Source organism: Miscanthus floridulus, chromosome 8, assembly GCF_019320115.1.
Source record: "Miscanthus floridulus cultivar M001 chromosome 8, ASM1932011v1, whole genome shotgun sequence".
NCBI classification, from domain to species: domain Eukaryota; kingdom Viridiplantae; phylum Streptophyta; class Magnoliopsida; order Poales; family Poaceae; genus Miscanthus; species Miscanthus floridulus.
Window position 1 is genome coordinate 220,557,098 of NC_089587.1, and position 70,775 is coordinate 220,627,872.

Below are 70,775 nucleotides of genomic sequence, written 5' to 3' on the forward strand. Positions count from 1 at the left end.
TTTGCTTAGCTAGACAATGTTTTTGCTCATGGACATTACTTGTGCCGTCATGGAGCTCTTGGAGTTTTAACCAAATTTCATGAGCGGTATTTAAAGTAAACACTTGGTTAAAAACATCCATGCAAAAAGATTCAAACAAGCAATTCTTAGCTCTAGCATTGAAATGCATTTCTTTTTCATCACTCTTTGTGGGTTTTTCAAGATTCTTGATGGGTTTCATCCCGTCACGAGTGACTCTCCATACACCTAAATCAACCGCCTCAAGGTGGCAAGCCATTCTGGCTTTATAGTATGGGAAGTTAGTGCCGTCAAAGTGCGGAGGCCTAGCGGTATCCATCCCAACCACTCTAAATAGCGTCAGCTCAACGGCGGTTAAGCCAAAGGTCCAAATTTGAGCCAACCGGCTCTGATACCAACTGAAGGGACCGTGATGCCTAAGAGGGGGGGTGAATTAGGCAACTTAAAATTCTAACTCTAAACTATGGCCTCTTTTTCTAACCCTAGCAAAACCTATGCAATAGATAAGCTATCTAGATGTGCAACTATGGTTTTGCTAGTGTGTTGCTATCTCTACCGCAAACATAGTAAAGTAATCAATGTAAATGCGGAAGCTAAAGAGCAAGGTAGAGATATGCAAACTCCTGTCGACGACTCTGGTATTTTTATCGAGGTATCGAGAAGCGCGCAAGCTTCCCCCTAGTCCTCGTTGGAGCCCCTCGCAAGGAATCCCTCACAAGGGCCAAGCTCCCGGTCGGGTAACTCCGTGGATAGCCTCGGGCCTTCCCCACATGCAAGTGGGTCTCTGATGTGCCTCTCGGCAAGCCTCTCCTAGATGCTCCTCGCCATCTTCACTATCAAGCTTCCGGCCAAAACGCCGCGGGTCTTGTTCCCTCCGGTACACGGTGGCGGCCACACCACAAACATGGTTGGTGTGATCTCGCAAGACTTCAAGCCTCTCCGATGTACAACACTTGTGCTCGCAAGCACGGGGTGACAAGAGGTATGCAAACCTCACTAAACACTAGGCAAACACCTAGAGCAAGCGCATAAGCGGTGGTCTAATCAACCTAAGCACTTCGCAAAGCACTTATGCTAATCACCTAATAAAACACTAAGCACTATGCATGTGGAGATCACTCAAATGGTGTATCAACACTCTTGGTATGTTTCCTCAGCTCTACTCTCCTCAAATGGCCGGTTGGGGGTTGTATTTATAAGCCCCACTGAGAAAGTAGCCGTTGTGGTCGAATTCCCACAAATCTGCTACTGACCGGACGTTGAATCGTCCTGACCAGACGCGTTTGGTTGTCCCAACCATTGTAGCCGCGAACTGTCGATCGGACGCTGCCAGCGTCCGATCGCCTGCCACCGGACGCGTCCGGTCGTAGTTTCATGCGCCTAGAACCTCTCTGTACTCGATCGAACGCTGTGTTTTTGCATCTGATCGGTTGCCGCCAACATCCGGTCCTCGTGTCCGGTCGCCTGTCTGTTGAGCCACTGGTCCAGCGTCCGGTCGCGATTCCAGCGTCCGGTCCAGCGTCCGGTCGCCTCTACGAGCTCGTTTCTTCGCGATCTTGCGTACGGCTTGATTCCTATCTTCATGCTTGGACTTTGCTTGATATCTTGAGTCTTCACTTGTGCTTCTAAAGTCTTGCTTGAGGTGTTGATCATCGGATCATCATGTCACCTTCATCCAAGTCACGTCTTGCACCCTATTGGACTACAAAACAAACACTTGCAAATTCATTAGTTCAATTTGGTTGTGTTGGTCATCAAACACCAAAATCCAAAGTAAGTGGGCCTAGGGTCCATTTTCCTTACATGCACCATGCTCCGGCGTTACTACGCCAAGCTCAGGCTCCTCGACAACGATGCCAAGAGGAGGGGTGCCGGCGATAGGGACGATGGCAAGGACGACGGGTTCCTTGAGGTGCACAACGCCTTCATGATCTTCGGCGGGCCTTCAGCGGGCCTCACGACACGCCAGCGGAAGAGGGAGCACCGGGAGGTCTTCTCGGTGAAGGTGGTCGCTCCCCGATACCTCAACTGGTCTTGGGAGGCGATCCCCTTTGACCGGGACGACCATCCCGATTATGTCCCAAACCCCGGGCAGTACCCACTTGTCATCGACCCCATCATCAGCAACACCCGGCTCACTAAGGTATTGATGGACAGAGATAGCGGCCTCAACATCCTCTATGCCAACAACCTGGAGCTCCTAGAGCTCGACCAGTCGTAGCTCCAGGGTGACGCCATGCCTTTCTATGGCATTGTGCCAGGGAAACGCACGTGGCCCCTCGAGCGCATCGACCTGCCTGTCTGCTTCGGTACTCCCTCCAACTACCGCAAGGAGGTCCTCACATTCGAGGTGGTTGGGTTTAAGGGAACGCACCACGCCATCCTAGGGCAGCCATGCTACGCCAAGTTCATGGCGGTCCCCAACTATACCTACCTCAAGCTCAAGATGCTGGGCCTCAATGGCGTCATCACTATCGAGTCCACGTACGAGCATGCATATGACTGCGACGTCGAGTGCATTGAGTACACTGAGGCTATCGTAGAGGCCGAGACCCTCATCGTCAACCTTGACCGACTCGGTAGTGAGGCGCTCGACTCCAAGCGTCGCGTCGGGACTTTTGAGCCCGTGGAGGCCGTCAAGCTCGTCTCGGTCGACCCCACCTGCCCCGATGACCGGGCGCTAAGGATCAGCGCCACCCTCGACATCAAATAGGAAGCCATGCTCATCGACTTTCTTCGCACGAATGCTGATATGTTCGCGTGGAGTCCCTCGGACATGTAGGGCATACCGAGGGAGGTCGCCGAGCATGCCTTGAACATCCGGGTCGGCTCTAGGCCGGTGAAGCAGCGCCTGTGCTGATTTGACAAGGAAAAGCGCAGGGCCATCAGCGAGGAGGTGCAGAAGCTTTTGGCAGCTAGATTCATCAAAGAAGTGTCCCATCTGGAGTGGTTAGCTAATCCTGTATTAGTTAAGAAGAAAAATGGGAAGTGGAGAATGTGTGTAGACTACACCGGTCTAAACAAAGCATGTCCAAAAGTCCCTTTCCCATTACCTTGAATCGACCAAATCATTGACTCCACTGCGGGATGTGAAACCCTATCCTTCCTTGATGCGTATTCCGGTTACCATCAGATCAAGATGAAAGAGTTCGACCAGCTCACGACTTCTTTCATCACACCATTTGGCATGTACTGCTATGTGACTATGGTGTTCGGCCTCAGAAACGCAGGGGCCACATACCAGCGGTGCATGACCCATGTCTTTGGCGAGCACATCGGGCGGACTGTCGAGGCCTACGTGGACGACATTATGGTCAAGTCCAGGAAGGCCAGTGATCTCGTCAGCAACTTGGAAATAGCCTTCAGATGCCTCAGGGAAAAGGGCATCAAGCTCAACCTCGATAAGTGTGTCTTCAGGGTCCTCCGAGGCATGCTCTTAGGATTCATAGTCTCGGAACGCGGCATCGAAGCCAACCCAGAGAAGGTCTCAGCCGTGACCAACATGGGGCCGATCCGAGACCTCAAGGGAGTACAAAGGGTTATGGGATGCCTTGCGTCCCTGAGCCACTTCATCTTGTGCCTTGGCGAAAAAGGCTTGCCTCTATACCGCCTCTTGAGGAAATCGGAATGTTTTTCTTGGACCCCCGAGGCCAAAGAAGCCCTCGCCAAACTCAAGGCATTGCTCACCAATCCCCCCGTCCTGGTACCGCCGGCCAAGGGCGAGGCCCTCTTACTCTACGTCGCCGCAATGACCCAAGTGGTCAGCACGACCGTAGTGGTCGAGAGGCAGGAAGAGGGGCATGCTCTACCCATCCAATGACCTGTTTACTTCATCAGTGAAGTGCTCTCCGAGACCAAAACACACTACCCCCACATCCAGAAACTGATATACGCCGTGGTCTTGGCTCGACACAAGCTGCATCACTACTTAGAGTCCCACCAGGTGACCGTGGTATCGTCTTTCCCAACTAGCTACACTAAAAAGCTTGACAACTAGTTTGTGGTAATATAAAGAGAGTGAGCAAGAAGGTTATACTGCCATGTCGAGAAAGGAGCCAATTAATCACAAAAATGAATAACAATGAAGACCAATCACCTCGGAATCAAATGATGAACACAATGATTTTTTATCGAGGTCCACTTGCTTGCCGGCAAGCTACTCCTCGTTGTGGCGATTCACTCACTTGGAGGTTCATGCGCTAATTGGCATCACACGCCAAACCCTCGATAGGGTGCCACACAACCAACACAAAATGAGGATCACACAAGCCACGAGCAATCCACTAGAGTACCTTTTGGTTCTCTGTCAGGGAAAGATCAAGAACCCCTCACAATCACCACGATCAGAGCCGGAGACAATCACCAACCTTCGCTCGATGATCCTCGCTGCTCCAAGCCATCTAGGTGGTGGCGGCCACCAAGAGTAACAAGTGAATCCCACAGCGAAACACGAACACCAAGTGTCTCTAGATGCAAACACTCAAGCAATGCACTTGGATTCTCTCCCAATCTCATAAAGATGATGAATCAATGATGGTGATGAGTGGGAGGGATTTGGCTAAGCTCATAAGGTTGCTATGTCAATGTAAATGGACAAGAGAGTGAGCTTGAGCTGGCTATGGGGCTTAAATAGAAGCCCCCACGAAATAGAGCCATTGTGCCCCTTTACTGGGCACAACACAGGGTGACCGGACGCTCCGGTTATATTGACCGAACACTGGACCTCAGCATCCGGTCACGCGATGCGTGCCATGTGTCCTCTCTCTTCAAATGTTGATCGCTCGATCTCAACGATCAAGTGATGACTGGATACAGCAATTCAAAGTGACCGGACGCTGAACCCCAGCGCCCGGTCGTTTCCAGTAAGCATCCAAAGATGACTTTTCACGTGCTCGACCGGACACACCTAGCGTACGGTCACTCGGCGACTCTTCTGTGCACGACCATGTCAGTGTGACCGGACGCAGCCAGCCAGCATTCGGTCGATGACCGACGCTACACTTTTTCTGCTGCTACTGACCGGATGCACCGGTCCTTCAGAGATCAGTGTCTGGTCACTTACAGTGACCATGTTCACCTGAGTTTAGGGCGCCGGTGGCACCATCGGACTATCCGCACTCTACGGGTGAACACTTCGCCGGTGAAGTTCCTAGCCCTTGCTCAAATGTGCCAACCACCAAGTGTATCACCTTGTGCACATGTGTTAGCATAATTTCACAAATATTTTCAAGGGTGTTAGCACTCCACTAGATCCTAAATGCATATGCAATGAGTTAGAACATCTAGTGGCACTTTGATAACCACATTCCGATACGAGTTTCACCCCTCTTAATAGTATGGCTATCGAACATAAATGTGATCACACTCTCTAAGTGTCTTGATCACCAAAACAAAATAGCTCCTACTATTTATACCTTTGCCTTGAGCCTTTTGTTTTTCTCCTTCTTCTTTTTAAGTCCAAGCACTTGATCATCACCATGGCATCATCATCATCATGTCATGATCTTTATTTGCTTCACCACTTGGAATGTGCTACCTATCTCATGATCACTTGATAAACTAGATTAGCACTTAGGGTTCCATCAATTCACCAAAATCAAACTAGAGCTTTTAGTCGTGCCTCGCCTATGGGTCGCCACGCGCTCGCGCGCGCGAAGCGCCGCGTGGGTCTCGTTGGGCCGAATTGAGTTTATCTTTTTTCGTGGAGAATAGAAATAACTTTTCATTTTAATTCTGAGCTAAACTTTGGTAAATCATATAAAATCACTATAGGTATCCAAAAATTGTGAAACTAATTTTGTTAGTTGCTAAAATTATGCTCTATCTATTGGTGTATTTAGTTCATATATATATATATTTGATATCAGGAACTATTAAATCATTTGAGAGTGCTTAATATTATTAGGTTAAATATTGTAGGAATTTTTGTGGCAATATGGTGATAGTTGTAGCTTTAAATTTTTACTAGTAGCTTCATGGTATTATTATATGCTCGCTGTAATTTTTGTAGCTTTAGGAATAGACATAACCTAATGGTAGTTAAATGCTTTTTGTTTCAAATATACATTAAATCATTAGTAGAAATAAAGATATCCTTCATTTGTAAAGCTAGGTGTTTGTTAGTTGAACCCAACTACTTTACTTGATGAAGATGATAGTTAGCTTAGTATCTTAGTCATTAGAGCTAGCTTAGTAGTTTACCATGTGTATTCTTAATTTAGGAGCTGTTGTTGCTAAAATACTAAGTGTTGTCATTATCATCGCATGTATGTAGAGAACGAGTTGGCAGAGATCATAATCATCGAAGACCATGAAGATCGAGGAGATGATCGAGGAGTACGAGAAGGAGATCCTCGTGCAGGAGGAGGTCTCGGAGCTACCACTGACTGACTGAGCTGACACCACGCCTGCCTGCCCAAGGCAAGCCCCGGTGCATAACCCTTATTTTGAATGATCACTGGATATATATATATATATATATATATATATATATATATATATATATATATATATATATGATATGCATTTACGTTACATGATTTATATTGAAACTACAAGCATAGATATACCTACCCAGGAGTCCTACTAGCATAGGTCGAGTAGCTGCTATACTTAGGCTATCGATAGCGTGAGTAACCTGTCATTACTAACAATAGGTGATTATTATTATCACTCTCATGATAAAATGGTGAAAGAAAATGGAGACGGGGCAGGGATATGGTACGGGTATTGATGGGTGTAAGAGGTTGTATTCCGCGGCCAACGGGGCATAGCTTGGTTACTACTGTTTTTCCTTGTCCGTGTCGGTTAAGGATCGGTCGTTGCACTGGATTCTAGTCAGGTCAGAGACTTATTATCCTGAGCACATACTTGTTTATGGGAGTAGAGAAGGCTCGTTGCTCTCTTGTCGTGGGTTCCGTCTCTTTCTGGACCGACTGATTGGAGACGGGGATGATGGAGGTCTAAGCACCACACTGAGTCCGGGACTCAGGTGTAGGGGCTTGGAGTCCAAGTTTGGACGGGGACCTGGACCTCTTGACAGGAGAGTGGTGGGTTGGTCCTGCTTATGCTTGGGGTACAAGCGGGGCGTGTGTTTTGGGGTACTCAGCTGTGCTACATTGGTTCGCGAATCGCCGTGTAATACGGTACGACTTATCTACGATCTAGCACCATAATAAGAACTGGAAGATGAAAGATGATGAAATAGATCTGATTGCTCAACTCTTGCTCGAAGGTAGAACATGTGCTTACATAGAATGGCTAGATAATGAACTAATCATGACTGCTCATAGGAACATACATAAGGATTCACTACTAGTAAGACTTTTCGCAAAAAGAAAACCCAGCAAACCGTAAAGCTTATCATATTCTTTGGATTCAGAAAATTATTCTCACTAGTCGGGTAAGTCTTGCAAGTACATTGTGTACTCAGGGTTTATTTACCCCTGTTGCAGGTGCAGCTTGACGAGTAGCTGTTGTGTGGATGATTATTCTGGTGGGCACAGACGGATCCTTGTATCTTATCGTTAGATGTTTATTGTAATTCCGCTGTTTAAATTCCGCACTCTGAACTTGGTATTGTAATGATGTATTTCTAAGAATTCTGGTTGTATGAAATGAACTAAGTATTGTAAACTCGTTCTCATTATTGGATCCTGGAGAAAAACGTAGATTATTCGAGTTCCTCCTCGGAGTGTGCTCGACTGGAACTGTTCGATGTAGTTTACTCTCGGGGTGCCTTAGTGTCTGGTAGAAGACGAGCGCATCTGGAAAGCGTGCTATTTCGGGTGGTTCTGCCACAAACGCCACGCGTGGTTTCTAGTTCTATTGGTTCTCCTAAACTAGGTTTAACATATAAAACATTGATTGTATGAAATGATTATGAGGCTGCCAGTGTGATAGTTAAATGGCTATCTTCTTCTGATTTACTTACAAAGAATGAGTTTCTACATGAAGGTTTATTTAAGAGCGTCATATAGCTTTTAGCTTCAATTCCCACAGTGAATTTTCTAAGGACAAGTGCTTACCAATGATCTCATAGATCGTCTGCCAATGATCAAATCGTCTAATGCTGTCGATGATCAAATCGTATAATGCAGTGTCGTTTACGATTTTTTTATGATGTGGGGGAGAGATGTCTAGTACAAATGATCAGATCGTCTGATGCAGTGTCGTATATAATTTTTTATGAAAGGGGGAGAAAAAGGTGAGAAAATTTTGTGAAGCAACTGTCTCATGAGCTGTTTTTTTTGAGTAACTCTCTTACCATTATATACGATTTCTGCTATGCAAATTACAAGCTTTGTTTTGTTTATCTTGAAATTAGTACAATAAAATTGTAAAAGGAAGGAAATTAATTGTATATATAGGTCGGCCTTTAAATCATCTCAAGACCATATTAGAGCATCTCCAAGAGTTCCCTAAATCCTTTCTAATTCTTGATTTTTTAGCAAGATAAGAAAAAACTCATCTTCAACAACTCCTAATCCATCCTCTTAATCTTTTAGAACTTGAGAAAAGTCACCCTGTTCCGTGTAAAGTTAAGCGCTTTCGAGTCACGCGTATCTTCTCTCCCGCACGTGTTTATCGGCCAATCTAAAGGTAGAAGGGTGTGGAAAGAATAAAGAGCAGGAAAATGGTTCCTGATGTAAATGTACAAGAGAGAAGAAATATATAAAAGTGGTTAGGATAATTTAGAAATAGTACAAGATTCCTGATGTAAAATTATATTTTATATTTTAGGGAGTTGATTATTAGAAATTTTTGGACATAGCCTTTTAGGAGTTGTAAAACTTCGTGTTTTTGAAGAAAATATTGAGTACTCCGGACATGCTCAGTATTGCTTGCATTCGCAAAAAGAAACGTGGGCCGTAACCACTGGGCTTAGTATAGGCCATAACCGCTGACGGCCTGCTTTTGCCCCAAAATTTTTTCAAGCCCAATTGCCCAACCCCTCTCTCCGCGTCTCGGTGCCTCGCCGGCTTCGACTCTCGCAATCGGAGAAAATCAGAATTTTGCCATTATGGGGAGTGGGCTTCGTCCAAATGCCATCAATTTTGTGGGCTTCGCTGAAATACCCTTATGAAACGAGTCAAACACGCTATAATGCCATTTTGAGTTTTAAGTCTACTTTAAAAAAATTTCAGCTAAAATTTTAGCCTTCAGTGACCATTTTGCCCCTGAGCTCGTTGAATCGGTGGGGGAAAGCGAGCAGAGAGAGAAGTGCGGGCGGTGGTGCTGCTCGCCGCCGGGCACAGAGAGAGACGGTGGGAGATAGAGAGGGGCTTGAGCGGTGGAGCTGCTCACCGCTGAGCAGAGCACCTGGACGAGCGGCCGGTCACTGGACTGGCGCTGGGAGCACGCGGCTCCTGTTGCTCGGCCTCCCACGACGAACAAGCAGGAAGAAACGAAGAACTGGAAATTTAGAACAGGAAACCGACAGCCACAAAATCGACGAAAAACTGGACCAAATCAAAACAAATCGCGACCAAACTTTTCACAGGCCATCACAAGGGAGTTGGTGAGCATACTCTAAGAGATCATCGTCCAATTTCAACCCAAACTCCAGGAAAATTAGATCACGGCCAAGAACACGAAAAACTCCCCAAAAACGGAATTCGTTCAATATCTTCGTGCTCGACTCGATTCAATCAAATTCACTTAAGGGGTAGCATCAACTCATGTTATAGCACGAATCTGAGCAAAAAAAAGAACAAACTAAATCGGTCTCAAAATAAAGAATCGAAGCAAGAACGGGGGAGGGAAAAACTGAGAAAAAAAGCTAAACCCTAGAGGCATTCTAGGCCAAACCCTAGAACACGAATCGAAGTCATTGAAGGGACGAATCAGAGAGGCAAAAGCAAAATCAAAAAATACAAGAGGAAACGAGAGCTCCTGAGACTGCTCTGTGCCAACCGCGGCACCGTCGAGACCCACCGGCACCGGGCACGAGCACCATGAGCGGCCACAGCAGGAGAGAGGGAGAGAGGGGAAGATGAGGACAACTGGCCTACAAGGCCATGCCTCTGCCCTGCCCTGCGTCGGCCGCGCGCACAGCCCAGTGGTAGATCGAGACGGAGGGAGAGGGAGAGGGGAGGGGGCCGCCCGCGCTGCGCCACCGCCGCCGCGGCGCGCCACCTCGTCGGAGGACGGCCAGCGCGGCGGGCCCGTACGGTGCGCCTGCACACCGGGAGAGGGGGAAGAGAGAGAGGCGGCGCGACCTCGGGAGAGGGAGGGAGAGGGAGAGAGGAAGGGGAGGCGACGGGAGCGAGAGAGGGGAAGAGATGAGAGGGCACGGCTGCTCAGGAGTAAAATGGTCAGTTTAGGCTAAAAGTTTGGACGAAAAATATTAAAAGTGGACTTAAAATTTAAAATAAAATATAAAATGTTAGATTCGTTTTATAAGGGCATTTCAACGAAGCCCACAAGTTTAGTGGTATTTGGGCGCAGCCCACCTGCCATGAGAGCTCCAATTTGCTCTCGCAATCGCCGTCGCCATTTGTTCCTCAGTCCTCTCTCGCGCCCGCCCGCTCAAAAGGAGTTTTCCCCCAACAAAATCCCTCCCTTCTTCTCACGGTCGTCGACGGACGCCGGGCATGGCGGAGGAGCAGATGGAGGATGCGTCCACGGCCGCGGCGGCGTCCACGCCGTTCCAGCTCCAGTTCGACAAGCCCATCCCGTCCCAGGTCTAGCCTCCGCCCTCCTCCCCCGCCTCCCCCTTCTGCGTAGCCAAACGCTGTGTGTACGAGTTCGTGCTGTTCTGATTCTTAACCAACATGTGCTGAGGCTACAAAATAGTGTGCGGCCTCTTGGGTTCACGCCGTCCAGAGCAATGGCCAGTTCACGAGAAGTGGCGGCTGGATCCTTGGGTTGCTGCTGCCGAGCGTTGCGTGTGTCCCAACTGTTGTTTGTTGAAATTCCTACGAGGATTAAGTCGGATCCTACTGTCGCTGTGCAGAGTTGACAGGGATGCTGTTGGGTTCAGTGGGAACTGGTTGGTCTGAACTCTCTGTAAGTCGTGAGGTGCTATTTCAGTATTTCACTGATATGGAGCACTGATTTCAGCTTTGAGTGCTAATTTTTGTTGGCAAATGCACTTTAGTGATTGCACCGTTTACTCTTGTTCATGCTTAATCCGTCTCATTCATCTTGTATCGTGTTTATAATTCGCTAAAAAAGCAATCCTTAAGTAACAGAGAAGTTAATAGCAAGCACATATATCATACTGGTTGCTGACACTGAATTTCACCTTTTGGCGCCTTATATCATTTCTGTAATTCATAATCAATTGAGCACAATGAGATTCAATTTCCCATTGTTTTTTGTTCCTATTTCTTAATGTATACTTTTTTAGACCAAAGACCAATTCTTAATGTATGCTAAATGGGGGCATCGGGCACTGACGTGCCTATGTTTCATACTTGTAGATAAAAATGGCAGAATGGAATCCAGAGAAGGATCTGCTTGCTATGGTTACTGATGACTCCAAGGTTCTCCTCCATCGCTTCAATTGGCAAAGGCTATGGACAATCTCTCCAGGTTGGTACACCCCTACTCCATTGCCCTCAGATGCCCATTGCTTTACTCACTTTGGATGTTCCTTGTCTTTACAATCAATATGTACAATCTGTCAATCTCAGTGTGCCCTTCATTTATACCTTTTTACTTAGTAGTTATAGTGATTTATAAGATCATGTCTGGCTTTGAACTTCCAAAAGGTAGTGAGAAGTGAGAAACTGAGAACTAAAGTATTTATAATTGTTCAGGGAAGTGCATCACATCAATTTGTTGGAGCCCTGATGGTAAAATAATAGCACTTGGCACAGAAGATGGTTTGGTTCTTTTGCATGATGTGGAGGTGTGTATCTGGATGATGATTAAAAACTCTTGGTGCCTTTTGTGTCTTTGTATGAACATTCGTTCATACTTCATAGAAACCTGATCCAGTGCCTATCTTCTCTTAATAATTTTCTAATTGCTTATTCCCATTTTGATATCATGCTTACTAAACCTTTATGGGTGAACTATTAGGAGGCAATTAAGGGACACAGGCCTCAAGGACTTCTTGCCCAACTATGTTTTCAATAGAGGCATTTTAATACTTCTTGAAGAATAATGTGCGCCGGCTATACGATTGTGTTTGACATACAAGACCACTTGATCACATACAGTTGGGGATCTTGCAGCCACTGCTTGAACATCTATGCAGATTCTCAAGACCTCATTCTTCCATGATAAACTTCTCACAATATTTTCTTGAAATGAAATACACCCTTTTCCCATGACGCTCTCTTAGTATCTTGCATCCTCTGCAAAGCTAGCTTGGCCTGCTTCCAGCTAGCCACCTGCTGCCTGTATTAAAACGAACTTTACAAATCGACGTCATCACTCAACAAGTAGTCTGTAATAAGTGTAATGTTTTCTTTGACCATCTTTCAATGGCTAATTAAGCTTGAAGGGCTAAAAAATAATTTGGTGGGGGGAATTTACCCAAAACTCTGCCAAAATGCTTAGGTACAGGCGATTGATTGGCACTATAATCACACACACAGAGGGGGAAATGTATTGCAGTGTCATTAAATTTCTTCGCAATTTCACTCAAATTGTTAGTACTAGTAGTGTATGTAAATCTTTCATACTCCCTACCTGCTTTAATTTGAGTACAAGACAAAATCTGCACAGCTTGCCACTGTCAGTTAATCTGGAAATATAACAATGTCTCATGCTGTCAAGATCTACTTGTTACTTTTCTTTTACACTGTCACTTCGTGCATTTATAACTGAATAGAAATCTCGTTGCAGAACGGGAAGATGCTAAGAACTACAAAATCCCACGATGTTGCCATTGTATGTTTGAATTGGGCAGAAGACGATCCACTGTCAAGGGTATGCTATTGCCTTTGCCATCTTATTGTTGCATCTCATTGTAATATAAAAATATAGCGCCGTCCAATTTTAAACATCATATAGTAACACATGTGTAGTCATGAAAAGTTTCAGCTCTAATCAAAATTAGTTTAGGTCTCTACTAAAACTTCTCATTACTGAGCCTTCTGCTAATTTATTCAGCCTGACAAGGATGAGTTTTTATTCTATGAAGACCGCACCACACGTTTCTTTCCTCCTGCTCCTGTGATGCCTAGGATAGGTGGACTAAGTTCTGGAGATACTGGTCTTGCGGATGAGAACGAAGAAGCTATTCCAGAATTTTCTAGTGCTTCCTGTCAGCGTTTTAACATTCTGTGCAGTGGTGGCAAAGATGGTTGTGTTTGCTTCAGCATTTTTGGAATATTTCCTGTTGGAATGATAGTAAGTAAATACAGTGACTCAGTTGTTGTCCATAATTTGAACTCAACAAAAATTAGTCTGTCATGCATGCTTTTTCCTGCTTCAATGTTTCCTGTTATTGGTTCTGGAGACCTTTCTACTCTAACAGCTCATCTGGAAATGTGTTCTACACAGAGATATTTTGTGAAGTTAATATGCTCAATTTAAACAAAGCAAACAGAAGTTGAGCCCTAGCCTTTTAGGCTTGGCTATTGTTATTAGTGGCAGACCCACAACAAACTCTAGGTGTCATCTGAGTAGAAGTTTCACTTATTTTATGCATTTGCATCTTTATTTACTGTCCTGTGTAATCTCAAGGGTTGAACCTATGGGCATTTCAGCAATCATTGCCAATTTTCTGTGTCATTTTTTATGATTGTTCTTTGTCCAGTTCAATGCTCTATGAACCAGTAGCTTATGCCTTTGAAATTTCAGAACATAACTAAAATCCCAATCAATGTTGGATCTTCTGGAAAGAGTTACCAACTCAAGGATGCTTCAGTCAGCAAGGTAATTGATGCTTAGTTTCCGATGCGCATGTTAATCTCCTAGAGATGAGATTGTGTGCACTTTTATTTAAGAAAAAAGAGATTATGTGCACTCATTTTTCTTATATCAGGTCTCTTTATCAAGAAACCTCCAGAAATTGGTTCTTCTGTGCTTTGGAAAGTTGGTTGACACCGACAACCTTTCTCACAGCTGCGAAAGTTCTGGATTACATTGTCTCTACCTAGATACTTCTATCTTCTTCAACCGGTAATGACATAATTGTTTCATTGAGTTGTACTTCCTTCCTTCCTTCCTTGTTCAGAAACCATATCTTGTTGTCTTGTATGCTGAGTTCTATATTAAGATCCACATTTAGTTCTAGAATTACCTATCTTTTAATGGGCCCATGGCTCGCTTTACGCACTACAATTAGATTTTATAGAAACATGCAAAATTTCATTACTAAAAACATACCCAAAGTATTTCATTGATAAACTCTTTGTCTGTGTATCAATTTATGCTTATTATTGTCATGTACTAAAATTTGTATTTATCATCCATAAATGCTGTAAAGAAAAAATGAGCTGCATCAGGTGTCCCAACAAGCATCAAGTATTCAAGATCTGGTCGAAGTTGTCCGTGCTTCTGTATCTTTAATATCCAAACAATGGTCAAACGCCATGAGTTTATTTCATGAGAAATTTAGTGCCTTGTCCAATCTGATATCTGCACATGGTATGATGGTTTCTCTTGAACCATAAGCATCAGGAAATTTGTGCCTTCATTCTTCCATAGCTGAAAGTTTCTAACATGAAAATTTCTATATGCTTACAGGAGTGGAATCTAGTTCTGAGGATGAGTTTCTGAGCCTTTTGTTTGGGACACGAACAAGTCCAGCACTTCACCATTTTTTAGCTAGTTCACTTGGTGAAGCGGTAATTGTTGCTCCTACCACTTCTGTAACTTGTTTTGTCAGACTCCCTCAATTGTCATTCATGTGTGGGTAGGGTCTCAAGAGGATAGCCAAGGCTGTTGACAGTGCTGGAAGAGATATTCGTGGCATTATCACTGAGCATCTTCAGGTCAGCTACTACCTACTGATGCCACAGAGCTTTCTTAGCATTTTACTAGTTAGGGACGTCAAACTGGATTTTCTGCATGAAAATATAACTAATTATGTGATTCCCTAAATTCAAGGTCATATAATTTTGCTGGACTAACAAGTATTACAGATACATGTACCTTTTTCCTTAGTTTCTATTGCAAAAATTGAGCGCCTTCTTATTTATGTTCTTTATTTACAGCCTGCAGTGGAGATTATTTCATTCAGACTCGCAGAATTAAGAGGCCTTGCAAGATGGCGTTCACGATTTCAAATTATCGGGTTAGATGAAAAGCTTATTGATGGTGTAACTGAGAGTATAGGGATGTTAGTTGTTCAAGTTGAGCGCTTTTCAAGGGTTGCAGCTACTGTTGTTTATCTGGTACCTTTCTATTTTCCTTTTGCATATTCTAGTACCTCCGTTTGAATTAGTTTTTTTTAATCTTTTGAAAATGAAACTCCTACCTCCTACCTAAATAATGTCCAATTTCTTTTAATGACCAAAGTGTGCTAAACAGATTCATCCTATTTATTGTGTTTATTCGAGTAGTAGGCTGAACAAATATTTCTGCAGTTGCCTACCATTTGCCAGTGAATGTTTGAACAACCAATTATGTTCCAATAGTTTTCCCCAAAATTTAGTTTTCTTAGTACCTAAATTCTGCTGGCCTTGTGGATCCGAATATGACATCTTTGTGCATGCAGTATCTTCAAATCAATCTGTAGATTTTGATACACCTAATTGAATCTACGGTTACCAATATCATTTATGCATTGATCGTGCTTTTATTAGTCACATGCTATTTGATGTGCATTGTGTTTGTGCTATAGTATGTGTTTCTATGCTCTATCCTCTATGCATCATGGTTGGTGGTGATAATATGTTGGCGGGTTTATTCTATACTGTATAGTAACTAACTACCATTGTTAACTGTTTCCCAGTTTCAAAATTTCTTCGCCTGGGTTTTAAAGTCTGTTAAAATATTATTAAATGAGCCTACCGACCAAGTTCCAGCAGCAAACAGGTTAGTCCTTTTTTTCCTGTTATTCTCTTGATTCACAAATCATGTATCAATGTTTTGTTATTAATTACCAGGTCTCATCCTTTGTAGTGAACTTGTGGTGATTTTTCTTAAGTTCCTTCTTGATAAGGATCCAATCAAACAGCTACTTGAAGCAGATGAGAGAATTGAGTGTGATATGTAAGTAACATTCCACTTTCTGTCGTATATTTCCTGTGTAAAAGTTAAAAAGTGTTACTAAATTATATTCTTTCATTGTTTTGTAATAAGATAACTGTCATGCACATGTCAAACCCTCCAGTAGGGTTAAATGTGTTAGATATAGATGTATATGTGTCTGTGTACTTTCCTCTTTGTGTAAGGGCTTCTATGCATATATGCCCATGTACGTGTTTGGGCTGAAGCCTACCGAATGGATAGAGTTCATTCTCTCCTAACATGGTATCCAGAGCCGGTGTCTAGGTTTACCTCGCTGTCGTTGCAGGCATCGCCGGCATTGTTGCCGCCGGCGAGTACCCCTGCTCTGCTCCTCCCGTGCGCCGCCGCGCTCGTCCGCGCGCTCGTCCGCGCGCCACCGCATCCATCCGCACGCCGTCGCGACCCGCGGCTGCTGCTTCTCTTCCACGCCGTCGCACCCGTCCGTTGCGGCCCGCCGCTGCCTGCGTGCCGCCGCAGTTGCTGGTGCTGCCCAGCCTTAGTCGTCGGGTGTGGCCGCGCGTGCGCCAGCCTCAGCCGTCGGGCGACCGCGCGTGCGCGTGCGCTCGCTCCGGCGTGCTGCCGGCTGGCCGCGGCCTCCGGTGGACGCTGCAACTCCCCTGGCTGCCGCCTGCTTGCCCCTCCCCACGCCGGACGCTGGCCCTCTGGTTGATTTCGCCCCTCGCTCGGGGAAGCTGGGCGCGGTCCTCAGCAAGGGAGGGGCGACTTGGAGCAGAGGAGAGCTTCCGTTTTTTTTTTTTGCATTTGGTTTGGTTGTCTCTTTGCACTATGAACTAGGATGGCTTCAAGTTCATATCCTCAACCGGTTGCTGGTCTGCATTCTCAGTCTAGTGGGGGTCAGATTCCACTGATGTCCAGTGATTTTCAATGGCACTAATTATCGTGTTTGGGTTTCTCGCATGCGTTGGCATATGCGTGGTCTACGGCTTTGGGATTTTCTCACCTGGTGAACTGCCGTGTCCACCTTTACCCACTCCTCCTGTGCAGCCAGTCTTTCCTCCTGCAACTTCAGATGATGATAAGAAGAAATTGCGTGATGAATATAATGATGATATGACCTCCTACATGTCTCAGTTTGCAGCATATCGGAGGTTGGATGAGGATGCTCGTGCAGGTGCTGTTCTAACTGCTAGCATGGAGGAACATTTGACTGCCGATATTGTAGAGCTTGACTATGCTTCTCAGATGTGGGCTTTTCTTCGCCAGCGTTATGAGCCCTCTGGTCAGTCCACATACATTGCGGCTTTACGCCAAGAGCAGTTGTTGCAACAGGGTGATGCTACAATTGAGATTTCTTTAACCAGCTCTCTAGTGTGTGGCGTGAGCTTGACACTCTTGAGTCCTCAGCTGTCCCCTGCCACTTGTGAGTCCTGCACGAAGCAACATGAGCCACCTTGAGCTTTGGCTGCACCTACGATTTTCTGACTCGTCTTCGTGCTGAGTTTGTAGCCTCTTCGTGCTCAGTTACAAGCTCGTGAACCCTGTGTGTCCCTGATGAATGCTCTTGCTGCTGTTCGGAATGAAGAGATCCGTCTTCGTTCTGCTGGCTTGCTGCAGTCACCTGCCTCGTCAGTGCTGGCTGATTGCTCTGCACCTCCATCCATGACAACTTCTGGACGTCCTACACCCCTCCCTACAGCACCTTCGTCAGCGGTGTCCTCCTCTGGGAGTGGTAGTACTGGTGGACTTCACTGCAATTACTGTGAAAAAGATGGACATGTTGAAGATTATTGTTATAAGAAGAAGAGGAAGGAGAAGGCTCATTCACGCCGGTGGTCGTTCCTCACAGGGTTCTGATCGTTCTACTGCTGGACCCTCTTCGAGTAGCTTGGCTGGTTCTGAGACACAGGAGATACTCATGTTGCTTCGTCGGCTAGCTCCCTCTGTGCCTATTGGAGCTGCTTGGTTCTGTCACCACAGTCTCTGCACCTTCGGTTTCTGCTGCTGCCTCACAGTCTTCCACTGGGGAACCACCGTTCACTTCAGGTACTTTGCCATGGATTCTTGATTCTGGTGCTTCTTTTCACATGACCTCTGATTGTACCAGTCTTTCTTCCATTCGTCCTCTTTCTACTTCTATCATTGTTCAGACCGTCGACGGCTCACCTCTCCCAGTTCTTGGACATGGCACTCTTTTGTCATCCTCTTTTCACGTTCCTTACTGTTTCATATGTCCATAATTTGACCATGCAGCTATTTTCGCTGGCCAGCTCACCGAACATGGTTGTCGTGTTATTTTTTATTCTGACTCTTGTCGTGTCTAGGATCTCAGCACGGGTCTCCTGGTTGGTACTGGCCCTCGCCGCCGTGATTCTCAGTGTCTTTGGGAACTTGACTGGCTTCGTCTTCCTTCCGCTGCCTCTGCCAGTCTTGTGGGCTCTGCTTCTCCTGCATCCGCTTCTTCATCTTTTGCTCAATGGCATCATCGATTGGGACATTTATGTGGTTCCCGGCTATCCACTCTTGTCCGTCGTGGTCTTTTGGGAAATGTCTCTGGTGATGTTTCTTTAGATCAGTGTCAGGGTTGTAAGCTTGACAAACAGCTCCAACTTCCATATCCCTCTAGTGGGTCAGTGTCACAGCGTCCCTTTGACCTTGTTCATTCTGATGTATGGGGTCCCGCACCCTTCGTTTCAAAAGGGGGTCATCAATATTATGTCATATTTATCGATGATTTCTCTCGCTTCACATGGGTGTATTTCATGAAACATCGTAATGAGGTGTTATCCATATATAAGATATTTGCTCAGATGATTCGTACTCAATTTGATACTCCTATTCGTGTTTTTCGTGCTGACTCTGCTGGGGAGTATCTCTCGGGCTCTTTTCGCCAATTTCTTTCTGAGCAGGGCACTCTTTCTTAGTTTTCTTGTCCTGGTGCGCACCCTCAGAATGGTGTTGCTAAGCGTAAGCATCGCCACCTTCTTCTGCTCGTGCCCTTATGATTGCTTCCTCTGTTCCACCTCATTTCTGGGCTGATGCGATATCTACTGCCACTTATTTAACTAACATTCAGCCTTCATCTGCTCTTCAAGGCGGAATCCCATATGAGCGCCTCTGTGGCAAGCCACCAGATTACTCCAGTCTTCGCCTTTTTGGGTGTCTTTGCTATGTCCTTGCTCCTCGTGAACGCACTAAGCTGACATCTCAGTCTGTTGAGCGTGTTTTCCTGGGCTGTAGTGTTGAACACAAGGGATATCGTTGTTGGGACCCTGTTGCTCGTCGTATGCGGATTTCTCGGGACGTTACTTTTGACGAGTCTCGTCCATTCTATCCTCGGCCTACCTCTGATGTTTCTTCCCAGGCCGTTGTTGAGCTTCTTTCCTTCTTGATTTTTCCTGATACACCTATCTCCAATGTGTTTCTTCCTCCACCATCTCCTCTTGCACCCTCTCCTTTGTTGCCTTCTAAGCCGCCTTCACATGTTCCTTTTAGGTCCATTTATGATTCCAAACCCCCTGTGATTCACACCTACAGTGGTCGCCTCCAGAATCCCCCACCTCCTGTTGAGTCGTCTCCTGATGTTTCACCTCCGGTTGAGACATCTTCGGTTGCGGATATTTCCTCTCAGCCATCCTCTCGTTATGATTTTCGTGATCGGGGGTCGCTGAAGCCTACAAACCGGTATGGTTTTGCTGGCACCGTTCTTTCTGAGCCGACCACATACCATGATGCCATTTGTTATCCAGAATGGCAACATGCCATGGCTGAGGAGATTGCTGCTCTAGAGCGCACTGGCACTTGGGATCTTGTTCCTCTTCCTTCTCATGCTCGTCCCATCACGTGTAAGTGGGTTTATAAGATTAAGACTCGCTCCGATGGCTCTCTCGAGCGTTATAAGGCCCGTCTTGTTGCTCGTGGTTTTCAACAGGAGCATGGTCGCGACTATGACGAGACCTCTGCTCCTGTGGCTCACATGACCACTATTCGCACTCTCCTTGTTGTGGCCTCTGTTCGTGCCTGGTCCATCTCTCAACTTGATGTCAAAAATGCCTTTCTTAATGGTGAACTCCATGAGGAGGTCTACATGCGACCACCTCCTGGGTATCTTGTTCCTGATGGCATCGTTTGTCGTCTTCGTCGCTCTCTTTATGGTCTGAAACAAGCTCCTCGCGCTTGGTTTCAGCGCTTTTCCTCTGTGATCGCGGCTGTTGGTTTTTCTCCGAGTGCTCATGACCCTGCCTTGTTTGTTCATAATTCATCTCGTGGCCGCACTCTTCTTCTTTATGTTGATGATATGATCATCACTGGTGATGATTCTGAGTATATTGCATTTGTGAAGGCACGTCTCAATGAGCAGTTTCTCATGTCCGATCTTGGCCCTCTTCGTTACTTTCTTGGGATTGAGGTCTCTTCCACCTCTGATGGCATTTATCTGTCCCAAGAAAAGTACATTCAAGATCTTCTTGATCGTTCTTCCCTCACTGATCATCGCACTGTTGAGACTCCCATAGAGCTTAATCTTCATCTTCGCACAACTGATGGTGAACCTTTCATTGATCCCACTCGATATCGTCATATTGTTGGGAGTCTTGTCTATTTGGGTGTGACTCGTCCTGACATTTCATATGCTTGTTTCTGCTCCCACTCACCTCCACTATAGTCATCTTCTTAGTGTCTTGCGTTACCTTCGTGGGACCATTACTCGCCGTTTGTTCTTCCCGCGCTCTAGCTCTTTTCAACTCCAAGCCTACTCCAATTCTACTTGGGCTAGCGACTCTTCTGATCGTCGCTCTCTTTCAGCCTATTGTGTTTTTCTCGGTGGTTCTCTCATTGCTTGGAAGACTAAGAAGCATACTGCGGTTTCTCGTTCGAGTGCAGAGGCTGAGTTGCGAGCTATGGCTCTTGCGAGAGCAGAGGTTACTTGGCTGCGCTGGCTACTTGAGGATTTTGGTGTTTCAGTTTCTGTGCCAACTCCTCTCTTGTCTGACAGTACCGGTGCTATCAGCATAGCTCGTGATCTGGTGAAGCATGACCTCACCAAGCATATCGGTGTTGATGCGTCTTACACTCGGGCACAAGGGCAGGATGATATCATTACTCTTCGCTATGTGCCTTCGGAGCTTCAGTTGGCTTACTTCTTCACAAAGGCACAGACAAGAGCTCAACATCGTTTCTTTCTCTCCAAACTTAGTTTTCGTGATCCACCCTGAGTTTGAGGGGGGGTGTTAGATATAGATGTATATGTGTCTGTGTACTTTCCTCTTTGTGTAGGGCCGTAGGGGCTTCTATGCATATATGCCCATGTACATGTTTGGGCTGAAGCCTACCGAATGGATAGAGTTCATTCTCTCCTAACAAAATGTACATAAGAATGTTATAGCCTGACATGATTGGTGTGTTCTACCATGAATTTTATAAATGCCAGGAATTACTTCTGAAATTTGCAATTTTTAGTTTTTTTTTCTACAATTGGTATCTTGGTGTTGGAAAATGCATTGTCCTCTGGAACCAGTTATTGAAGATCTTGGAATATATGGTCCATGAATCCTGTTTGAGCCGTATGTGATGCGTGCTATGGTTTTCTGGGCGCGTTGTGTATGTTCTCTTGTTTTGCTGGATTCATTCCAGCTGTTTGTACTTTATTTTTCCTCTTCTATAATGATGAGCAGCTCTCCAGCTGGTTCGAGAGAAAAAAGATATATGAATCCTGTGTCCAAACCAGCGAAATGTTATTAAAAGTCACTCAATCACATGGAGCCGTTGTTTGTTCCTATATGTGTTTTTGCCATCATTATTTAGTTTAGCTGGCTTCCCACATTTATTGTTTTTGTTCAACATGGGTTTTCAGGGATACTGCAAGACATGTAGAGCAACTAGTAGTTTTTGGAGGATTTACAGACACCCAATTTTTGGAAAAGAGTTTGGTAAAACAATTCAATGAATTGGAAGTTAGGTGAGTCATTTTATAACTTAGAAATTTGTACCAGTTATATGTTCTCCATTGCTTGAGTTTGATATTTCATCTATCGTACTTGTTTTGACTAACATTGTTGTTACTTGAACATTCAATATTTTATCATGTCTTTGTATTTTCACTTTCCACAGTAAAAAATTCAAATGTGTTGCTCCTTGCCTTTGGCTAACGTTGTTTATGCTGCACTTACCACTTCTGTTGTCATCCATTTCAGCTTGAAGGAGGCTTTCTTGATGCCATTTACCACTATCTCTTCGCAGATACAATGTCAAGGATTGCTTCCTTTATACCCTGTTACATCATCAGTTACCTTGTCATCATCCTGCATGCCAACATCAATATCATTTTATAAGGTTCATGTTCTCTTTAGTGATTTTTGACAAGTGCTCATCATTACCTGCATCCTGTACGCACCATGTTCATAAAGTAAAGCATACTCATTAAGTTATTATTTGCTACTATGCCTGTCTGGAACTCATGTACATACCTTGCATCGATGATGATGCTTGTTCTTCATAATTTGTAACCATCGTTACTTAAAAAACAGGATGAAGATTCATCGCATGAGGAATCCTCCTATAGCTTGACTGACTATGTATGCTTCAAGATACCTGATGGATCATTAAATAAAAGAAATTGCATCGGTGTGATAAAGGACTCTGGTAACTGTTGTACTGCCCTCAGCATGACGTCCCTATCAGGTTTTCTGTTGCATATACCTGACGAATATGAGTGTGTTGACCTGTCACTTTATAAGGTACTCATGTTGTATCTGTTCAGACAATATTCCAGTTTTTGCACAATACTTGGCATAGCTTGCAAAAATAATAATTACCCATTTTTCAAACAGGACAACCAGGTAGTTTTACTACTGAGTGAAACGTCTTGTTCTGATAGCCCTGCAAAATCTTGGATGGTGATGTTGCAGACAGAGAACTTTTCCTTTATGCCACTCCCAGGAACATTCCCTGCAAATATTTACAGTTTGCAAAAACTAGTGGTAATAATTCTTGTTTCCTCTATGTTTGATCTCCTGCTATATACTTAATTTCATAGCAGCTCTCTATATAATCATCAGTGATGTCTTCGAATTGATGTACTAGCAACAACTTAATTTTGTGCTATTTTATTACTCGTTAGTAATTATGACCTTACCTTTTCTGTTAAATGGAAATGGTATATTTTCTGCTTTCCTGTCACGACACTTTGTTGTTGTCACAAAATAATGGAAATGGCTTTGTTGTTGTTGTTGTTGTCACGACACTTGCAGGCACTAGATCTGCAATTGGACACAGATTATGGGAAAGTTCGTAGCATACCTCACACAGTATCTACTCCACTCGCAGTCAGTGGTATGTCGAGCATGAACTTTCTATGTAGGAATCTTATTTGTCATTACAATATAGATATATAGTGTAACTCCTGTCGCCTTCCTTCTCTGATCGTTTTATGCAGCATCAAGAGGAGTAGCCTGTGTCTTTTCATCTCGGAGGCATGCCTTGGTTTATATCCTTGATGAGGATGAGGAAGAGGAGGGGGATGAAATTTCTGATATGGAGTGATTATTATCCAATTTCTTCACCGTCAGCTCAGCCATTTGAGTGAAAAGAATTCAGCTTCAGCATTGTCTGCTGTCTTGTTGCGCTGGAGGCAGAAGCCCGGAGATAGCAATATGTACGGAAACGTTCTCTCTCGTTTTCACGGCAATGCAGTGTATGCTCGGGTTCTGAAGCTACGTCAGCGTGTTAACAGGTGCGCAGCCGCTTTTAGGGCTTATTAAACAGTCATCCAGATGTGTGGGCACTGCATGTTGGACTCCATCGTGGTTATCTGGAAATCGTGCAAAATGGGAAATGGTGTCGTGATATCTTTGATTTAATCACTCATTTCTGATCGCGTTGTGTTATAATGAGTATTTGTGTAGTTGTGTTACAAATCTAGAGGTAAGGTCAACGTGCAAAAGAGTCTCTCAAATCTTGATGGTTACTAGGGCTGATATGTAAAAAGAAGACATTTTATGTTCATTCTTTTATCGTTCGAGCTACTAATGTACTCTCTTCGTCCAGAAAAGAATATAATTATGAGATCCGTGTCGATCAAAATAGCTAAGTTTGATCAAGTTTATAGCAAATAGTATTAATATTTATGTCTCCAAATAAATTTATTATAAAAATATATTTTATGATTAATTAAATGATACTAATTTTGTATCAAGAGTGTTAGTATTTTTTTATATAATTTTGGTTAAAGTTTAAACTGATTGACTTCTTGAGATGCGAGAATTGTATTCTTTTGTGCACTTCTGGTTGGAGGGAGTACTTACTTGGTAAAATACATTGTTTAAACTTGTCTTGCACCGTCTCCTAGCTCTAAACTAGGCCCTATGCAGTAATTTCATAGGACATAGCAATTTTATAAGAATCTTTTCAATTTCATAAAAAAGCGTAGGATCCTGTCGATGCGGGACCCATAGGATACCCCGCAAAGGACAGAGAAGATCTAGTCTAACTAGGATTCTTCCCCTGTAATTTTAGTAGTATAACTATTAAGCAATCCTACTAGGATATCTCATTATAAACCGACTAGGACTCTGGCCTCCTGACTATATAAAGGAGGGCAGGGCTCCTAAGACAGGGAGAACAATTGTACAACACAACACTTGAGAATCAATCCAACGCAAAGGCTAAGGCCGACTGGACGTAAGGTTATTACTCGATCTACGATCGAGGGCCTGAACCAGGATAAATCGACTGTGTCTTGCGTTAACCATCGTGTTCGGCATACGCCGAAGCCCGAACATACTGCCCCGGGTACCCCCGTGACAGGCTATCGGTGATAAAACATCGACAGCTGGCAAGAAGATTAGAACTCGACAGCTCAGAAGAAGTCAGAATAAACGCTACCCTTCAATCAGCCAGATACCTACAAGGTTTAAGACGGCACTACAACAAAAGTACCCAACCTCGATCACTACAAGTCGGAGACTTAGTGCTAAGAAGGATACAAAAGACTGATGGACGACATAAGCTACTCAGTCCTTGGGAAGGCCCGTTCATTGTCACAAAAGTCACCGGACCCGGCACATACAAGTTAATGACCGAAGATGGAAAAGAAGTCAGCAATACATGGCACATCAGCCAGCTAAGAAGATTCCATGCGTAAAAACAACTCAGGGAAAAGCAGACATGCAAGCCACAAAGGACCTATGTTCACAATCAACGAAAGACAATACTCTTCAAAAACATATGTATTAGTTTATACTCATGATCAATAAAGATGATATTCATCCACAGCACGTCTTGTCATGACTTCCAACGAGTTGTTTTCACGAAACAAAAAAGCAAAATGGCTGAAAATATGCCTGAGCATTCCGGCCGAGAGCAAAATAGCTGAAAAGACGCTTGAGCTCGCCGATGAGGGTAGCTAAAAGCTAACACCCGAAACAAAAAAGCAACATGGCTGAAAACATGCCTGAGCATCCCGGCCGAGAGCAAAATAGCTGAAAAGACGCTTGAGCCCGCCGATGAGGGTAGCCAAAAGCTAACACCCGAAACAAAAAGCAAAATGGCTGAAAACATGCCTGAGCATTCCGGCCGAGAGCAAAATAGCTGAAAAGATGCTTGAGCCCGCCGATGAGGGTAGCTAAAAGCTAACACCCGAAACAAAAAGTAAAATGGCTGAAAACATGCCTGAGCATCCCGGCCGAGAGCAAAATAGCTGAAAAGATGCTTGAGCCCGCCGATGAGGGTAGCTAAAAGCTAACACCCGAAACAAAAAGCAAAATGGCTGAAAACATGCCTGAGCATTCCGGCCGAGAGCAAAATAGCTGAAAAGACGCTTGAGCTCGCCGATGAGGGTAGCTAAAAAGCTAACACCCGAAACAAAAAGCAAATGAACCAAGCCGACCAAAATCTAACTTCAAAAGACCCTCCAGCACTTCGTTCCGAAAAGCAAGAGGCTCGGGGGCTACAACCAGATGGAGGTACTTCTTCTTCAAAAAAGCACAAGCACCACTCAAGAAAGCACTCGGATGCCGAAGTTTATCAAAGCTGCATTCTATACCGAGTCGTTTTACATAGTGCGGGCGAAAGGTTGCTAACACGAAGATCTACATCTAACAAAGTCATCACACGGACAAAGCACTCAACGAATCACAAAGGAACGATAAAAGAAAAGTACCCGACAAATCAAGGGGCCCCGTAAGAATAACACATAGAGCCGTTTTGCGGAGCATAGACGAGAACGGAACAAGGTACTCAACAAGTCAAATAACTTCAACCGCACCCAAGCAAAGAATACATCAACAAGAATAAAGAATCTTCATTTAAAAAGGAGTTTAATATTACAAGGGGATGCTCAAGCGAGTCAGGCATTGTCATCAGAGAGGGAAAGGTCAATATTTAAACCATCTACAATCCTACTGGCTAGATCTTCGACCTCGGGCTCCATCTTTTCAACGGCGTCAAGATATTCTTGGCTTTCAGCTTCTTCCGCTATCTTGGAGAGAGGCGCCTCCGGAGCAAGGACCCGGACCTGGGCCAGCACATTTTTGGTACATACTTGGGCGCACCTCTTCGCGAACTCTTGGAAACGAGTCGGAATCCGAGGAATGAACTGCGCCCAAGATTGCCCGTCATCCGCCGAAGTCCGGAGGACGTCGGCTACCGAACGAAAAGATTTCCACAAGGCATTCCAATTCTCGGTAGCCGTCGCCAGCTTCCCAGATAGGCCTTCAATGGTTTTTTGGGCCTGCACAAGATCTCTGTCAGCTCCACGCCTAATCAGCCTAGCAAGGGCGAGTTCTTCCTCAGCGTGAGTATTTACCTCCTCAGCTCTATTATGACTAGAACGGACAAGGGCCTTCATTTCATCAATACTCTCCGAGAGCTTTTGTTTCTCAACCCGGAGAGCTAGAACAGAACACCAAAGAACAAGTCAGCAGAAAAAGAAGTCAAAATACAAGAAGAAACAGGCAGAACCCGCGGCACCTTTGCTTTCATTCTTCGCAGACTCCACCGCAGCATCTCTCTGTTTCTCCGTCTCCACAACCCGGGCGCGAAGGGCTTTCTCCTCCTTTTGGTGCAACTGGCGCTCCGTCTCCAACTCAGCCCGGAGAAGGTCAAGATCGGCTTTCAGAGCGTCTACCTCCGAAGACAACTTCCTCTCATTTTCAGATGAGAAAAAGAAGCCAGAATGATCACGAGAAAAAGACTGAGCAGAAAGAGGCAAAGAGAAACGGGGCGTAAGGATAGAAGAAAAACAAGCATGCAAAAGAAAAGTGGCAGAAAAATTTACCTGGAGCTTTTCACCAAAAGAAGTCGCGAGGGTCGACAAGCTCCCCCAGGCTGCGGTCAGCTCCGATAACCGATGAGTGGCATCGAATTGTTGCACCACATCATCGGACAGGGAAGGGCCGCCGGAGGTAAAAGAAGGGGAAAGAGAAGCCGGCTGGGGCGAAGCAGGAGCGACCAGAGCAACCTCCAGGGAAGCCGGAGCCAAATCCCCAGAAGAACCCGGCGCGACGGCCACAGTTACCTCCGGAGCGACCAAGCCCGCAACTCCGCCAGGAAGCTCTGAAGCCCCCGCCGCGACTTCATCAACAGAATGATGTGAGTCTCGAGGCTCAGAACTCGTTGGCACAGCGGGAAGCAGAGAAGAAGTCGGTGGAGAAGTTAGAGAAGACGAAGCACTGAAAAGTGATAAAAGGAAGCACCAATAAGAACCAGAGGAAGGAAGATAAAAGACAAAAAGGCGAAGCAAGAATCTACTCACCCGACTACTTTTTTCCTTGCGAAGCCAAGAGAAGGCCTCGCAGGGGGAACCACGACGGCGAAGACGTCCCCGTCACCCAGCGACGGGAGCGGGACAGCCGACAACGGAGCCACGGAAGAAGCCGGAGCCGGAGCCGTGGAAGAACTCCGCACCAGAGGAGCAATACAGCTCGGGGCAGAAGAAACTAAAGAACTCGACCCCGGAGCTTCGGAAGAAGTCGGCGTGAGAGCATCGGAAAAACTCACACCCGACCTCCGATTACTTCAAAAAAGTTCAAGACTAAGATTAAAAACAAAGAGGAAAAACTCAATGCGACAAGAATATGAAAAACAACTCACCGCCGCGTGATAAGGGGAACTTCATCATCCTCTTCTTCCTCAGCCAGCGAAACCAGAGCACCCGCTGAAAAAGAGATGAAAAGTACTCAGTTCAAGAGAGAAACATGAAAATAAAAGAACAAAGAAGTACTAAATGTGCTCACCTAAGAGCATGCTAGCAACAACTGGAGTACCTGAAGGAGTACTTGGTTTGCGAGGCTTCTTGGAGACAGGCAAGCCAGATGAAGACCCGTCCATCCGCCCCCTCTTCGGGACGCTGCGAGGTCCGCGAGGGACTAGACGAGGAACATACTCTTCATATAGATCATCAGATCCGAAAGATACCCCAGGAAGGGCTGTAAAAGTTTGAGACTTACTAATTACAGAAGTACCGGCTAGATGATCCCCGGCCTCCGCCACAGCAGGGAGAACATCAAGGCGGATCGGATCAACGAAGTTCCGACCAAGCACCTACGAAAAAAGACAAAACACCAAGACAAAGAAAAACTAAGCAACAACGGACGCACAAAGAGTACATAAAGAACTCAAATAAAAGAAAAAGGAGGATAGACAACTCACAGCTGGGGGCGGGTTGTTGGCCGAGTACTCAGGGACAGCAGGAGGAATGACGCTCACTCCTTTCAGCATTTTCTGGAGACGCTCGAGTACCTCCTCACCGGTCAGCTCAAGAGCTGGGACCATGCGCGAAGAATCCTCAGCCCCAGAATACTCAAAGCCGAGATGTCCCCGCTCTTTCAAGGGCTGAACCCGACGACGAAGAAAACTTGAGACAATACCAAAGCCGGCCAATCCTTGCTGTTTCAGCGTACTAATCCTATCAAAGAGAGGTTGGATCGCCTGAATTTCAGCAGGAGACTCAAGCTTTTTGTCCCACCGGTCGTTCGCCACAGGACCGGATCCGGAGTGGACAACAAGAGAAGGGATCAAATTGGCAGCGTAAAACCACTCGGCGCGCCAATCCTTGACAGAATCGACCAGGTCATAATCAAAAAACTTGATTTTGAGACCCTGGCGAAACTGAATCCCGCAACCGCCAAGGACACTGGTTTCCTCGCGGCGGGGTTGAGGTTTCAGGCGAAAGAAAAAACGAAAAAGAGATAGAGAAGGAGGAATCCCAAGGAAGGCTTCACAAAGATGGACAAAAACAGAAAGATGGAGAACGGCATTGGGGGTTAGATGGTTCAAACTAACCCCGAAATACCCAAGAAACTGATGAAGGAAGACAGAAGCAGGGAGACAGAGACCAGCGCGGACAAAAGAGACAAAAAGGACAATCTCACCAGGACCCAGGGCCGGAACCCGATGCTCACCCGAAACTCTCCATTCAGCGATGACTTTGTCCTAGATCAAGCCATCACTAACGAGCTCGCGCAGCTGGTCTTCGCTGGTTGTTGGAGCCGGCCAAACCTTCTGAGCTGCCCTCATGGCCACGAACTCCTGGTTTTCGATCAAAGAAAGCGACGACTCCTCGTCCACAAAGGTCGCCTGAGATTTGCTTGCGGTCTTCTTCTTTCCCATGAATTGGTGGAAGCAACAAAGGCGCTAAGGAGGATGAAGCTAGAACGATGGAGCTCGAGCGATAACGACAATGACGGCGGCGGTTTTCTGAGAACTAGGGTTTAAAGGAAAGAGCTGGGTGACAAGGGAAAGAAGATAAAAGGTCTTTAAATAGATTTCTCAGTGATACAAACGGCCCATAAGGCCCGTTAAAGCACATCGTGGGAAAACAACGGTCCATTTACCGACGCAGCTAAAACGACGGAGGGCACGAATCCACACAACGGTACGAACCAACGGACAGATTTCAGACTTATCCGCGCAGCAACACAGCAGAGTTATCAGATGACCACAGGAACAACTCGTTGAACCAAGAAGAAAGAAAGGGCTACCTCACGAGTAACAAAAGAACCCGGTTATGTAAGAAAGAACTCGGTAGTCCCATGAATGACAGGGATCACAACAGAAGAGTCAAAGACAACTCAGAAGACAAGATTCGTTACATTACAAGCAACTTCAAAAATAGAAGATTACAAAACCTACAAGACCCAACGAACTCGGCACCACGAAAAGCAAAGTAGCAAAGAGGAACACGGACACGACTAGGCTCTGGAACGACTACGTGTCCCAAATTGCTACTCGGAAGGACAGACCGCCATCAGCTACACTGTTTTCTTCAAAGGACGAACGCAGTGCATCCAAGGCGGAAATCGGCAGCACGGCAGGGCAACATGGAGCAGAGAAGGCCGGCGGGCATCTGTCTACCCAAGACCGATGTGATGCTGGATATGATGTTGATCTGCACCGGACGGTCTCAAGACAGGCGACGAGGATCAACCCGGAACTGCCGGATGAAGGAACGAAGCCCACATCACAAGACTTCCTCCAACTACCACCACGTACATCCTGGCACAATGCTGTCGCGGGATTAGCCTACCTCTAATCCCTATCACAAGACTTCCTCCAGCTACGACAAGACACACAGGAACTACAAAATACGCCCGGGGGCTGCTCTACTTCACAAACTACCATGTTCACAACCAAGAAGGTTTCAACAGAATGTCCAATGGATGAAAACAAGCACTCCGGGACGGTATTTATAGGCCAAAGGATCGGCGCACATGGACCAGGAGCACCAACGAAATAAGCCCAACAAAGGACACAGTGAAAAGACAGGACTCAATAATGGATGACTCAGGCGAGAAGAAACAGTACTCGAAGACGGGCATATTCGGAAGAATATACTAGCACAGTACAACCCGTGAACAAAAGGCATTTACGCTCAACCACCACAATACAACTACATCTGGCAACAGCAGACTATCAAAGAATACGCCAAGACCTCGCATCCGAGTTCTTCCTGAAACAAAAAGAACCCGGACATAAGCTCGGAGGCTACATGCCGCGAAACTACTCGGATAACGAAATAATCCAAGTCTCGGGGACTACTTCAGAACACAAATTCTTCAAACAACATAAAAGATCAAGACCCTCCAACTTTTTGTTCCAAATAGCAAGAGGATCGGGAGCTACACTCAGTGAGTGCACTTTTTCCTCGAAAAAGCGCACGTCACCAAAAGATTTTCTCAACGCAGATCACTTCAAGACATTACGACAAAAAGAACCCGGAACGATCCATATTCGAGCTCTTTTTAAAACTTCAACGAACAATCAGAGCAACTTCAAGACAAGATCCTCCAGCTCCTTGTTCCAAATAGCAAGAGGCTCGGGGGCTACAACTAGATGGATGTATTTTTTCTTCAAAAAGCACTCGCGACTCAAAGATCCCAAGAAGCGCTATAAGGTTTCACTCCAGAAAGCACTCGGATGACATTTTGTTCCTACTCAACAAGACTTGAAGGAGCAGAGCGAGACTTTCAGAGCTCAACCATGAAGTGCTCGGGGGCTTGTCGATGCGGGACCCATAGGATACCCCGCAAAGGACAGAGAAGATCTAGTCTAACTAGGATTCTTCCCCTGTAATCTTAGTAGTATAACTATTAAGCAATCCTACTAGGATATCTCATTATAAACCGACTAGGACTCTGGCCTCCTGACTATATAAAGGAGGGCAGGGCTCCTAAGACAGGGAGAACAATTGTACAACACAACACTTGAGAATCAATCCAACGCAAAGGCTAAGGCCGACTGGACGTAAGGTTATTACTCGATCTACGATCGAGGGCCTGAACCAGGATAAATCGACTGTGTCTTGCGTTAACCATCGTGTTCGGCATACGCCGAAGCCCGAACATACTGCCCCGGGTGCCCCCGTGGCAGGCTATCGGTGATAAAACATCGACAGATCCAAAGAAAAAAAAGTGCGTATTTTAAACGGCTCACTTTATACTAGCCTACTGTCTGCATGTGCCACGTACGCAAGCGTGGCAGTTGGCACATTGAGAATCCAACCCTTTGTTGCCACTAGCGGACTAGCCATCAGATCTTCAATCCTTCAGGGTATACCAGTCTACTGCCCACATGTGCCACGTACGCAGAATCCAACACATTTGTCAATTGTCATTAGTCATCAAACCTTCAATCCTTCGGGGACTCTTTAGGGCAGTCCCAATGGTGCATTGATGATGGTTTCTATCCTCATTAAATGACTTGCCATGTAGGCAAAACGCTGACATGGCAACGTAATTAATGAAGAAAGAGAGCAAAAATCATAGAAATGGTTTCTTCATGAAGAAACCAGGTCTACTCTTGACCCAATGCACCAAGAAACCATGAAATCGCCATTGGGGAGAAACCACCAGTTTCTAGAGAGCTCGTGTCGCACTCCCATTGGAGGAAAATATAGAGTTGGGAGAGAGAAAGAGAAAATAGTTATTACTCATAGAAACCATGGGTTGGAAAGCAGTACTTTTTTGGTGCGATATCCTATGTTATAGAAACTACTAGTTTCTTTTATTGGGACTGCCCTTAGAACACGCGAGAAAAAAATTTAGTGGACCCTTCATATTAGGTGGCAGGTTGGTGTGCCATTGACCAATGAAAGAGAGGAGATTGATGAAACCGGAGAGGTATCGCACTGCTAGGTGGACTCTTCATATTCGGTGGCACACTGGCGTGCCACATAGACGATTACAAAAGTGACCATGAACGTTACGACTCTGTTCGTTGGTTGGTTTCTGGGCTAATAAGCCCGACTAATGCTGGTTTGTTGTTAAAAGAAAACACTGTTGACTGAAAACCAACAAGCGAACACGCTGTATAGGACCTTGAGTGACTTGCTCCTTCTGGTGTCACGTTACAAATAGGTGACTTTTATAGTTGTATGAAGCCAACCATTTTAAATATTAACTACTAAATTTGTTTTAAAGGGTCGTTTGATATTTAAATAGAGCTTCTAGGGGCTCTGGCTTCATCTGCATTTGGTTCCAATAGGTTAAAAATGAACTAGTGAATGAAGGAGACAGCAGAGTTGGGTGTGGATGGTTAGTAGCATTAAAATAGTGCTATAGTAGAGCAGTTGGAGCCTCCTAGAGCCACACCAAATGAGTCCTAATTTTACTCTTAACAAGTAATGTAATTTGTGGTTAGAGCTTGAAATGATCAACTTCATAAAATTTTAAAACATTATTCCCTACATTTCTAAATTGTAAGTTGTTCTGACTTTTTTAGATATGTAGTTTAAAAATAATAGAAGTCGTGCTGACTTTTTTGATACATAGATATTAAAGAAAGTCAAAATAACTTACAGTTTGAAATGGAAGAAGTACTTACCTGTGATAGGAGAAAATATGTAACAATTTAAAAAGTTAGATTAGCATTTTAATGGTTCACATACTAGAGTAATGTTCAATGATGCAATTTAATACATGCATGTCATGATATATCCACGATATACCATTTGGCTGATTCATAACCATGATTTATATTATGATTTTGTTTTTGGCGATTGGTGATAGCATTATTGAGGATCTCGTTGCAACGAGCCACACAATCAGAAATCTGAATCACGGACTCATTCTTGTAATATTGTAGCAGCAACTTGCGATTGCATAATAAATTCACAGTGATACACGAACATAATAATCCTGTACAAATTAGCTGCACGTGACATCATGATTTGCCGTTCCAACCGTCAGGTATGGTACCAAAACTGGAATTCACCTAGCGATGCAGCACCAAACCTGTGTTCGAGTCCATCGGTGGTTGGACTAGCAGATGCTAATTTATTATGAGAAAAAAATACTATTAACTGACTGGTTTGGGAGCCCACGGGCCCAATGTTTCTACTAGCGTTGCAGCTAATGCAGGCGAAACCGTCTCGATCGGTTCGCCTAGTACCGGATCGGACGCAACGGCAGGCAGCATCTGCTCGATGGTGTTTTGCCTCCGACGCTAACCCGCCATCTGATCTTCTTCTGATCTTGAATTCTGAAGCAAAGATTTAAAACTGCCCTGGAAAAAAGGAGAGAAAAAACAAAGCCAAAAAAAACTGCTGCATCGCCCGCATCGCACCGGCCACCAGCCAACTCCCCATTCCTTCCAGATCTCCCCGCCCCGCATCTCGCCCGCCAGCGACCGGCGAGGGGGCGCGCGCCCGCCGCTGCCGCCGCGATGTACCTGGCGTACGGGTGGCCGCAGTCGATCCCGCTGGACCCGGACGACTCGGACCGCGTGGTCCTCCTCCGCTTGCTCGGCCGCCTCCTCCTCGCCGTCTGCCCGGCCTCGCTCCACCTCTGGTCCGCCGCGCAGCACCGGGTCCGCCTAGCCCGCTCCGACCGCTCCCCGGAGTCCCTCGCCGCCCACGGTCACAACGCGCACGCCGTGTGGAGCCCCGACGCCAAGACCGTCGCCGTCCTGGTCAGCCCACTTCCCCCTCCCGGACCACTTCGCTCGCTCCCGCCGCGAGCGGCAGACTCACCATGCTGTTTCTGTGTGCTGTGTGCAGACCTCTTCCTTCTACCTCTACGTTTACAAGGTTCAGCACTCGGGGAAGCAACTGATCGTCGGTGGCAAGCAGGTCCCGGGGCTTTGCCTGGCTAGTATATCCCTAATCATCACCGAGAAGGTTCCTCTCGCCAATGGCGTTGCTATAACGTACTGTGTTCGCCGCTCCTTAACTCTTCCTCTACATACAAAATGAGGTGCTCCACTACCGCAGGGGAGCTGACTTGTAAGTTTGATCTCGTGTTGCAGGAGTAATTTCGTGTGTGACAGCAAAAGCATGCTCCTCGGACTATCCAATGGGCATGTGCAGGTCGTGTCCTGGAACGCTGAGGTACATGGAAATGCATGCAACTTTTGTTTATTGTAAGTTACTGATTATTAGGTGCGAAATATAGGTCTGCTGTACCCGCTCTTCCTACTTGCTATGCTAAGTGTTGTCTATGTATTTTGTTGTTGCTTGCCAGTTCTCAGACAGCTTCAAGCTTGGTTGCTCTGTGTGTTCGTCTGAGAAACCTACTGCTGTCGTAGATGCGTTGGTGTTTGATCCTCCCAGTTTGCGAGAAAACTCTAACGCAAGGCCTGCTCCTTGCTGCACAGGCAATTCTTCTATTGTCCATGTTGAGCTGTCGGTGAAGCTAAGGTTGCTGGTTGCTTTGTACTCAGGCTGTCGCATTGCCCTCTGTACTATTGGTAAGAAGGGATTAAGGCAGCCTGGCGGCATCAGAGTGGAGAGATGGTTGGACACTGATGATGCGATGTGTACTTCTGTGGCTTCTGAGCAACAGATTCTTGCTGTCGGGTGCAGTAGAGGTGTTGTTGAATTATATGATCTGGCAGAAAACACGCGGCATATACGAACCATTTCGTTGTATGATTGGGGGTAAGTCTCGCATGGTATTTTATTGTTCACAAGCTATAGTAGCTGTTACATGGATACTTCTGTTTTTGACTGCCTAAATTTCTGGCAGTTGATTTCAAATCCCATGCTAATTTGTGAGACAACCCTGCCTGGCACTTTGTCTAGATAAAACATTTTTAGCATTATGTTGTTATCTTGTGTTTAGGCTTGGATCATTTCCTTTTCCCTAGAGTTGTCGATTGTTTAACATTTCGTGAACCTTCTGTGGTTAAGGTGTAACCATGCCAGTTCACACAGCTCTACTTTTTGGTTATTCTATTTTAAGCTGAGCTGTAACTACTCTTTTTCCTTCTTTTTTGGGTAAAAAATTGTAGGTATTCAGTGGAAGATACCGGTCCTGTTGCCTGTATATCTTGGACGCCTGACAATTGTGCTTTTGCAGTCGGGTGGAAATTTAGGGGACTTACTGTATGGTCTGTGTCTGGATGTCGGTTAATGTGTACTATTCGTCAAACTGGTTCAAATTCTGTCTCATCTCCAATGGTGAAACCTAGCGCTCTAAAATTTGAGCCTCTTATGGGAGGAACATCACACATTCAATGGGATGATAATGGATATAAGTTATTTGCTGTCGAAGAAAGCTTGTCAGAAAGGGTTCTTGCTTTCTCATTTGCCAAATGTTGCCTAAACAGAGGGCTTTCAGGCACAACATATTCCCATCAGGTTCTTTATGGGGAAGATCGAATCCTTTTGGTGCAACCGGATGATGCTGATGAACTGAAGATATTGCATCTTAATGTTCCAGTTAAGTGTTAACTTCTTTGCCTTTGATTTATTTGAGGGGTTAAAATGCTGCAACCTCTATTGTTTGATGATGCATTTTTATGATAATAATATATACTTTTCAAAGTAGGTTTCATACATTTCCCAGAACTGGCCAGTTCTACATGTGGTGGCAAGCAATGATGGGATGTACTTGGCAGTTGCTGGCTCTCACGGGCTAGTGCTATATGATTTGCGAAATAAAAGGTGGCGGTTTTTTGGTGATGTTACACAAGAGCAAAAGATCCAATGCAAAGGCCTATTGTGGCTGGGAAAAATTGTTATTGTGTGCAACTATGTTGAATCGTCAAACACGTGAGTTCTCACTTGTATACCATCTTCCTTGCTATTCCTATCTTGTAACTGACTTGGCCCCGTTTGGTGGAGCTTTGGTCAGCTTTGGCTCCAGCTCCTCAATGCACTGTAGCAAGGAGCCGTTTTTATCTCTCTTCTCAAAATGAGCTAGGAGCTGGTGAAGCCACTATTTTTGGCTTCAATAGCTCAGGCTCCTATGCGCACTGTAGCAAGGAGCGGGAACCGTTTGGAGCAGTGCCAAACGGGGACGAAGGCTCACCTTTTCTGGTTGAGCATGGGAGAAAGCTCGCAATATGGGAGTTTCTCGCATTGAACTGGTGTTCCTTGAAATACTAGCTGAACTGCATTTTTCTGCTTATATTTTTATCTCATTTATTAACTTAGGCCTCCACTGCCTTTCTAATTACAATATATTTTAGTCACAGACATGTTTCATTCTTTTGGCTCAGGTACGAGCTTCTCTTTTTCCCAAGATATCATCTTGATTATAGCTCTTTACTCTACCGGAAACCACTGCTTGGAAGGCCAATTGTCATGGATGTTTTCCAGGATTATATATTAGTTACTTACAGTCCATTTGATGTGCATATCTTCCATGTGATGATCTCGGGAGAATTGTCACCTGCTAGCAATCCAGTTTTACAGGTAATGTCCGTCGTGAAAGAAATTTGCAGCCCCTATTCAGAACTTGTTTCCAATTTTTCTCTGTGAATAGTTATTTTTATTCTTTGTACGGATGAACAGCTTTCAACAGTGCGAGAACTTTCAATCATGAGTCCGAAGAGCCCACCTGTTTCAATGTGCTTCATTCCTGAACAAAATGACAAAGGAGTGCTGAAAGGAGATACTAATGGATCCTCTGATCTTTTGTCGCAGCAACCATCAAGGTACTTTTCTCCCCCATAATGTTACACAATCCTTTTCTTCTTTGTCTTTATTATTGTTTTTTATTTATTTATTTATGATATCAGATGTTTGATCTTGCGGACCAATGGGGAGCTTTCTGTGCTTGACATGGATGATGGACATGAACATGCTCTCACAAATTCAATTGAACTCTTTTGGGTCACCTGTTCCCAATTTGAAGAGAAGGGTAGTCTTATCAAAGAGGTTTCATGGCTTGACTATGGTCATCGGGGTATGCAGGTTAGATTGATCTTATTATTTTGTACATAATCGCTTCACCATAGATGCCTCTTTTAGGGGATAGTTATTTTTCAAATATCCCTTTCTACCCTTTTATAGACATAGCTGTTGCAGGTGTGGTACCCATCACATGGAGCAGATCCTTTTAAGCAAGAGGATTTTTTGCAGGTATAAGTTTCTATCATGAGATAATTGTGAATATCCGTTTTAAGTTTTTCCACTTTTATGTGGAACTTGCTGCAGTCATAATATTTTCATATTCTGTTCCTTTTTTAAAAAAATTCGTTGAAGACTCATGATGATGATATTAACAGCTAGTTATAAATGCTTGTCATGTGATACTGTAGTTGGATCCGGAGCTTGAGTTTGATCGTGAGGTGTATCCTCTTGGTCTTCTTCCAAACGTTGGTGTGGTTGTTGGTGTTTCTCAGAGAATGTCCTTCTCAACTGCGGAGTTTCCATGCTTTGAGCCTTCACCTCAAGCCCAAACAATATTGCATTGTTTATTACGACATCTCCTTCAGGTAAATCACCTTCCATTTGTTGATTCTATATCTCACATTTCCATTTGTATTCTAAGATGCCATTTATCTAGTGAGAAAACAGTTGGTATTACAAAAGGCAATCTTGGTGGCTAAGTGCTTGTTGCCTCATGGCTCCTGTGTCTTTGACATAATTGGCAGTAGAGGTGCTGACGGGGTCTTAGGTGGGCTGGCGCCACAGAGTTGGTGCTGGTGTGTGCAGAGGAGTACTCGTTGGGTGCTGCCTGCTGGGGGGGGGGGGGACAACAGTGGCAGAACTTTTGTAGGAGACGTATCAAATGGTTGGAGGACATTGTGTTCCTGTTGGAGGGGAGTGCTAGGGGATTAGGCTTTGAGAGCATTAGGTTTTCTCTTTTTTTTAAAAAAAATGTTGATGTCAGCATATTTAGTATGAGCATCGTGCTGCTCCTTTGGAGCTGTGTAGAATTTGGATACCATTCAGCAAATTAGGCAGAGTGAAGGAATATTTTCATATAGTTTCGGGTTCTACTATTCATCTGCAGTAAGCTACTCCCTCCGTCCCTTTTTGTTGGTCGCTCGGGAACTGTGCTTGTGAGAGAAACACGCTTCCCAACCGACAGTTAATAAGGGACAGATGAGTATGTAGTAAGGCTATTTTCTTTTGACCCAGAATCCCAGATTGTTTACATCTAACATCTTAAAAAAAGTTGTTACATCATGACATTCTGTTCCTGATGGTGCTGTGCTTCACTGAGATCATTGCCTCAATTTTTGTTGACTTATTGGCGTAAAAACATTTTCTGATGCCTCTAAATTTAATTATCCTACGTTAATTGTTTAAATCAGAGGAACAAGATTGAAGAAGCTTTGCACTTGGCAAATTTGTCAGCAGAAAAGCCTCACTTCTCTCACTGTTTAGAGTGGCTTCTGTTTACAGTATTTGATGCAGATATATCAAGGTACTTTTTTTCTAGCTTGCTATATTCTGAAACAAAGGCAGTCTTCCATTGCTTTACAATGTTCCATCTATTATTTAGTGGCTTTGCTAGATGTGCTCTGGTAAGTTCTTTTTCCCTGACATATGTTTTAATTACAGGCCAAGTGCTTCAAAAAATCAGGCTTCACAAAAAGTTGATCCTCCCAAGAAATCTCTTCTTGAGAAAACTTGTGACCTGCTACGGAATTTTCCTGAATATATGGATGTTGTAGTCAGTGTTGCTAGGAAAACTGATGGTCGACACTGGGCTGATCTTTTCTCTGCAGCTGGACGATCCACAGAGTAAGTGTACATACAACCCTTCTATTTGAAATATGCATATTCCTTTAATTCACATCTTCAAAAGATAATGTTCTTTCAGTTTGTGCTGCTGTTCTGCTTGTAGTAATTACATAGACAGTATCAGCATGTTCCATCTTATAGTTATATCTGTGGTGTGTCTGTAGTTTGCATGTAGTTAGTTACATACCTGGCGCACCTCTCATAGTCGGTTCCCATCCATGCTTGTGATTCATATGTTAAGTCTGTTCACTTGTCCAAAAAAAGAGGTTATTAAGACTAATTATCATGAATCATTAGTGTAGTAAGATCTGTTAATAGTTGCCTTTGAGAAAATTTAGAGATTTGTCTGGTTCCTTGTGTTTGAGAGGACAGAGATGCTGTTTTATTTCTGTTATCTTATTATCTGTCAGTTTTCTTCAACTTCTTGATTCTTTATTGATTGCTATAAGCATATGTAGAATTTAAGATTTATCACGCCCATGCATTTATTGATATACCAGAGCGTGAACAGAGTATGGTATCCCTAAACTGGGGTGAACATGAATTTGTTCAGACAAATATCTTTACTAACCGGCAGTATTTAAATTTGACAAAGATTTCAAATAAAGTATTTATGCTTTTAGTATGACCAAACTTTCATGATAGGATGTTTGAGGAATGCTTCCAACAGAGGTGGTACAGGACTGCTGCTTGCTACATACTGGTATGTAACTGCTGCGAGGTGTTACAGGTAAACCTTTATAGAATGTTTTGATGGCTATCCAATGCATATAATATGTTGTTATATTTTTGATACCTGCACTTTCGACCTCTTGTTTTTATTGCTTGCATTAATTGGTCCAATCCTGTATGGAGTTTGTTTATTACTTTTTGTAGTTTATGCATGAAGATAACATTATTGTTAGTCTTTTATTATGAATTATTATGGTCATTGTTAATTTTTTTATCATGAATTTCTGCTATAAGTAGCATTGCCAATGTTTTGCAATTATAGGTCATTGCTAAGCTGGAGGGCTCTGCAGTCAGCCAGTATTGTGCACTCCGTTTGCTACAAGTAATTCTCTTACGTCCACCATGTGGTGGTTTTAGCCATGGACATTAGTTGCCTCAGATGTTCCATCTCTAAGTCTCACTTCCATATGATTGTTGCTTTCCAGGCTACACTTGATGAGTCTTTGTATGAGCTTGCTGGGGAGTTGGTATGCTTCTTATGCTATATGTTGTTTGTTTTCCTATATTAGTATACTTCATTCAGATGAATAAGGGACTACCTTCATACTTAGGTTCGCTTCTTGCTAAGATCCGGAAGAGATTTTGAGAATGCCACTTCAGACTCCGAGAAGCTCTCTCCAAGATTTCTAGGCTATTTTCTGTTCCGTTCACCATATAAGCAGGCAATCTTCTGATTTGAAAAGGTACACCCTGTTCTTTACACTTAAAAAATGCTTCTGTTGGAAAATTTCTCATATGTATTTCTTTTGTTCGACAGTAACTCAATGAAAGAACTTAGTCCACATATTGCCTCTGTTATGAACATTCTAGAGCGCCATGCTAGCTATTTGATGTCTGGCAAGGAGCTTTCTAAACTCGTTGCTTTTGTCAAGGGGACTCAATTTGATCTTGTGGTGAGACTCTCGTCATTCATCGCCTTTAACGAATCTTATTGTCCAAAGCTGTTTGTAATCGATCTATGTTGTAACATCATGCAGGAATATCTACAACGAGAAAGGCAAGGGTCTGCTCGTCTGGAGAATTTTGCTTCTGCACTTGAACTGATTGGACAAAAGGTTCTGGTCAATTAATCACAGTTTTTATGATTATGCTTATCATTGTAAATTTATTGTATTTTGGTTGTTTCTCATGCCCCCTTTGGTCCATCCATATGAATAAAGTATTTTTTGGTTTCATCTGCTTCTTGAAACTTATTTATCATGTACATGTTGGTATTCTGATGACAGCTTCAAATGGATACACTGCAAAGCCGACTTGATGCAGAGTTCCTTCTAGCTCATATGTGTTCAGTCAAGTTTAAGGAATGGATCGTGGTGCTAGCTACTTTATTGCAGGCGTGCAGAGGTAAAACTTGTAGAGTTCTATTATTTTACATGGTTTGAAATATTGTACACAATACACATGTTAACTTTTCTTAATAATTCATTGATAAACTTGCTGCTAGTCTTTTCTATCTGGACTGCCCTCCCCCACAACACACTGAAAACCAAAAATTTCAATAGGTACTATCAGTATTTTATCCATCTGACATCAGAGTTCACTTTTCCACCCCTTCTACTACATGTGGCACTAGTAGATAAGTAGATAAATGGGGAGGCGCAGTGGAGGCAATGGATTTTGAGGTGGAATGGTGAGGTATCAGGGCCTCAGGGGTACCTTGCACCCTGCAGGATGGGAGATATGGATGACAAGGTGGAGGTTGGTAGTGGCAGAACTGCAGAAGCAGGCATTGCTGTGGCATGTGGTGTTGCCAATCGTTTGAACTTGATCCAATCATGTGTTATCTGTGCAAAATCTTTAGTGATGCCAGTGTTGCTATATCTTCAAGGTCCTGCTTGGATTAGGGGTTTGAAGACATTAATTTGAGTGGAACTTCCCAAAGAAATACCCCAATCCAAGCACCCCCTGCAGAGTTCATCTAATTCAACTAGAACTTCCATTACACAATTAGGAATATCGAGACAGACTATGTACATGTGACTTAAAAAAGGAACTCATAGCAGGATACTGACATGTGAAAGAATCCACTACAAACTTCTAGATGGCAAATATCAATTTCTGCAAATAACATCCTAGCTTCTTATGTTTTTACCAAAATGGAAAATAAGATGACATTATTCCCTATTTTAAGTAGGTATATATGATCCTAAGACAGTGAAGCTAGTTTATCCCAGTTGATGTACTATTTGACATTGTATAAGTCTGGATGCTATTCTGACCTATGAGAATATCATCTTTTTTAATTTAGTTTTGAAGGTACAACTATTTAGAGGGGTTTCTTTTGATGTGAATTATTTAGTTGAGCAAAACACTCATCCTTGCTGCTGTGATGTATTTTTGCTTCCTTAGGTTTTGGTGGATCTCTTTCGGCATGATTTGCGATTGTGGAAAGCATATAGCATTACTCTACAGGTTAGTGGCCAAGGTTTTTTTTTTTTTTGATTTATGAACTTTTTAGGTCTCTCTAACATGGTTACAATCATCCTTGATGCAGTCACATGATGTATTCAGAGAATATCTTGACCTTCTTAATATCCTTGGAGGAGCAGCTTTCGTCTGTCTCTGATCTTACATTGCAAAATGGACCATTGTCATGAATGCTGGATGACGACACTGATTGAAAAAACAGCTGAATGCAGGCGTTTTGGCCATGAGTTAATTAACACATACAGTTAGATGAGAACAGTGGTGGGACCGGGAATCTGATGTAAATAGATTATTCAGGGGTTTTTCCCTTCGAGCAACACCCCAGAGGCGCTATGGCAGCTTTTTGTGCAGTGATCAGCTAAGCACCTATTGTTGTATCATTAGTTTATTGCAGCGGAGTTGAGTGTGCATTCTTCGCCTTACTGTAAGTATGTGTGCTGCACTCCTTAAAATTGTAAAGCATATACCAATTTTGAGCAGCAAGTTGTTTTCTCTGTTCCATAGAATCGTGTTTAAAGCTAGAAGCTAGAACATGTAGATAGTCCTCACCTGATGTTTGTAGACTCTTGAGATATTATTAAAACTGACACTATGAGGTTCTTTTAATTGCATTTATACATGCCATACTGATGTTTTTACTTTGGGCAATTAATGGATATACCCTAACCTGCAGGAGGAATTTATACAGTGGATGGGGTTGCCTTCCGCTGCCCTTTGGCAGGTTAGTAAAGTGTACCCTGGAGGCAAGTTAACATTTGAAGTGTTTTCTACAGCTATAGGAAATGTATTTTACTTCTACTGTAGGTACATCGGCAACCATGTATATTTATTTTTGACAGCATACTAGTCGTTCATCCACAACGTGTTGCACATGTCTAGCCTCTCCATTGCAAGGGCGTACAAATATATCTATATATAAATCTGCACAATGCATGCACATGCACCAGAGTGTATCTGTATCGACCTTGAAAGGTTTGGTACAAAGTCTGAAAAAGGGTATACATTGCTGTCCATCACTGTCATATTTACTGCTGTCGCAATTTGTAGTAGACTGTTTACTTATGTGCGTCATGGCCAGATGCACCCTTCGCTGTATGAATGAATAATCGCCAACATGGGCAGCTCGTGGTGATGTAGCCATGTAGGTCCCCGCTGATGCCCGAAGGAGTTAATTAGGAGTGCAACAAGTAGTTTGGTGGTTTTCTTTTCCTTGTCATGGTGACCATGCCGCCAGGACTCCGAATCATCGCCGCGTCGGTTGCGCAATTTGCACGCTCGCGGACTTGCAGTTGGGGCTCGCCACTTGCCCACTTTTCCTGTCGTGGGCTCGTGAAGTCGTGAGGGCAGAAGGCATGGTGCCTGATGCGGTGCCGTTTTCGGTTCTTTTCCTGGTACTGCCAGAAACCGGAGAATTCCCTTGGGATAGGCAATTCGATGGCGAGAGGCGGCAGCAGTGGCGAACGGGCGGCGCCGTGCTAACATTTACTGGTAGGTGCGTGTCACACGGGGAAGGGAAGGGAAGGGAAGGACCGATCTGTATGTAAAGCCTAAAGCGGCGGTACTGGCAGGGCAAGCAGCAGCGAAGACGCAGCTAGGCGTTCTCGTGCAGTAGTAAGAGTCAATTGGAAGGAATCGTGACTCGCGAGCCCGTCAGCCGTCCATTGGAGCATCTTTCGCTGCAGCCACCGGAAGTCGAAGCCGTCGCTGTCATCCTCCTGGACGGCTGGACCTGGAGACTGGAGTGACTGAGTGAGCGAGCGCGCTCCATCTCTATGGAGCGGAGCCCGCCAAAGTTGGACGAGCCCGAGCGAGTGGCGCCTGTCGCGAGCCCCAGAGACCTGGCTGAGGAGTGAGGTCCCCCCCGGCCACCGGCCAGGGGGCGGCGGCCAAGGGAGACGTGTGACAGTTGATGGCAACAGCCCCATCGCGGAAGCGTCCACGCTGGCCGCCCAATCTGCGACTGCGACGCGACACGATACGCCCCGCTGGCTATTCTCGGACAGCGAGGCCCCGACGCGACCGCCCGGCACCAGCACAGGCACAGCAAGGAAGCCAGAACTGGAACGAGCCGAGCGCCCGGAGGCCGCGCAGGCCGCATGTGCCCATGTCACCATGTGGTGGTGGTGCGGTGCCCGGCCGTCGTCCCGTGCTGCACTGCTGGCCCTGCGGCCCTACCTGTGCGAATAGTCCCCGGCTCCCCGCCCCGCACGATTTCCGTGACCTCGGGCGTGCGCGTGCGGCGCCAACGGCGCCTGCCTTCCCCGCCTAGCATCAGCTTGCGGCTCCGCGAAGGCAACTAGGGGCCACACGCGGATGCTGCGCCGCGCGGGGAGAGCCACACCACACGCACGCATGGCCACGGTTGGCTTGGTTCGGCTGGCGCCCGAACGCGCAAGGGGTATGGCGGGACGCGCCCGCGGACCGGCCGTTGGGGGAGGAGTGATTGGATTGGATCCGGAGATGCAATCCGATCCCCGGGGACGGCGTTTTGTTTTTGTTTTTGTCGCGTGCTGCCCTGTTTTTGTGCGCGGGACGCGAGAGCCGCGGCGAGAAAGCAACCGCCGGCGGCAATGGCTGCGTGGCGTCGGTTTTTTTTTTCTTCTTTCCTTGATGAGGGGCGGGGGCGGCTGATGCTGATACAGGCACGCATATAGCAATCCTGATGGCCACCTTGATGTACGTGCCATTAATCCTTGTACCGTGTGACGTAGACCGGTGAACATACACGGAATGATTTTTTTTTTCCTTTTGCGAGAAAACATACACGGAATGATTGGGGGTGTAGGGAGTACGTGTCGACGATCGGTCGGCGGGGTCGAGTCGACGGAAGGCGTACAAGGTGGAATGTGCTAGCGACCTAGCTGCATTGCTTGCTGAGTTTAGGACTCTTCACGTTTTACGGCACCAAGGTAGACCAAGGCAGCAAAGGCAAAAACGTACGTAATGGGCTTTTAGAGTAGTGTTCTTTATTAATATAAATCCGGGCGACGATTATCCCCACTAGTCCCTACTGACGATAATGTGAACAGTGCAGTTTTAGGGGAGTGTGACGGAGCATCCTGATCTAGTGCGTCTATGGCCGTGTTTGGCCGGGCTCCGGCTCCGGCGGAGCCACTTCTGCCCGTCGATCAGCCGAAGCCCTTTTGTACTTACGGAGGAGGAGCCCGGATTTGTGGCTTCGCAGCTCCGGCTCCGGCTCCCACAACGGAGCACCGCGGGCGGAGCCCAGCCAAACACGGCCTATGTGTCATGTATATGACAGGGCACCCCGAGCCGTGATGTATATAAACATGCTACCGCAAAGTGCCAATTACAAAAATAGCTCATCCATCTTATCCGGCCTGCACAAGCAGCACGTCACTGCCTCGCTGGGCGACTCATGCAGATACATGCAAGCTCCACTAGTCCACTAGATTAGACCTTGTTAACTTCATTCCCTATCGTTCTGTCGTTAAAGGACGGAGTTTTATTCAACGTCATCTGCCCCTGGCGCCACGCAATGTACGACAAAATGGCAACAGGCTCGACCACCTTTTATATCATGCATGGCCTAGAATTTTATTTTAATTTCCTACCCTTTTCGGCACAAACCTAACTAATTAAGTGGTAGCGCTACGTACTAGCCAGTGTGCTAGCCTGCTCACATCCCCTTCTCTTTTTCTTGTTTGCGAGAATAGCCTGCTCACGTCTCTTAACGCCGATCCTCGATCAGGAATATATTCTTGGCTATGTTTGGTTTTCCAGAATTCTGGTACATATATATGGTTTTGATTCTTCTCCTTTAGAGCACAGCACTGACGTTTGTCTGCTCTTTTGCATTATTGCAAGTACCTATTGGTGTCACCTTTGGCCTTTGCGTGCCAGTTTTTCGTGCAGAATATGTGGAGCATATCTGCGATAACGTTGAGCTAGCGCTGACCTACAATGACTTGTGAAAAGCTTTTTCAGAAGTACTATTCAATCCTAGTCAAATACAAAGTTTAGTTGGATCTGGGTGCAAGAGGGTAAAAGGACTGTGTTGTCCATCCATCTTAACTAGAGTCGATGTAGGGAGTGCTCCAATATAGGTGCAAAGTGTGTTGCATTAAGAATGAATTAAGAAGTTGTATATTGAACGTATATCATAAATTTGTTGCCGATGCATTTGGTAGAACTTATATTTTAGGTATTGAATCAAGTACACTTCATCTGTCTGAATTATAATTGGTTTAAACCTTTTCTGGATATATAACTTTTGCTATGTATTTAGATGCACATTATGCCTAAATGACTTAGTGCTTTATGCACATCTCACCATTATAAGTCGTTTTAACTTTTCTAGATGCATAGTTTTTCGTATGCATCTAAATACACATTATGTCTAAACTACTTAGCGCTTCTCCGCTAGAGCCGGTGCCGAAGCCGGAGAAGTCTCAAAAATTAGTTCCTCCTCTGCACACTATATATAAACGGCTCGGGCTTCTCTTAATTACACAAAAAAAGAAACCTAGCGTTCTCTTCGTGTGTATGGTATGGCTCCTCTGCTGAAACTATTGTCGAAGCTAGAGCCACATCAAACAAGTACGTCCTTACAATTTGGAATGAAGAAAGTGTGTATCTTAAAAATTGATCCAATGATATTAAGCAGTACTCCCGGTCTGATTTCCAAGTATTCAAAGAGATATGGAAAAAGAGATAGGTAGCTGAAAACGTTGATGCTACACCTCCCGGTCTCATTTCCGAGTCATATATTTTAAATCTATTAGCTGGATAGCGTACGAGGATTAAATAGACGATGTGAGCAAGTCCAACGACAATATATAGTCCGTCAAACACTCCAATGCAAACTCAATAATAATGACGCATCGTGGCACGTTACTACGGGTTCCATATATAACACTATCACATATGGTTTTGATTCTTCACTAAGAGCATATTACTGACGTTTGTACGCTCTCTTTAGCATCGCTGGGCATATTTGGTATCATATTTGCTTTTTTCTTTGTGATGAGTAGTCATAGGGGTATATTTCAAGCACATCTTATGGTATCCTTGACTTTGAGTGCGCCATCCTATAGGGACTTATGTCACCTTCTGTTAGATATTATATATCTTTAATTATAATCAAAAGTATCAATAGCATTCCATGAAACATGGAAAGGAATCTTCCAATCTATTTTCATGTCACAAATTTGTTTTTGGCCGGACTGAGATAGGCCTCCATTTTGTGAGAACAAGCATTTGACGACCATTAATATTTCTTTTATTAATGCATGATTTTATTGTTAGTGTCAACTTACCTATGATTACAATTTTGTATCACATACTCACTCCGCCCTAAGATATAAGGGATCCATATTTCAAAATTTGAACTAAAAATACAAGGTACATTGGGTCACCCAAAACAGCAAGCCAGTATTTAAGCAAAAAGAAAAAAAGAAAAAAAGAAAAAAAGACTACTCTCACTATCCTAATAGTAAGGGGTGAGATAGTCTTTTGTCAGACTCCTTGTTTTATCTAAAAATCAATTGGATACCTTGTAGGACGGAGAAAGAGTAAATAACAAACAACATATGGCTAGAACAATTGTTGGTTAAAGAATCATGTCCTAATGAAACACATCATGCCTATTAATTAAGCTTAAGCAAATAGAGTAATGAACCATGGATAATGGATTTATATCTACCTATCTATATCTATATATATTTCTTATAATAATCTTACACTCCATTAGAACTTTATCTATACATATAAGCTATCAGCATCAACAGCTCGCTAGCGATTTGTAGCACCTATTCATATAAGATATCCAGTTAACACGACGCATTATACATTATCTATTAATATGTGGATGCACAATCAATCTAGATACACTAGATAGGCGCTGTGAGTCATATGGCTAACTACTAGAGAGTATAAACACAGTGAGACACTTGACTCAGTCGTGACGACGCATGGGCATCGGCGTACGTGACTGGTTCCATACGCGTGCGTGTGCCGCCGTAGTACCCAGCCGCCCAGGCAAGCGACCAGCCGAGCCGAGCCGCACGAACCCCCCGGCGTCGGGAGATAAAATCGGGAGCAGCCTAACAGAAAGGAAAGCCGCGTGTCCTCCCAGCCACTGCCACCCTCCCCCACCTCTGTCGACCCCACCCGACACCGCGCGCACCGCCTCCCGCCCCCAAACCGGCGCCGACGAGCCCCAGCGCCCAATGGCGGCGGCCTTCCTCGCCCTGGACCTGGAGCCCCGCGTGACATGATCCCTGGCCCCCCCGAGGAGGGGAATATCCGGGCGCGCGCGCGCACCCCCGCACCACACCCCAGCCAGAGCCCGCCCACACCCCCCCAATCCTCGCCTTCCCCACCTCAAATCCTTCTCGACTCCTCCTCCTCCGTCTCTCTTCTCTCCTCCTCCGCAGCCTCGTCCGCCACCCGGCGGCCGCAATTGGCTGCTCGTGCTCGCGTGGCCCCGGATCGCCGCCAGGTGCTCTATCTCTCTCGCGTGGATTCTCTGAATTGTTTCATGCTCATCAGTCCTTTTGTTTTGTTCTTCTTCCGCGTCTGTTCGTTCGTTCGTTTTGGCCCTTCCCCTTACTCCGGGGGAATTCAGGAGGGGTTGCTTTTGGTACCGGGTGGCGGTTCGAGATTTTAGCGGGAGGGGGTGGGTCGAGATTCGTGGGAGTCGTGGCATGCGGTTCCGCAGCTCCGCTCGAGGTGCTCCAGCGAAGATTGCTGAAGCTCATTCCATGATTATTTTGGGAGTCGGATCGCAAGCCTTTGATTTCAGCACTCGTGCGTTAGCCTTGCTTGGCCCTTGTCATGGAAAGTTGTTTTGTTCATCATGCATCAGCTTCGTTTCTTACGTATCTGGATTGTTGTTGGAACTTAGGTCATTATTTGTGATCAGTGAAGGCCCAACCTGTGTGGGATCAAAGGTGTGGGCTTTCCCTTCTCGACAGCAGATGACCTCTGCATTTGTTTTTTTTGAATCCTTTATTTTTGGTGGTCCTTGTTTTTTTGGAAAATCGTTGGAGAACTGGGTCTCCGGTAGCGGTAGGATTTTTCTGAGGTGCTATTGGATGGACTTCGTGTGCAAAATAAAGTACTCCTATATATGTGGTAATAACTGTGTGATTTGGTAACGGAGCTTCGTGTAGATCACTTACCTGTGTGATGGAGATGCACACTTCACTTTTTTCCTGCCTTCCTTTAATGCATTAATAACTGTTTCTTTGCCCCCTTTCAACAGGAAGTGACTAATTGGTGGTGCGCATAGGACTTGCTGGATTTCAGTTGTCTGATATACTCAGGACTCAGTGCTGATCAAGTGAACCTATTCACTTCAACTTGGTTTCAGTCTCACACAAGTATGGCGCCCTCTGCCGCAGCCCCGGTCGGCTCTGAGGCTGAGGGGGCACCACGCATGGCCAAGTTCCTCTGCAGCTTTGGAGGCAGTATCCTTCCCCGACCACTCGATGGCTTGTCTTCGATATGTTGGCGGTGAGACAAGGATTGTCATGTTGCCGCGTGACATATCATATGCTGACCTAGCTGCACGGATGAGAGAGCTCTACAAGGATGCTGACATCATCAAATACCAGCAACCTGATGAGGATCTGGATGCGCTGGTCTCGGTTGTGAACGACGACGATGTGGTGAACATGATGGAGGAGTATGACAAGGTCATTGCCACAGGGGAGGCGTTCACTCGGCTCAGGATCTTCTTATTTTCTCAGCATTTGGATGATGATGCTGCATCAGTGGCCGTGCATTACAATGTAGACGAGCAGGGAAACAGAGAGGAGGTATGTAGATGCGCTCAACAGCCTTGGTGATGTTAGGTCACCTTCCTCCCCTGTATCTGTGGAGCAGCTTTTTGGCATTGGAGGCAATGATTCAGGAATTCCAGATTTTGCTGGCTTGAGACATTTGAATGTCCCTCGTCCATCACATAGTCAGAGGTATGGAGAGATGGATTCCCCTTGGAGCCCTGCATATGTCTCACCAGGCCAGTACGGAGTGCATGATCCAAGGGATTTTCCAATTTCACCATCATCTGCAAGGTTCCAAGTAGGAGCGGAGGATTTTGATGAGAGGATTCCTGACGACTTTGTAAGGCAGTCACCAAAATATCGGCATTATGAGGCCCAGTCACCATCACATATGGATAATTTAGTCTGGCTTCCACCTGGTGCTGTAATTCAGCAAAATGCAGGCTTTCCTGGTAATTTGAGCCGGTCCAACAATTTTTTGGATGGGAACAGTGGATGTGATCACTGCCGTTCACCATTCCAGAAGGGTCAAGGTTCAGTGAGTGATCCTATCTATATGAATCCTCGTTGGACTCGGCCAGTCCAACAACATTTTGACCAAGCAAGCATGATTAATGATTATCCAAGTCACCATGCTAGTTCTTGTTCAGATTACTGCCGCCCTGGTGAGCATTATGTGGGAGGTCAAGATGTTAGATTGGAAAATGGTGTTTATGTTAAAGAGCAAAATGATGGTCATCCTTCCGTGTTTTATAATGAGTCACATCCTCACGATAGAGTCTGGCATGCGCATACCAACCAAAGTCATCAGCGGTATGAGGATCCAAGGCTGCATCATCCTGCTAATGGTAGAGTGATCGAGCCATACATTGTCGATGCCAACTCTGTAAATTCAGCATTTGCACCAAACAAAGTATATGAAATGCATTCAGCATCTCTTGGTCGTTCTAGCCATGAAAGTCCTCACTATTTTCATGGTAGCAGTGAGCTCATAAATGACACGTATCACAACCAACAAGTTGGAGGCAGTGGGTCGTATGTGCAGCCAGCAGGGTTTGAAGAATCCCCTGGTCAGCATTACAACCACTCTTCGGCCTATGGTGCAGATTCCTTTTACCAAATGCAGCAGAATTTGCCACCCATTCAGTCTCTGAGGAGGAGAGCGAACAGCCCTGTTCACACTGCCTCACCATATGATTCCCCACACCTGCCAATACCAAATGGGAGCATTAACATGAACTTTGTTAGAAATACAGGTGATGTCAGTCCCAGGATACCAGGTCTACCTGGATATGATCGAATGCCAAACCCATGGACTCCTCCCAATGGCAACATACCATATAGAGTTGTTGGGCATGATGTTCCTGCTGCCATGGAAAACACTAGTGCTTTAGGTCCTAGGTCTAATCCAACTGCTGCTCAGTATGTTCAGCCTTTTATTGCTCCTGGATCAATCCAGCATCAACCTGGAGCTCCATTGTGGGAGGTTCATCCTGAAAGAGCATACCCTGAACCCATGCCGGCTGATAGCAAAGTAGCTGTTTCTGCATTGCCCCTCACTGATCAATTATCCAGGTTGGATGCAAACACAATGAAGAAACTTGAAGGTCCGGATGATGTTAACTCTACTCGAAATGTGAATGAAACAACTCCTTTGCATGCTGTGAATGAACCAAGTACCTTACCCCACCATGTTGGAGCTGTACATGAAGTCGATCCTAAGCAGGAGAAGCCAACCAAACATGAAAGCAGGCAAAAGCAACATGAAGCTGGGGCTACAGCACTGCAGGAATGTGGGGATATTTCAGAGGATAGATTGAATTTCCTTCCTGAATTAATTGCCTCTGTTAAAAAGGCAGCACTGGAAGATGCTGCTGAGACACAAATAGCCCAATCAGATGCTAATGCTGCTGTTTCACCTGTTCCTGATGATGACGATAATGGAAAGAAGTTGGATGAGGCAACTGCTGGTGTAAGTAATGCTTCAAGGTTGAGTATTATAACTACTAAACTACAAATGGTCTCCACTCAAATCGTTTTGTTTTGCAGAATACCGATGCAAATCAGGACTCTGATTTGCAAGGAAGCCTTGATCGGCAGAAGAGCTCCAAGATTGAGTCCACAACTGCTGAAGCTGAAGCTTTGTCAAAAGGACTACAGGTATGTTTGGTGATCTCTTTTTGTGTAGTACTGTTTGAATTTTACCTTATGTTGCATTTATAATCTGTATGGATCATGCAGACTATACAAAATGATGATTTGGAGGAAATTAGAGAGCTGGGTTCAGGTACTTATGGGGCGGTCTATCATGGTAAATGGAGGGGATGTGATGTTGCTATTAAAAGAATAAAAGCAAGTTGCTTTGCTGGAAGACCATCTGAGAGAGAGCGTTTGGTACGTTTAATTTGCTTTGTTGATAGGTCCCTCAAATTTAGATTTTGTGCTTTCAAATGTTTGCACTGACCTTACATTACTGGTTCATCAAAGTCCTTGACAGTATTCTGAACAATATTTTGAGTTATTCAACTAGGCTGAGGAGAAAGTAAATTTGAACTTATGCTTCTGTGCAAAATGATTATAGTTCAGCTTTATCTAATTTTTGCAGATTGCGGATTTCTGGAAAGAAGCTCTGATCCTAAGCTCACTTCATCATCCAAATGTGGTTTCATTTTATGGTGTAGTTCGTGATGGTCCAGATGGAAGCTTAGCAACTGTTACTGAGTTTATGGTCAATGGGTCTCTCAAACAGTTCCTGAGGAAAAAAGACAGGTACTAGATTTCTTAATTCAAGAAATAAGAATATATTTGATCTTTTATTTCTCCTTTATCAAACTCTAAAATAAAGCACTTGTGCAGGACAATAGATCGTCGGAAGAGAGTAATATTAGCCATGGATGCTGCATTTGGCATGGAGTATTTGCACGGGAAGAATATAGTCCATTTTGACCTGAAGTGTGAGAATCTACTGGTGAACATGAGGGATCCGCAGCGACCAATCTGCAAGGTTTGATCCCTTCCCCAGCCTTTCCCTTTACTGCTTTATCTTTCTGGGGAATTCTTGTGGCAATGGTGGATATCTTCTCCTGACTTTTCCCCAACTCAAATACTTTCTGATCAGATCGGTGATCTCGGACTATCTAAGGTTAAACAACATACTTTGGTATCTGGTGGTGTTAGAGGAACCTTACCATGGATGGCACCAGAGCTTCTGAGTGGGAAAAGTAATATGGTGTCAGAGAAGGTAAGACTGCTTTGTCTTGTAAGTACATTAATTAGACCATATTAAACAATGCCCCACTTTTTTGTATTCTGAAAAAAACTATTTTTATGTATCTTGTAGATCGACGTCTATTCGTTTGGAATTGTCATGTGGGAGCTGCTTACTGGGGAAGAGCCATACTCTGATATGCGTGCTGCTGGAATTATTGGTAATGTCAAGTTCCCTATAGTAATGTAGAATGCTATGCCTTGATCTGTTATGACACTTTCCACCACGTTTCGACATTATGTTTTGGTATATCTTAGTTATAATAATTTGTGGACTTCAGAACTGTGAACAGATGTTCAGTGAAAGTTATCTTCTAGAATTTACTTGCGTTTGGATTTGGATGCAGCTTTGAAAGAATAAATAAGGCCAAGCTAATAAAAAAGAAGGTGGGATGTATAGTGGACATATAAATGGGTCAGTTGTAAGTCCCCAGATGTCTAGAGTAGTGAAGGTGGGACATATAATTAAATAGTGGACTTCAATACAAAGCCAGATTAATGTAGTTGGCGCTGTACCTTGAATCGGGTTATTGCAACTGCAATGATGATGAAGGTTCAAGGATTTGACAATGTGTATGGTGTAGTTATGTAGTTGCACTTGCAGAATTTGTTTTCTTTTTTGGATTTTCCTGTGATAGCATGACTTTTTCTCTCTTTGCATAGTAACATTGGACAAGCCAATGACAATTTGGTAGCTGTGGATTTGCCCTACATTGTGCTGCGTCATGTTCAGTACAGATATAATACAGATAGGGGATTTATGTTGAGTTTTTTGAATCTTTGTCATAAATATATCGCCGAGGCTTGCTATTATGTCAGAGAAGTGATTTCATTGCAATGCATTTTTCTAGGGGGCATTGTAAACGATTCCCTACGTCCTCAAATCCCTTCGTGGTGTGATCCTGAGTGGAAGGGGTTGATGGAAAGCTGTTGGTCCAGTGATCCAGCTGAGAGACCGTCCTTCACTGATATATCTCAAAGGTTGAGGAAAATGGCCGCTGCAATGAATGTGAAGTAAAGGTTCGGAAGCCATAAAGGGGTCATGTAAGTGTTCCCAGATCCAATATAGTGATTACAAGAGGAGGGCAGAGTTCAAACTGGATTATTTTGAGTAAATATGTTTCAAATGTCTTGGCAGCATCTCAGTTTACCCTACTCCGAGTGATTATGTATCAAGTGCTTACTTCATGGAAGAAAATTTATGTCATGGAGATTCCAAAGCATGTTTAATGTGAGTCAGCTATTGGGTTTGTTTATTCCTTGTATGACCCACTAGTAAAAACTGATGTTTCTGTTACCTGTTTCAGGATTTTTTTTTAATCCTGGAGTAAACCGGCTATCATTTGCCTTCCGTCGAAAACAAGTATGCTATATAGCGTATTGTCTTGATGGGAACTGTTGGACTGTAATGTAAATAAGTTTTGACCTGCTTCGTGTTGCTGGCACGTATTAGATGTGCAAAGTAATAGGGCACGATCAAAGCTGGACACAGAGATCCTTTTTCCCCATACAAATTGTGTCCTAGGAGAGAAGGATCGAACACGACTAGAGCTATCCTTGTTCAGATTGTACATAGTCTAAAAATAATAGTATACTGTTTCCCCTGTATATATCATCACTTCCTATATTTGAATGCCTTGCATCGTCCTTGTTTCACCTCTGCATGTCTGGTTACAATGTATTCTCCTGTTTTGTTGAAACTTTTATCTTGTGGTTATGCCCAACCCCCATTTATTTGGAGGGAAAGTAGAGTAGTTTTACTGTTCAGTCCTAATCGATCAGGTAAAGCTACTGTCTATCCAAGGAGGCCATGGAGCCACGGTATCACTTGCATGCCATTGTTGTCCATTCTGTATGCAATTTGACTGGTAATTTTAAAGAGCTGTGGCAAGCATATGATTTTGCAGACATAATGGAGAAGGATGTTTAGGTAGCTCTGCTCCATGAATATATGGGCAGCGTGATGCCTGTCGCGTCCAACATTATGACTTTCTGAGATTCTCATTTGTTGGTGTCACTTACCTGCCAGTTTTGTTCTCCTCTTTTATGTAGGAATATCTGATTACAGTTTGATTAACAAGGATAGTTTCGCCACCCTATATATAATTGTGGCCTGGCCGGGCCAAAATTACAGTGTAGCCTAGTTATTAGTAGTAGGTAAGCTGTTTTGATCTGCATTATTGTTCAGAGCTCCTTGCACTTGTCTTCCCAATCAGACTGCTTAACTAATTACAGTGTAGCCTAGTTATTAGTAGTAGGTAAGCTGTTTTGATCTGCATTATTGTTCAGAGCTCCTTGCACTTGTCTTCCCAATCAGACTGCTTAACTTGACCTTGCAGGGACTCGTTGTCGTTGACATCTATTTGGATTTTGGAACCTGCTGTTCCTTGTGATCTTTACCAACACTATTGTACACCAGTATCTGAGCTATGATAGGCCATGCATGGTTCATATGGGGAACTTTAGGGTAGACGTGCCTTTCTCCTGTCTGATCATCACTCACTGATTAGCCTAAGCTAGCCTCGCAGGACCTGTCTAACAAAGAACAAAAGGACTCCAACTTGCTCACCAAACCGCACAATTAGCTGCCACTACTAACACTAAACTATCCCAGCACCAAATTGCAACTCAAAAGTCAAACACATTAACAAATGACACGGGCCGCCATTCGCCTTCCTCCTTCGTTCTCTCCCCCGTGTTGCGTTGCGCTAGCTGCTGAATCGATGAACTAACTGGATTATTGATGAACTGAATGCTTTGTTGCTTGATGATATGCCTGTTGTTTGTTGCCTGCCATGGTTTGTGCGCGTAGGTGACAAGTCAAAAGCCCCCCCCAGGACAGGGAAGAGGATCGGAGTTTGTGTGTCATTGTATTTGTATATATGGCGAATCATTGCAGGACCGATGGATGGACAGTAGTCACAGTAGGTGCGGCACGGTTTGGCCTCTTCTTCAGAGCTCAGGTACACACCAGCTAGGCTAGTTAGGGTTCGTGCAGGAGTATATATATAGTTGATTGGCCATTTGATTGACTGAATTTATTTATTTATTTTAATTTTGATTGACTGAATTTAGTGACTATTTGGTCTGTAATTTGTGTTCGATTGATTGATGATCGTTGCGGTGATGTTTTGCACGTACGCCTGCATTGGAAGGTATAAAGGCTCCTGGTCCAGGGAGGCTTGATGAGATTCAGAAAACTCGGACTTGAATAGTGAGGCATAGGTGGATCCGTTCCCTTGGTCGCTTCTGAAAAGACAGAATTCGACAGGGTGGCGAGCTAGCTAGAGAGCCCTGCCAGGCTTTTCTTTCTCCTCTCTGTGTCTGTGCTAGCCTAGCTATGGTGATGCATGCAACCACCAGAGCCTAGAGGAATCTCCAGCCCCAATGCAATGCAATGCAAGTGAGATTTCTGATTTCTCCGTCCGGCCAGCACGGTCCCGGCCGTCGCGACACAAGCCACCACCAACCACCCTTTTCATTCTAGGGTGGCAGCGCGCGGCGGCCACCTCGACATGCATCTGCTGATCTGATCTCCCTGTCGTCCTTTGCCACTCGCGTCACGGTGCAAAAGGAAGCAGCCTCTGGAGAAGCAGTGGAATTATTTAGTTTCTTGCAACCCCTGACGTCAAGCAGCTTACACTACCACTCCCAGCACCAACAGGTGTCCGCAGCAACCGCAAGTGCACTGGGATTCTGGGAATTCAGATGTCTTCAGAGAGAGCAGGAACGGTAACAGCCTAACAGGGCCGGCTGCTTTTTGAATTTTGATCTGTTCTTGCCGTGATAGCAACTGGTCTGGTCAAATCAGTAACGACGACCTTCAGGCTGAAGCAATTAGCGTCACCACTAATAACTAACTTTTGCTTTCCCATTCCCAGCTAGCGTTAAGAAATATCCTGCCGGTTAAATCCGGCACTGTGCTCAGACAGTGAAATGGGAGCTTATCTTTGTCGCCGTCGCCATATGACAGACCGGCCATATGTTTGCCTGCTAGCGTGACACAGGTATATCACATGAATGGAAGAACCACCCAACGGCATAGGGGCTCGTCCAGTCCAGTCGCCCTGCTGTTTGTCGGGGCAAAAAAAACTTGAGATCGATCGATCAATCGGTTGGGGAAACAGATAATTGACAGGTGATGGATGGATGGCAAGAAATTAAAGGTGTGAGGATGCCCTTGTTGATCTGATCGGATGAATGGATCTTGCATGGTCGATCGGCTGCATGAATGCAAGATGGAGCTGTCCGATCATCAACGGCTACCATATATAGCCTTTTTTATCATGGCCGTCTAGTGTATTACTACTGTCCATCGCCTAAACGGAACGCTCTAATGCTAGATTGCTAGTTTTGTTTTTGTGGTTTGTACGTTGTGCTATGCTAGTGATGCCGTCTGAAGAACGGCAAGGGCGCGATTATTATGGGATTGTGGAGTTTAGATTTCACTGAATCCCTCCATAGCTTTAGTTGCGTCACCGTGTAGAAAATCATGTATCATGTGTCAATATATATGTGAGAGAAATTAGAAGAGAAAAAAAAGGCCGACCTCTTTGATTGATTTTACCTACCTTATTAAGTTATTGTGCAGATATGATCATAAGAACACACGCAGCATGAAGGCATGGCTCATGTACTTTGCTTTGGGGTGCAGACTGCAGAGCCTCTTAGCAGGCCAAAGTACTACTATGCATATGCATTCAAATGCTAGGCTCCAATGAGGCTCACCAAAGGATATCCAGTTATTCCCACTGCCTTCTGCCAACTTTTTTCCCTCTCTTTGTGCTCATCTCCTTTGATCCCTTTCCATTTCCCCTCCAAGATTTCCGACTGCTATAATATAATCCGTTTCATGTAATCATGTTGCTGATGATGCGCCAGACAATCCAATGGAAACAAGGGGGCCATGGGAATATGACTCTGCAGGAAATGACAATCAGGAACGTACCAAAATGACTCCTCCCAACCATTTCTCCTTTGCTACGACCCTGCTGCTACGGGGCTGTGCTTAGTTTAATTTAAGCCATCCTACTTTGGGCCGGCTAATCAAGTCTATCCTGTGGACTTGAGGAGGATTAACTTGGATTTGACTTTTGAGAAAAGGTGATGGCTCACTTGCTTCCATCTACTACTTCTGAGCTATTGACAGTGGGGCCAGTGGCCTCTGATTGACTACTTGTGTGCCCCACTGTCGGCGGGTGACCAACTAACACTTCATGGTTACTTCTGGATGGTTGGTTGTTTAGCCCGGCAAATTATAAGGTCAATGGATTATCAGGGTTTTGGCGCCAATGTGGTTATCTTCAATGTAAAGTGGCTTTGCCATGCATTAATTCTCCAGCTTAACCTCTTCCTGTTTGGAGGTATCCGCCGCTGGAGGTATCCCCTGGTGCATAAATTAGTAGGGGCACAATGGCCACTTGTCTGCGTGTGGCATGCAGTAGTGAGTGACCATATCAGAGCTGCTAATTCAAAGACAGGTAGCTAGAGATGGAAGACTAATCAATAGCTGCTTGTGGCTAGCTAGCATGGCATTGTAAATTGGTGTAATTAATCCTTGGTGTTCCCTCAAATTCCTTTCACTTGGAAGGTTGTTGCTGTTGGTGATGGTTTTGTATGTATCACTGTCCAATGATCATCATAGGTAGTTAGAGTTGTTGGATATCACTGTAAATCCGGATAGTTACCTGCAGCCAACCTTGGAATACGTTACAAGGCATTGAAATTTTTTATTCTTTGTTTTTTAAAAGCTAGTACGTAGTATCCTAAAATTCCATATAGATAAATATAGAGTAATATGCATTGTAGGCCCTTAACTTGTCTTGGGGTGCGTCCACAAACTCTTAAATCGTACTTTTGGCATCCCTAATGTTGTTTAAGTATGCCACTTAGGTTCATAACTCATCGGAACAAGGTTTTGGCCGACGTGGCGTGGACAGCGTGGCGCAAACGCACTTGAGCCGCGCGTGAGCCTGCTTTGGGGGACTGTTTTGAAAATAATCATCGTCTTCCCCAAGCGAGCCGCTGCCATCGCCACCGCACAGGGGCACGGGCGAGCAGCGTGCACGAGAAGCCGCCGCGCAGCGAGCAGCATGCATGAGCAGCCACATAGGGCACGGGCGAGCATCATGCACAGGGGCACGGCGCAAGCTGCATGCACGAGCAGCCGCACAGGAACATGCACGAGCCGCCGCCGCGCAGGCGAGCCCGCGGCTGCGCACAGGCACGCGCCCAAGCCGCCACCGTGCAGGCTAGCACTAGCCGTGGCCGCTCACAGGCGCGCGGGCGAGCCGGCTCCCAAACCGTGCCTGTCACGGGCTGCCGGGCTGCCGGGCTACCGCGCTCGTGGCGTCCCCGCCGCCGCCGCCGCCGCCGTGCCGGCCGCTGGAGCTGGGCGCAGCCGCACAAAGGTCGTGCTCGCGCAACGTCGCAGGGCCGAGTAGGCGAGCCGCCGTGCCTGCGAGGCTCGCCGAGGGGGAGGGTGCCGCTGCCGCCGGTTCCTTCCTCTTCCTTCCGCCGTTCTGCGTCGTCGGCTCCCGATGCGAATGTGTGTTGCGGGCAGCCGGACAGGCACGCGCACGTGTGCGCGGGCGAGATGCCGCCGGCGCGCATAGACACATTCGCGAGCCGCGACCGCGCAAGCGAGCAGCAGGCGTGCAGGCGAGAAGCCGCCGGCGGCAGCACAAAGGTGTGCGCGAGCAAGCAGCTGCCGCGGTCGCGCGGGCGAGCGCCGCCGCCGACGAGCGCCGATGCGCAGGTTAGCCGCCGCCGCCGCAGCAACAGCAACACGGGCCAAACACACACGCTGGCACACATGACAGAGAAGCGCGCTCTGCTGGACTGGGTGTCCCGCTACGACGTCGCCGCCGGCAAATGCGGTCAGGAGCATGGCCACCCCGTCGCGCGCATGTGAGCTCGACAGACGCCGTGCCGGAGCCGGACTGTGTTCATCCTAGTCCGGGCACAGCACGACAGCATGCGAGCTCGACGGACACCGCGCCGCGACGGTCAGGGGCTGAGTCAGGCTCCGGGCACAGCACGGCAGCAGAGCAGGCCGCAGCAGCCAGCAGAGCAGGGCTGGGGTGGCTGGCGACGGCGCGGTGCAGGCCGCAGCAGAGCCGGGGAGCGCTGGGGCGGGGACGAGGAGTTGCCGGGGCACGGGCTCGCCGGTGAGCGGCCGCGCGAGGAGGGCAGGGCTGGTCTCCGTGCCCGCATCCTGCGCAGCTACGGCGTGCGCCTAGACGAGCGCGACGTCTCCATGCACGTCGTCTTCAAGGTCGAGCTCGCGGAGCTCCTCGGGCCCGGCTTCGCAGGCGCTGCGCTCCCGCGCGTGTTCGTCGACGGCCAGTACCTCGGCGGCGCCGAGGACGTGCACTTCCTGCACGAGACGGGCGAGCTCGGGCGCGCCCTGGAGGGGTGTGAGGCCGCGCCCTCGCGGAAGCTCGGGTACATGGAGGCGTGCTGCCGCCTGCGGCGACGTCCGGTTCGTGCCGTGCGAGACGTGCTACGGCAGCTGCAAGATCTTCAGTCGAGGACGACGACAGCGGGCGGCCCGTCTCACGACGTCGGCGAGTTCCAGCGGACTACGCAGGCTCACGCGCGGCTCACGTGCGCTTGCGCCACGCTGTCCACGCCACTGTCGGCCAAAATCCTTGTTCCGATGAGTTATAAGTGGTATACTTAAACAACATTAGAGTGTCAGAAGTACGATTTAAGAGTTCGTGACCTAAATGACACCCCAAGACAAATTCAAGGCCCATGATGCATATTACTCAGTAAATATATATGTATAGCATTTAATAGCTGAACAAATTTCCAAGCCAGGTTAGGTGGTACAAGGAAGAAAACAAGCAGCTCTGGAACTGGAAGCTAGCATGCATGGAGGACTGGGAGAAGATGGTCAAAACAAAAGGAGAACGCATGCATGCATGAACCGATCAAACTGTAGCTGAAAACTGAAGATGTTGGAAGTATGTATTATATATACATCTGAATATCTGGTGATGGCCATGCCTTGGTTTCAACAGTTACACAAGTGTGTAGCTAGGCCGGTAACCTCATCAGGTGACCCAGTCATCCACGTTTCTTTTGGTCTTTCAGTTACGTTTGCCACACTTTCAGGCTGTGTTTAGTGGGAGGAAAAGTTAGAATTTAGGTATGGTAGCATTTTCGTTTTTATTTGGCAAATAGTGTTCAATCATGGACTAATTAGGCTCAAAACGTTCGTCTCGCGATTTTCAACCACACTGTGTAATTAATTTTTTCTTCGTCTACATTTACTGGTACACGCACGTATCGCAAGATTTGATGTGACGGATACTGTAGCACTTTTTAAGAACTATTTTTGGAACCGGACACGGGCTCAATATGTGACTCCATCTCTTCCTTTGAACTGGTATATGTTCTTATTGTTCACCACCATTATTTTTCTTGTTTACTTTTTCTGGTGCATTCTATGAACCTTTACTTCATTCAGTCTATGGATGTACGAACTATATATATATGATCGAAGCGAAGACTGTTGTACGCCCATGACGTACGGGTGGGACTAGCTAGCTGTGTTTTTCCTAACGATCCACACGCACACAGTGACGCGATAGAGATGTGTATCCATCAGGCTTTTGTGACCAGATCAATTACTTAATTTACGGTAAATCTTGGTTAGAGATATGCATCGCATCGAAGTGTTTCTCTGTAGCAACACGCATACACGGTTTCTGACATTGCATATGCAGAAGGAGAATATATACTATTAGCTGATGGTCGACGATGAGCTCATTGCATCGATTGCATACGTGTTTGGTTTACCTCTAGTACACATCATGACTTTTATATATATATATATATATATATATATATATATATATATATATATATATATATATATATATATAAACAAGAGTAAAGTGCACCAGCGGTCCCTAAACTTGTACCCCTGTGTCATCTCGATCCCTAAACTCACAAATCGACCGTTTAGGTCCTCAAACTTGTTCATTTATGTCATCTCGGTCCTTAGACTTATTCGGCTGTGTCATCCCGGTCCCTAAACTTGCAAATCACCCGTTTAGGTCCTCAAACTTGTTCAGTTGTGTCATCTCGGTCCCTAAACTTGGTTTTGAGTCTTATCTGGGTCAAAACAGGGTGATCTAAAAACTTTATATCAAAAAATAATTCATAACTTTTTCATATGAACTCGAATGAAGATAAATTTTATATATCAAAATTATAGCCCTCGACGCGATCTACGACTTTGTAGTTGAAAAGTTTTTGAATTAAAACTGTTTAGGGTTCCAAAATATTATTGTATGTTTATAGATTTTAAAATTTAAAATTTAAAATTATCAAACAATCTTGGATATCATATGGTCTATATGAAAGTTATAGTTCTCAATACAATCTACAACTTTGTAGTTGAATTTTTTTTTGTTTGAAGTCATTTAGTGTTCCAAAATTTAATTTTAAATTTTAAAATTTATAAACATACAATAATATTTTAGGACCCTAAACAGTTTTAATTCAAAAACTTTTCAACTATAAAGTCGTAGATCGCGTCGGGGGCTACAATTTTGATATAAAGTTTGTCTTTATTCGAGTTCATATGAAAAAGTTATGAATTATTTTTTATATAAAGTTTTTAGATCACACTGTTTTGATCCAGATAAGACTCAAAATCAAGTTTAGGGATCGGGATGACACAACTGAACAAGTTTGAAGACCTAAACGGGTGATTTATAAGGTTAGGGACTGGGATAACACAACCGAACAAGTTTAGGGACCGAGCGCGTGTTTAGTTTCAGGAAGTTGGAATTTGGGGCTACCGTAGCACTTTCGTTTTTATTTGGTAATTAGTGTTCAATCATGGACTAATTAGGCTCAAAACGTTCGTCTCGCAATTTTCCACCAAACTGTGCAATTAGTTTTTTTTTTGTCTACATTTAATGCTCCATGCACGGGCCACAAACATTCGATGTGATAGGTACTGTAGCACTTTTTGAGAAATTGGAGTGGAACTAAACAAGGCGCGAGATGACATAGATAAGGACTTAAACGGTTGATTTACGAGTTTAGGGACCGGGATGAGACCGCTGGTGCACTTTACTCTATAAACAATAATAAAACATTCAGTAGCTAGCTTTAGTCCGGCTACTTGACTATGTTATGGTCAATACGCTGTTAGCTATTTGAAACAGGAAGTGGTGAGCCAACGCAATTTCAAACCTGGTGCCCTCAAAGTCTAGCTTCATGGGCAGCAGTCGTCCAGCTCCAGCCCATACGACATCTGCACCGCACTTATAATAACCAAAAAGGGAAGCTGTTCGCTGCACAGAGCCTGCAGAATCGATCCATTGTCATGGATGTTAGGTTAGGACTGAATTGAAAGTCTCTGAAGGCACATATATATGATCCCGGGCGGAATAGAAGAACCTTCGAGGAAGAAGTAGAGCGATACCAGTTGACGACCAGGCAAAATGCACAGGCTGTCTAATTCGAGTGGAGTCTGCTCGTCTTTTGTGTTTTGTGTGGTTTGTTGGCCCACAGGATCATCCGACTCAGGTGAGTTCGACCACTCACTAGTCTTAGCCGACCACCGACTGGTTCTATCGCTCCACCACGCCATTCTGTTGTAGCTGAGTACGGCGCGGTGTGGTATCGCACCACACCCTAATCCGTGCAGTACGCAGCGAACTCCACCGAAGTGAATTCGCCGCCGCGATCAGTCCTCAGCACGCGGAGCTTCTTGTCCGCTCTCGGCCTCCACGCGCACCTTGAACTTCTTTATCGCCGCCGCCGCTTCGTCCTTGCCTCGTCAGGAGTTGCAGCCATATGTAGCGACTGCAATCATCCACAAGCAGGAGGAACTACCGCCGACCACCGTTTGTGGCTGGCGTGATTGGCCCACAGAGGTCGCCTGTGGATGAGCTCGAGAGCATCCATCGTGCGATACTTGGCCGTCCTTTGGGAACAGCAACCTTCTCTGCTTCCCGGCCAGGCAACTGTCACACAGCTCGCCTCCGTGCTCGATGTGGGATAGCCCTCAGACCATCTTCTCTAGCCGACCAAGCGCATCGAAGCTGAGATGTCCGAACTGAGCATGCCACAGTCACGGTTCCTCGGTGTGCCTTGCCGCCAGGCACACCGGCTGCTCTACCTTTAGGTCTAGCAGGTACAACCGGTTCTGGGACCTTTTCATCTTGGCAAGAAGTCGTTGTTCCTGGTTCCTGATCCTGAGGACTCCATCCTTGATTAGTACCTCGCTACCGCGCTCATCCAGCTGGCCAATGCTGATGATGCTTGAACGTAGCTGCGAGATGTAATATACATCTGTTAGCGCGCGGTGCTCGCCGTTCTGGCACCTAAAGATGATGGTGCCGCGCCCTCAGATTTCCACCCTTGAGCCGTCACCGAACTTCACTGTACCGGTCACGTCGTCGTCGAGCTCGGAGAAGGCTGCCTTGGGGCCTGTCATGTGGTTGCTGGCGCCAGAGTCCAGATACCACCGCTGCTCCTGCTCGCCGCCCACACGTCCGAGGTGGACTTGGGCGCGCGGTTCGTCGAGGTTGACAGCTTTCAGGGCCTTCACAGGTCCTTCCACCGTCGTCACCTCTCCCTTCTCCTCGGTCTCGACGTCGTGCAGTGTATAGAATGTCGCCATTAGGATAGTGGACTCATCATCATCATCAGCTTGCATCAGATGAGCCTCAGCCTTCTTCTCCTGCTTGCGATTTGGGCACTCCCGTGCCCAATGGCCCGTCTTCCCGCAGCGCCGACAAGCGTTAGGATCAACCTGCTTCTTCTTCTCCGAAGAAGCCTTGTCGCGGCGCTTTCCATCTCCACCACGGCTGAAGGAGGCTACCTCGAAGTTCCTCCGAGCAGCCCACTCCTCGTCTGTCAGCAGTAGTTTGCTGCTGTCCTTCGTTGCTGTCGCCTGCTCCAGGCGCTCGTCCACCACCCGTAGACGGCCTATCATATCCTCAATGGTGAGGGTGGACAATTCCAACATTGTCTCTATGGAGAGAGCGATCTGGATGTACTTTACCGGCACAGAGTGGAGGTATTTGGAAACCGCCTCCTCTTCGTCGATGGTGACGCCGTAGCTCTTCAGCTTGCTGATGAGCGTCTGCAGACGGAGGGAGAAGTCCTCCACCGATTCACCATCCTTGAACTTGAGGTTGGTATACTCCTGCTTCAGAAGCTGGGCCGTCGCCTTCTTTGCGCGGTCGGAACCGACGCGCATTGCCGCAATAGCCTCCCATGCCTCCTTAGCACAGCTTTTCGCCCCCAACGGCTCCCTGTACCCTGCCGGTACAGTAGCAAGGATAGCCTCCAACGCTGACATGTCATCTTCTTCATTTTTGGTGCCCTTATCAATAGCATTCCAGAGCCGTCGGGCTCTGAGCTTGACCTTCATGGTCACCGACCACTCTCTATAGTTGGTGCGAGTCAGCGTCGGACAACTGGTGCCGCTGACCTCCCGCACCGTGCGAACAACGACCTCCTGTCGTGGCTGGGCAGCCACAACAGTGCCACTGCTGTCGCCCATCTCCGAACCGTCCGTTATCGTCAGCGGTTAGTCCGGCGACGGCGCTTATACGGCTCTAATACCACTTGTTGGCCCACAGGATCATCGGCTCAGGTGAGTCGACCACTCACCAGTCTTGTCGACCACCGGCTCAGGTAAGTCGACCACTCACCAGTCTTGCCGAGCACGACAAACGTTGTCCGACCACACACTGGCTAGAGGTAGAAGAAGTAAGGGAGAACAGAGCATACACACATAGCAGAGAGTTCAGATTTGCCATCTCCTATACAGTAATATAGGGCTCCGGTCAACGCTGGTGTCACTGCTATGTGTGTATGCTCTGTTCTTCCTCACTTCTTCTACCTCTAGCCATAGTGTGTGGTTGGATAACGTTTGTCATGCTCGACAAAACTAGTGAGTGGTCGACTCATCTGAGCCAGTGGTCGGCCAGACTAGTGAGTGGTCGACCCACCTGAGCCGATGATCCTGTGGGCCAACATGGTTTGGGTGCTTCCCTGTTTTCAATTTTTTTTTTTGTCTTTCTTCTCAGTTGGTGGGTGGCCTACGTGCCAAGTAAGTTGTGGTTTCTGTGTTTGTCTTTTCTGTAAGTAACTCTCTGTAATTTTATTTTCTCTTTTTCTCGTCTAATATAAATCGGGCAAAGTCTTTTGCCGCCTTTCGGAAAAAAAAAATATATGATCCCGGCATATTCAGGGGAGCTGCATTCACATGCAGTTATTATATATATGCACGCAGTGAAAAACATGGAGTGTTCAACCGGCCGGCGTCGTCAATGGCGGATTTGGTGTCACGGCGATCGATAAACTACTAGTGTCTGTGTGTGTGTGGAAAAGGTAGGCAGGGCAGCGATATAGTAGGGAAGAAAAGGCAGCATCCAGGCGCTGTTCAAAGGGTTTTGTCACACGCCAAACAATCCGGGGATCGGCTGCGGATCCAGGCTCTGTATAGTATAGTACATGATTTGGCTCGTCTTGTTCCTTTCATACCATCAGTAGTCATCAGATGCGGTGCTGGATACTATTCATCAGCCATTGGATTAATTATCTATCCATCGATTTCTACTAGTGCACATGCTGTCGATCAGTGAGCTGAGGTTGTTAAGAGGCATAGTAAAACGAAGCCATATATAGTACTAGTAGAATATTACTCCTACTAGTAAAGATGAGAATATGCTACTACTCTGATCAGCATCAGCTGACACTAATTTTAATCTCTCTTTTTTTTGAAGAGTCAAAAAATTATAAGTTCAACCAAAAGAATACCAACATCTATAAAATACCGAATGAATAGCATTAGATCAACGATGAAATATATCTTCATATTAAGCCTATTTTGACAGAAATGTTGAAACTGACTTTCAGTAACAATGATACGGCGAACAGAAGATCCTGGCGAGTGCATGGGAGGGGAGCTAGGCCGCCTAGTGCGATGGATCCTGCCTTGCGCAGACCGAAGGAACAATGATATGGTTGGAGTGTGGTGTGGTGTGGTGTGGAGCCTGCCAACCGTCTCATCAGTCATCAACTCATCACCAGGCAAAGGCATCAGATCACTCCCGTATTTTTCTCGCGGTGTCCGGTGGTCGCCCGGCGTCCCCTCCCCCGCGGCTATAAAGCTCGGCGCCACCTTCCTGGCCTCTTCCGGACTCGCACCACCCGGCCTCCATCAGGCATCGGCCATACCACTAGACCACCTGCTGCCTGCCTAGCTACACACACCTCCCTGGCTCGCTCCATATCCGCCTGCCTTCCTGCTGACTCATCAGTCCTCTTCTTTCTCCGACGATCTCCTGTACCTAGTGATCGAGGTTATTGGCTTGAGATCCAGCTACTACCTCGCTCGCTCTGAAGAAGAAGCTGACGACGCAACCCGCCGCCGCAGACATGGGGAGGGCGCCGTGCTGCGACAAGGCGAGCGTGAAGAAAGGGCCGTGGTCGCTGGAGGAGGACGCCAAGCTCAAGGCCTACATCGAGGAGCACGGCACCGGCGGCAACTGGATCGCGCTGCCGCAGAAGATTGGTATGTACTATTGCGTCTTATCTCATCGATCCTTTTGTGTTTTTCTGATGAAATTCGTCAGGTGCCTCTTTAATTTGGTTTTTTTTTCCCCTTCTGATCCGTGTGCTACTGCCTATCTATGGACTAGTATTTGTCAGGCGTGGTGCTGGTGCAACCATGCATGAATATGGATGCCTACCTAGGATTCCTACTATATACTACATAGTATGGCCTCTCCATATTCATCCGATTTAGACGAAGCAAACTTTTTGTTTGAAAGATGAGAAGCAAACTTTTTCAAAAGATGTATATATACATCTGCTGCCTTTGTTGTATCGATTGAGATCCTATATGCGCATGCCTTCTCCGTAGCTCAAAACCGAATCAATCCCCAAGAGACTTTAGTATCCATATGCATGTCGTCTGATTAGTGTAATCCAATATATGTGTAGATATGTCTTCCCGATAAAATATTTGTGCAGTTTTCAGTTTAAAGTTTTATTTAATGAAAGGATAGATGCTTGATTGCTAGCTCTTGTTCCATCATCGACTGATCTATTTGTTTGTCGTGGTGTGAGAGATCTATAGCTAGACAGAGTATCAACGTGTGATAAAGAACAAGCCCATTTCGTTCCCCTTTCTTAACTAAGAAATACGTACGGTGAACATGATAATTACATGAAATCAAAACAAACGATAAGCTAGGCCTTAGCTAATACGTGCGCAGCAATTATTTGTGTATAATTACATCATGTCTATCTGCGCAGCTCCTTTCCTATATCCTGCTAGGATTTGTTTTCTGTATATATCTAGCTAGGTTTTTCATTGCTACTACTTTTTCATCTATGGTTTTGTCCCTGTACTAGATCAGTAGCATCTAATAATACATATTGCGGTATATATGCCAGTCATTTTCCTTGTATCCTTTTGCCTTCTGAATATATATGAACCGATTACTTGTTAATTTGATCTGATTTTAATTAACTGAAGTATATATGTATGATGAATATGATTTGTTACAGGACTGAAGAGATGCGGGAAAAGCTGCAGGCTGAGATGGCTCAATTATCTGAGGCCAAATATTAAGCATGGTGACTTCACAGAAGAAGAGGAGCATATCATTTGCAGCCTCTACATTAGCATTGGAAGCAGGTAATTAATAAAATCAAGTACACAATAGTTGCAAACTGCACGGCATGTGCACACACATTTTTTTAGAAAAAGGAAGTACATGGCACATCTACCATATACTACTGTACATACAATTACTTCAATTTCCTCTTTTCCCTGAACAAAATTTGATCATATGAGTACATGTTCAGGTGGTCCATCATTGCAGCGCAGTTGCCGGGGCGAACGGACAACGACATCAAGAACTACTGGAACACCAAGCTGAAGAAGAAGCTCCTCGGGAAGCGCGCGCCGTCGCGGCGCGTGAGGGCGAACCAGGATCCCTACCTCGCCGCGGGGGGCGGCAACATGTGTAGCACCATCGGCGTCGTCAATAACAACAGCGCCGCCGCCGCGACGTCCACGCAAGCCCTAAGCGCGTCGGCTCTCGAGCGGATCCAGCTCCACATGCGCCTCCAAGGCATGTACGGCGCGTTCGGCTGCAGCGGCGACGGCAACGACAACAGCAACGCCGCCGCCGTCGCGGCGGTGCCGCAGTGGCCGAAGCTTGAGGCGCTTCTACAGGCCAACAGGCTGCTCCCGGGGTCGCTGCCGACGGACGCCATGGCCACAACCGTGAGCGTGCAACAGCACCATCAGCATCTGGTCGACCACCAGAGCCTTGCCACCGGCGCCGGTGACGCCGCAGCTGTCGAGGGCAAGCAACACCTCAGCTCTGCCGATGGGGAAACCTACATGGCGCCGCCAGGAGGAGGCTTTTTCGAGCGGCCCAAGCTAGGGTTTTACTCTCCATCCGCCGAGGAAGCTGCCGCCAGCGTAGAGATGAACTCGAGCGCGCCGATGGTTGGTGGCGGCTACGGCGGCGCCGGATTCGGACCGCATCATCATCACGACGAGATATACGACTTCTTGTACAGCAAGTACGGATCAGTGGGCGGGCTGGCGCACGACGGGCACGTTCCAACGTTGCCGGAGCTGCAGTGCCCGGACGGCGCTGCCGTCGTCGGAGCCGATGAGAAATTCTCGGCGTGGACCGCGTCCGCCTGCGATTATGGCGCGACCGGCAGCCACCAGACCCAGCAGGGAAACTCCATTGGTAGCAGTCTGCACGATTACGTGCTAGGCGGCTATGATCAATGAGAGTAGGGTTTTGGTGACATGTCGTATTTGTGTGTGTAAAATTCTAGATCTTATATATAGTTCATTTTCCAAACTGTTAGTCCATAGTTATTATTGTTGGCTCACAGGATCACCGGCTCAGGTGACACTACTATAAAAAGCATTTCTAGGGGCGACTGATAATCCTTTGTAGGGGCGGTTTGTCTAGCCGCCCCTACCCAAGGGTCTCTACAAATCGTACATTTGTAGGGGCGGTTCCCAGGCCGCCCCTACAAATCGATTT

The 70,775-nt window shown here is 45.8% G+C and overlaps 4 protein-coding genes and 1 pseudogene across 4 annotated transcripts; 4 read left to right on the forward strand and 1 right to left on the reverse strand.

Moving 5' to 3' along the window:
• Positions 1-10,492: 10,492 nt before the first annotated feature.
• LOC136478218 (anaphase-promoting complex subunit 4-like) lies at positions 10,493-24,174 on the forward strand. The gene is made up of 19 exons (XM_066476575.1): positions 10,493-10,703; positions 11,445-11,556; positions 11,784-11,875; positions 12,820-12,903; positions 13,087-13,326; positions 13,780-13,854; positions 13,964-14,100; positions 14,408-14,568; positions 14,668-14,768; positions 14,841-14,915; positions 15,138-15,317; positions 15,878-15,960; positions 16,048-16,137; positions 21,965-22,069; positions 22,305-22,443; positions 22,638-22,847; positions 22,941-23,090; positions 23,361-23,442; positions 23,546-24,174. Exons 1-19 carry the CDS (start codon positions 10,614-10,616, stop codon positions 23,650-23,652), a joined length of 2,313 nt encoding a protein of 770 aa, XP_066332672.1. The 5' UTR covers positions 10,493-10,613; the 3' UTR covers positions 23,653-24,174.
• Positions 24,175-26,455: 2,281 nt separating this feature from the next.
• Positions 26,456-29,917, reverse strand: LOC136470677 (WEB family protein At1g12150-like). Its single transcript, XM_066468433.1, has 6 exons — positions 29,888-29,917; positions 28,564-28,650; positions 27,386-27,538; positions 27,079-27,301; positions 26,915-27,000; positions 26,456-26,839 (listed from the first exon to the last, which is right to left on the reverse strand). Exons 1-6 carry the CDS (start codon positions 29,915-29,917, stop codon positions 26,456-26,458), a joined length of 963 nt encoding a protein of 320 aa, XP_066324530.1.
• A 4,197-nt stretch (positions 29,918-34,114) lies between these two features.
• Positions 34,115-43,557, forward strand: LOC136478219 (uncharacterized). Its single transcript, XM_066476576.1, is given in 26 exon segments — positions 34,115-34,515; positions 34,604-34,752; positions 34,852-34,933; positions 35,067-35,482; positions 35,836-36,265; positions 36,375-36,598; positions 37,048-37,243; positions 37,343-37,485; positions 37,570-37,744; positions 37,859-37,912; positions 38,092-38,268; positions 39,094-39,206; positions 39,344-39,526; positions 40,172-40,229; positions 40,521-40,580; positions 40,684-40,725; positions 40,810-40,917; positions 40,919-40,941; positions 41,016-41,151; positions 41,236-41,313; positions 41,485-41,589; positions 41,591-41,602; positions 42,608-42,670; positions 42,753-42,794; positions 42,796-43,109; positions 43,359-43,557. Coding segments are annotated over 25 exon segments (3,375 nt in total). The 5' UTR covers positions 34,115-34,269; the 3' UTR covers positions 42,856-43,109; positions 43,359-43,557.
• A 5,220-nt stretch (positions 43,558-48,777) lies between these two features.
• Positions 48,778-55,340, forward strand: LOC136478220 (uncharacterized; annotated as a pseudogene).
• Positions 55,341-67,916: 12,576 nt separating this feature from the next.
• Positions 67,917-70,584, forward strand: LOC136478226 (transcription factor MYB36-like). The gene is made up of 3 exons (XM_066476582.1): positions 67,917-68,263; positions 69,265-69,394; positions 69,565-70,584. The coding sequence occupies exons 1-3, from the start codon at positions 68,128-68,130 to the stop codon at positions 70,511-70,513; spliced, it is 1,215 nt and encodes a 404-aa protein (XP_066332679.1). The 5' UTR covers positions 67,917-68,127; the 3' UTR covers positions 70,514-70,584.
• The last annotated feature ends 191 nt before the right edge of the window (positions 70,585-70,775 follow it).

Excerpts from the sequence above, each read along its gene's own strand:
- LOC136478218 (XM_066476575.1), top strand. The coding sequence starts at position 10,614 with ATGGCGGAGGAGCAGATGGAGGATGCGTCCACGGCCGCGGCGGCGTCC. Across the intron at positions 11,557-11,783 it reads GCTATGGACAATCTCTCCAG|GGAAGTGCATCACATCAATT; the intron begins GTTGGTACACCC and ends ATAATTGTTCAG. Across the intron at positions 15,961-16,047 it reads CAAGTTCCAGCAGCAAACAG|TGAACTTGTGGTGATTTTTC; the intron begins GTTAGTCCTTTT and ends CATCCTTTGTAG.
- LOC136470677 (XM_066468433.1), bottom strand. The coding sequence starts at position 29,917 with ATGTGCTTTAACGGGCCTTATGGGCCGTTT. Across the intron at positions 27,302-27,385 it reads CTTTTGGTGAAAAGCTCCAG|TCTTTTTCTCGTGATCATTC; the intron begins GTAAATTTTTCT and ends CTTTCTGCTCAG. Across the intron at positions 27,001-27,078 it reads TGCGAAGAATGAAAGCAAAG|CTCTCCGGGTTGAGAAACAA; the intron begins GTGCCGCGGGTT and ends GTTCTGTTCTAG.
- LOC136478226 (XM_066476582.1), top strand. The coding sequence starts at position 68,128 with ATGGGGAGGGCGCCGTGCTGCGACAAGGCGAGCGTGAAGAAAGGGCCG. Across the intron at positions 68,264-69,264 it reads CGCGCTGCCGCAGAAGATTG|GACTGAAGAGATGCGGGAAA; the intron begins GTATGTACTATT and ends GATTTGTTACAG. Across the intron at positions 69,395-69,564 it reads TACATTAGCATTGGAAGCAG|GTGGTCCATCATTGCAGCGC; the intron begins GTAATTAATAAA and ends GTACATGTTCAG.